A 67,532-nucleotide genomic window follows, 5' to 3' on the forward strand; every position below is an offset into this window, starting at 1 on the left:
TTTTTTTTGGGTTATGCACACGTGATAGTGCATTTTGGATTTTTATTGTTCATCATGCATAAAAATCCATGTATGGACTATATATATAAATATTTAAATATGTATAAACTAGGTCAATACGAAATGCTTTTGCCACTAATTATTTTCTCAAAAAAAAAAAAAAAAAAAAAAAAAAAAAAAAAAAAAAAAAAAAAAAAAAAAAAAAAACACGTTCTGCAACTAATTTTAGTAGCAAAAAGTAATTTATCATAATTGGATTCCACATTCAGCATCTAAAATTATTAGAATTAACCACCAAATTTTGGTCACCAAAAGATACATTCGTCCACTAATAAAATAGTCGTGAAAACCTTTTGGATTCCACATTCAGCGTCTAAAATGATTAGAATTAACCACTAAATTTTGGTCACCAAAAGATACATTCGTCCACTAATAAAATAGTCATGAAAACCTTTTGGATTTCACATTCAACGTCTAAAATTATTAGAATTAACCACCAAATTTTGGTCACCAAAAGATACATTCGTCCACTAATAAAATAGTCGCTAAAACCTTTTGGATTCCACATTCAGCGTCTAAAAGTATTAGAATTAACCACCAAATTTTGGTCACCAAAAGATACATTCGTCCGCTAATAAAATAGTTGTGAAAACCTTTTACGAAATTACCCTTACACCTTCATCGTCTAATTTTTGTGGCATTCGCGACAAATTATTAGACACTAAAAGGTACATTTTGCAACTAATTGATTAGTTGCGATACCATTTTACTAAATTACCCTTGAACAATTAGCGTCTAAGCGGGGGGACTATTTCAACCAGCAATTAGCGACTAATTTGCTAGTCTAAAAAAAAAAACTTTCCGCGTCTAACCAACAATTTAGACGCCCATACTTACTGCGATAGCGATTTTGCAATTATGTGGCAACTACGAAATTTAGACGTGCAAGAGATTTAGCGTCTAAATTTTACTTTCGGCGTGCAATTTTGCTAGAAGCCGAAAGCCATTTTTCTTGTAGTGCATGGAACTAATATTGTGAAAAAGACCAGACTAAGAAGATTAATCATGAATTATGGAAATATTGTTATGCATGATAATGAAACCATCACTGATTTTCATGGTAGATTATGCAATATCACTAATGAAATTTTTGCTTTAAGTAGAATCTTTTCTAATGTTGATCTTGTTAGGAAGGTGTTGTGCTCCTTGCCTTAAAGATTTATCTCCAAAGCAACCTCCATTGAAGAATGCCCCAACCTTTTTGAAATGCAACTTGATGAAGTGATTGGATCTCTGCAAACCTTTGAGCTTAGTCTGAATCGATGGGAAAAGGAATGAGGTAAAGGGTTTGCGTTAATGCATGAGGTAACTTCTGATTCTATGGTTATTTGTGATACTAGTGATAATGAAGATGATGAACTTGCTCTAATTACAAAAAACTTTTCGAAATTCCTGAAAAAGAACAGGAGAAAGCCAAATATGGCTAAAAAGGGAAACAACCCTTTGTAAAAAGATTTTCTGACCAATCTGGTCAAGGGGATTCTTGAAAAGATTTCCGAGAGAAAATGAAAAGAAAAGTAAAGGAATCAAATGTTTTGAGTGTGAAGGATATGACCATATTCAGTCTGAGTGTGCGAACACTCTAAAGAAAAAGGGAAAAGCCATAGCTGCCACCTTGAGTGAGAGAGACGACACACATGAGAATGAACAATTCCCAGAGTTTGTGGCTAACCAAGAGGACAGTGATAGTGTTTCCTCGGATGACTCTAGTGATGTCTATAAAGAGCAATAAGAGGCTTATGACAAGATGTATGAGGCTTAGTTAAAAGCCATCAAGAGAATTAAATCTCTTGAATCAAAAAAATCTTACTTGTTAGAAGATAAGAAACTTTTGAATGATAAAATGAAAGTCTTGTTATTTGATTTGTCCAATAAGGAAATTTTATGAATCAACCTTTAAATGAACTAACTAAGGCCAAGGCCATTGTTGAAAAGTTAAATGCAGGCTCATACAAGCTTAATGAAGTTCTTGGACAAGGGAAGATCTTTGGTGATAAAACAGGTTAGGATTCTCTCCTGGTGCTAGCACCTCCAAACCTGGAGTGACCACTTTTGTGAAAGCCACTAAATCAGTCCAGAAAATTGTTGCTATCCCACATGATCAGACCTTGATGGTAAAAAGATTCATTCATATCAGTCATTTTTTCCAAAAGAAAGGTCATATCAAACCAAACTATTTTAAACTCATTTCGTATTTGAAAAGATGCATTGGAAATTATGATTTTAATTGAGTAAGGTCACCACTTCTGTCTCTCGGGTCACTAAACAAGAACAATTTTTTTAAAAATGGAAAAATGTGGAAATCTAAACTTAGTGCTAACAGTCTTGTTGCCCATACTTCATTGCTTTCTTTTCAACATGACTTGTGGTACTTTGACAGTGGATGTTCAAGACACAAGATAGGTAACAAAGCCTTGTTAATTAATCTTGAACTTGTGGAAGAAGGCCATGTTACCTAACAATTACTTTCTTATTTGCTTGAGGGAAGGAGATCAAATAACAATTGCTATCTTTTGTCTAACAATATTTCTTGTTTGAGCACTAAATCAGATTTTCCTACCTTTGGCACAAGAAACTTGGACATATGAACTTCAAGAATCTTGTGAAGCTCTCCAAGAAAGATGTTGTTAAAGGATTGCTAAAGCTTGTGTTTCCCAAAGGTAAAGTTCGTGGGTAAGCAAACTAAGAGCTTTCATAAACCTATATCTCATTTGACTTCCTCATGTGTTTTAAAACTTCTTCATATGGATCTCATAGGTCTAATGCAAACTGAAAGTTTAGGTGGAAAGAGACATGCCTATGTTTATGTTGATGATTTCTAGATTTTCACAGGTTGATTTTTTAAGGGAAAAATTTGATGCATTTGAAGCTTTTAAGTGTCTTTTGAAAAGGTTGCAAGTTAAGCAAAACTGTTGTGTTAAGAAGGCGATGAGGATAAGAAGTGATCATGAGAGTGAGTTTGAAAATTCTGTGATATGCATGGCAATTGGCATGAATTTTCTGTCCATAAGACACCACAACAAAATGATGTTATGAAAAGAAAGAATAGAGTCCTTCAGAAGATAGCAAGAGTAATTTTACATGCAAAGAAGTTGCCTCCAAGACTTTCGACTGAGGCAATTAACACTGCATGCTACATCTCCAACTGAATTTTCTAAGGAAAGGTACATCTCAAGCTCCATACAAGTTGTGGAAAGGTAAGAAGACAAATGTGTCTTATTTTCTTGTTTTTGGTTGCAAGTGCTATGTCTTGAATGGTAGAGATCATCTAGGGAAGTTTGATGCTAAGAGTGATGAGGGAATCTTCCTTGGGTATTCATCAAATAATAGGGCATATAGAGTTTTCAACATAAAAACATATCATATCATTGAATCTTTTAATGTGGTTTTCTCTAATTCAGAAGATCACGCATAGTCTTCACAGGATGATGAGAATGATGATATGATTGCTCCTGGTGTGGTGACCACTGATCGTGGTGAAGTGTCATCCGTGACACCTTCTGGAACAAATCTATTCTTCTGACTTTCCTAAATGGGATTGCCGCCCAACAAATTGAGAACTATAAAAGTCATGATCTTCTTTCAGTGCCTGCCATTTGGGGAACTTAGAACATTAAACTGCTATTGTTTATGTGGCAGGTGATGAATGATAGTATTTGCTAGTAAAACAGTACAAAAATGAGAACCTTTTTTTTTTTTTTTTTTTTTTTTTTTTTTTTAAACTAGAATTAAAATAAAACTCATTGACTTTTTGGTCTATTCGAGGAAAATGGTGAGTAAAGACTAGTGCTGGTTTTGCCACATTAATCAGTGCATTATAAGACTCAGTCATTTTGGAGTCTTTATCTTTATGTTTTTCCTTCTTTGAAAATAGATTATATATCACGAAATTGTTTCTGTGTAAGAAGAAAGGATAAACAGACAACGAACAAACAATTGCAGAAGAACAATTTTTTACACTTTTATGTATTCTTTAAATGGTAAATGGAGGGATCATTCTTATCTTGCAGTGTCCCATTTTGGTATGAATGCAGGAAATTAGATTATGGAGAATCTCAGACGATATAGATAGCTATAATTCTATTGGACTCTAATGGTTATATCCCTATTTATCAGATTATCACACTTAATGCAGTGGAACTCATGGCATTCAAGTGACCATATACTGGGTTTTACTCTTTGAAACTGATTGGCATTTTTATGGAAGCTTTCCATTTTTTAAGAAAGATCCAAAAACCATTTATGCTAAATAAGATAACACATACAAAGCAATCAGTTTGGTTATAGTATTTAATAGTACATAGTACAAAAACGAGGATTGACGTGTTGTTTCCAAGAAAAAAAAAAGGATTCATTTTCAGTAAATTGGTGGAAAAATGGTGTGTCAGAAACAATGCTGACTTGGGCACATTGGTTAATAAATTAGACTCAGGCACTTCCAGATTATAGATATTATAGTGTTATTATTCAAGTAGAAATGTTTATCCTTTTTTCTCTTAAAAGACAAATTAAGAGGTGGTTCATAAAATCCTATTCAAAAAGTAGTATAGCATCATAACATAAATGAATTGGGTACACTTAATTGAAAGCAACGTTTACTGATTGCATAGTTAATGACAATTTGTTTTACAAATATAATACAACTTCATCTCTACATATCTTCTTGGCCATGATAGCACTAAAGCTGTGATGGGAGATGAATCACCTGGACTGGTCTCTTGGGGGGATTCCTTATGGTCGTGGACAATATTTAAAAGCTATAGTTGGTTGTAGGTTTCAAGTTCGATAACAAATCAAAAGCCTTGACCAAAACTATCACGCCCCCTCTCGGGTATCCCTATCCCACGAGATCTGGGCGCTCCCAAGGACTCAAGATTTCGAGAGGAGGGTGAATAGTTTAGAAAACATTTCACAAAAGTCCTTTATAAAACATATATAAAAGGTAATACAACTGAATACTTTTAATGAAAGTTATGAACAAAAAGGTTTTGGAAATCCAAATACAAAAAACAATATCAGAGTGCTATAGAGAGTTTTACAAAATCATGTGAGAGAAAATGCATTAGTGGGCTAATCTAGAGCGCAATGTAAGCTTTGCGTGAACTCTGTACTTAATCGGGCCAATATCCGTCTGATAATCCCACCTATGCCAATATCCGTCTGATAATCCCACCTAGGCCAATATCCACCTGGTGCAATCTCGCCTGGATCTCGTTAGGCATCTGTCATGCCAGTAGGATATCGTAGGCTGTGTTTTTTTTATTATCTTGGGTAGGATTTTTAAAAAAGTTGAGTTGGGTGGTTATTACGAGGTAGGATTTGAAAATTAACAAAAACACCCCATAGGTTTGTTAATTTAGCTAAACACCCCTATAATATAACATTGAAAATTAACAAAAACACCTCCACCCACGCATTAAATGCTGGTAGCCGACCACCACTGCCGGAGGGTGGCCGGAAGTCACCGTAATGGCACACAACCGACTAGATCTAGTTGAAGAAGGTCAGATCTACGGCGATCTGGCCATTGACGGCCATATCTGGCCACATTTTATCATCAACGACGGCTAAAGATATGGCCATCGTTGACGACCAACTACGGCCAAAGATCTGATCGTCAATGGTTAGATCTTTGGCCGTAGATTTGGCCTTTTTCGACCAGATCCACAGTGGATCTGGCCAGAAAAGGTTAGATCGGCTCACTATTTGCCAGATCCAGCCAGTAGTACACATTACACCAGATTTCGGCCACCTTCCGATGGTGGTGGCCAGAATCTGGCAAATGTGGGTGGGTGGGGGTGTTTTTGTCAATTTCTAAACTTTTTTTGTTAGGGTTGTTTAATTAAATTAGCAAACCTAGGGGGTTTAAAAATAGTTGAATAGAATAGAATCATATTTTTAGAATATGGAAACAAATATGTATTTTGGATAAGATAGGGTATGAATAACTAAACAAACACACTCATAATCGTTTGGTAAGGCAGATCATCTCATCGCGCATGAGACTAAATGTAAATGCTAGCAAATGTCTAGAGGGGGATGGATGCTATAGACGTGTGGTCTCAATCCGAAAGATAAAGCACGTCCACATACATTACATCCGAATTTCCAAACACATTATGAAACATGCATGAGGTCATGCAAGTATATACAATGATATAATATAATTCTCAATCCAAGCCAACATGTAAACATGGATGCGATACTTGTAATAACATAGAATAGTCAAACATGTGAAAATTTCCATTTACCACCCATAAAATACCTTTACTAAACAGTTCCAAAACTTTCAACCTTTTCAATTAACCCCCAAAATAACTCTCCAAAACTAACAATTTCCCCCTTCTTACTTGAGAGCTCTCCGCCACGGTAGAGAAAAATCTCCGTCGCAATAGAGAAGCTTCTATCCAAAAATAAAACTTTCGTTTCTCTTTCAACCCTTTTACAACAAAATGCAAGAATCTAACTTGCAAATGGATTTCTCTAGTTTTAAATAATAACACTTTTTATAACAGTCCTAGAATCAACACAAGAAAGTCGTGAAACTTTCTAGGAAACCAAACAGAAAATATAGCAGAAAAACAGAACTCCTCTGTTTGTATATTATCGAAATTGCTAAAAAAATTACAGCTTAAAGAATGAGAGAATGCTTTTATAGTTCAAAAAGAGTTCACGCTGGCAATCCTTGTGTCAAGAAAAGCAAAAACTTAAATCTCAGCCATTGACTTAAAAAGCTTTATTCTCAGCCGTTGATGAAAAGATCTTTTACTTCACTTTAACTTTTAGCATATATACTTTAGCTCAGTTACTCATCTTTGTGTAGACCTGTAGACTTGTATTCCTGCTGACTGCCACAACATCCTCCCTCAAGCTAAGCAGTAAATTCTTGCTGCAAAAGCTTGCATGAAAGGAAGCAGAACAACAACACTGTTACCAAGCCATCAACAACAACACCGGTATCAAACTAGAGCTACATATTAGTCGGTATCTCAAGCATCGGTCAACAACACTAATAGCAAAACAAAATCATAGATCAAATCGACCATCATCACAACATCCTCCCTCAAGTTGAGCAGGAAGATTTTGCTGTGAAGGCTTGCAAAAACACATTAGTAGTACATGTTAACAATAAGGATTACATCCTCCCTCAAAATCTATCAGCAAAAAGAATCACTTTGATTTGCATCGTGCATCATGTTCTGTATTCTCAACGTCATTGAGATCAGATTGATTACTTTGTAAAAGAGTATTAGACTTCACATCCTCCCTCAAACTGGTAAGAGAAGTCAGATTGAGTTTTTTGCACAATGATTGAAACCTTGTGATGGGCAAAGGTTTGGTAAGTAGATCAGCTACTTGATATTCAGATGCAATATACTGAACAGCTAGTCATTTAGAAAGAACCAAGTCTCGAACATAATGCACATCAATTTCGATGTGTTTAGTTCAAGCTTGAAACACCAGATTAGCAGCTAATGCTCCTGCACTTTGGTTATCGCACCATAAGACAAGTTGAGTAGAAATAGAAACCTGTAATTCTTGAAGTAGTTGTTGTATCCAGATAAGATATGTGGAAGCTTGAGCAAGAGATCTATACTCAGCCTCGGTTGAGCTTAAGGCCACAACCTTTTGTTTTTGGGAAGTCCAATTTACAAGATTGCCAGCCAGGTAAATGCAAAAACCACTAGTAGATTTTCTGTCATTAAGATCATTAGCCCAATCGGCATCGGCAAAACCCTCAAGCACTAAATGTGGAGAAGATTGAAATTTGATGCCTACATCAAGAGTGCCTTTGACATACCTTAGTACCCTTTTGCAAGCAACCCAATGAGCAACTGATGGGCTCTGAAGGAACTGACTCAGTCTGTTAACCACAAAAGACAAGTCCGGTCGAGTCATAGTCAAGTACTGAAGACTGCCAATTAAACTTCTGTATAAGGTTGGGTTGTCAAACAAGACACTGCCATCCTTGACTAATTTGGTATTGGCAACTATAGGGGTTGAGCTAGCATTAGCATCAATCATCTTCGCTCTTTTGAGCAAGTCAGTAACGTATTTAGATTGAGTCAGCAGAATACCAGCTGAAGTTCTTATTACTTCAAACCCAAGGAAATTTCACCTAAATCCTTCAAGGCAAAAGTTTGATTCAAATCTTGAACTAGTTGTTGAATATAAGAAAAGTCATTACCTGTAATTAAGATGTCATCAACATACACCAACAGATAAACTACTTTTTCTCCAAAATAATGGATGTAGAGGCCGTTATCAGATGAGCAGTTCTGAAAGTTCTTTGCTAGGAGAGCTCCTTTGAGCTTGTCAAACCAGGCTCGAGGAGCTTGTTTAAGCCCATATAATGCCTTGTTCAACTTGCAAACATGAGTAGGCTTGGTAGAATCAATGAATCCAGCAGCTTGTGTCATGTAAACTGTTTCTGCAAGCTCTCCATTCAAGAAGGCATTATTAATATCCACCTGTTGAATCTTCCAATTATACTGAACAGCCAAGGTTAGAATGATTCGAATAGTGCAGGATTTTACCACAGGAGCAAAAGTCTCAAAATAATTGACTCCAGGAGTCTGTTGGAACCCTTTAGCTACAAGCCTGGCCTTATATCTTTGAACACTTCCATCCATGTTATATTTAATTCTGAATACCCACTTATTATCAACCAAAGTCATCTGTGGATCATATGGAACTAATTCCCATGTTTTGTTCATCATCAAGGCATCATACTCTGTCTGCATTGCTGAAAACCATTCTGAGTTGCTTAAGGCCTCATGAATATTCGAAGGCTCACAAATAGAAGTTGTAGTGGCAACAAAAATATTGGTCTTGTGTAATGATGCAGCCTTTGATCTAGTAAGCATAGGGTGAAGATTGTGTGAAGTCGTGGACTGTGGCTGCAATACTTGTGGGTTATGAGCAAAAGGAAGTTAAACTTCTAGATTGATACCAAGAATAGATGTACTATTTGGTACCATCTTATAAACTCCTTGAGACTGATCAACAGAGGACATAATGTTATTAGCAGATGCAATTTCATTGGCTCCTTGAGAACAATCATTTGAATTAATATCTTCTTTTGAGTTGAATTTGACAGAACCTAAGTCAGTGGGCAAGCTGCATGGAATCTGCCACTTGGAAGATGAAGTATGTGAGTCAGTGTTAATCTGTTGACAACTGGATGTATTGAGCTGAATGGCCCTTGAAGGGAAATTATGTTCATCAAAGTCAGCATGCCTTGTAATGTATACTCTTCCTGTCTCACTCAAGCAGAGATAACCTTTGTGAGAAACACTATAACCTATAAAAATAAAAGGCTTAGTGTGATAATCCATCTTGTGAGAATTATAAGGCCGTAAGTATGGAAAACACCTGCAACCAAAGACTTTCAAGAAATTATAATCAGGAGCTTTATGGAATAGCTTTTCAAAAGGAGACAAAGATTGTAAAGTTGGAGTTGGCAGTCTGTTGATTAAGTACACAGCAGTATGAAAGGCATGCCACCAAAATTGAAATGGCATGGAAGATTGAGCTAGTAGAGTTAAACCAATTTCTGTTATATGTCTATGCTTCCTCTCAACCTTCCCATTTTGCTGGTGAACATGAGGACATGGATGTCTGAACTATATGCCATGATTGGTTAGATAAGGTAGAAAACATCTTAATTCTCCTCCCCAATCTGTTTGAAGACATTTCATCTTAGTCTCCATTTGTCTTTCAACAAGTACATGAAATTGGGTAAATATGGTAAAGGCTTCTGATTTCTGCTTCAGTGGGTAGATCCAAGAATATCTACTAAAATCATCTAAGAACAAGACATAATATTTGTATTCTTCCTTTGAAACAACTAGTGAAGGACCCCATAAGTCAGCAAAAACTAATTCCAATGGTTTTGTACTGACAGTTTCAGAATGAGAAAAAGGCTGTTGATGTAATTTTCCAAATTTACAAGCAGAACAATGTTGAAAGGTAGAATCAAAAGAAGAAATCTTTTCATTTGAGACTTTATTTACAACAGCCTGTAAAATCTTAAAATGAGGATGACCAAGCCTCATATGCCATACAACCCTGTCTAAATTTTGTCTAGTTTCAGTAGCAACATTTGTCAAACACAACTCTTTTTCTTTTGAGCTAGCTACTGTAAAAGGGAAAGACTTATAACATTCTATTGAAACATGAGCATTTATTCTTGGAACTGAGCTAGCTAAACTAGTAGTTTGCAATCTTGTATCTTTATTCTTGAAGTCAAAAGATCCCAAGGTCAACTGGTACAGTCCTTCTCTAAGCATGCCTTGTAATAGAGTTGCTTGTGTCCTCTTGTCTTTAATAACACACATATCAGCAAAGAATTCAACACTAACTGCATTGTCTTGAGTAAGTTTTGAAATACTGATTAAATTTTTGTGATATGAGGAACTACTAATACTCTCGTTATGAGCAAATTCTGTAAAAGCAATAAGGTAGGAAAAGAAATATCACCAGTATGAGTAATAGTTAGGCACTGACCACTACCAACTTGCAATTTTTCTATTCCACAATAAGGATTGCTGACATTGAGTGATTGAGCAGTTGAACTGATGTGACTAGTTGCACCAGAGTCAAGATACCATTGAGGATCTGCCATTGAAATTGGTTGTGCAAAATAGGACATTGGAGCTGTAGACTGATGATTTTGCTGTGATGAGTGAACCTGAGGTGATATATGTCAGAAACTGTTTTCTTTTGTACTGTCTGTAGGATTGGAGTTCTTTCTCACCAAATCACCAGATTCATCATTTTTGCTTATGACAAATGGTTCAGGACAAGATCGTTCTCCATTGACAAAACCTTCAAGTTGAAATGATGTGAGAGCTGGTAGAACTTGTGACCTCCAGTAATTATGATTCTTCTCTCCCAATTTTACAGCAATAGTAGGCAAGGAGTTTGGAAAACTAAAATTCTTCAGCTGATCATCGATTTGAATCATCTGTTCAAAGTCTTTGGCTATAGTTTTGCTCTTCGAGTTTGAGGAGCTATCAAAATCATTCATGACGCTAGTCATCTATAGCTCTGATACCATATAACAGTCCTAGAATCAACACAAGAAAGTCATGAAACTTTCTAGGAAACCAAACAGAAAATATAGCAGAAAAACAGAACTCCTCTGTTTGTATATTATCGAAACTGCTAAAAAAATTACAGTTTAAAGAATGAGAGAATGCTTTTATAGTTCAAAAAGAGTCCACGCTGGCAATCCTTGTATCAAGAAAAGCAAAAACTTAAATCTCAGCCATTGACTTAAAAAGCTTTATTCTCAGCCGTTGATGAAAAGATCTTTTACTGCACTTTAACTTTTAGCATATATACTTTAGCTCAGTTACTCATCTTTGTGTAGACCTGTAGACTTGTATTCCTGCTGACTGCCACAACACTTTTCAACCATGTGGATAATCACAATAATTAATCAACCTCAATCATCAATCTCTAAATCATAAATCCTGTACTGATCTTTATAAAACTTGTCGATTATGGTTTAAAATTTCACAACTCAACATCACCCAATGTTCAACCAGATTTGATGAAGGAAATTGATTAAATTCCACATAGCATGCTATAATACATTAAACTTAATTGCATACTAACACATATTGAACTTAATTGCTCTTTGCGAAGCAAGACTAAACTATAATATACTAGAAATATCTCATGTAAACACTTGGGTGAAAATAATAGTTTTGCAAATATGTTTCAAAATTAACAATTTCAACCCAAAATTTCCATCTCTCATGCAAACACTTTCCAAACAATCAAAACCCATTTTTATTTATGCAATTTCATAAGAACAATGCTATACTTACAACTGAGTCATATAAACAGACAAAAAACAAAGAACAAAAAAGTAATTTTACATAGATTTTGTGTAATTTTTGTATTTGTATGACTCATTGTAAGCAAAAAATTATTGATTTCATAATTCAACCATCAATGGTAATAAAACTCATCTTCAATATATCAATTAACAATTACGGCAAAAATGAACAGTAATACAAAGTATAAGTCATTTGATTTCTCACAAAATTAGAAAGTAATTGAGATAAACTTTGCTAAAATAAGAGTTTTAGATTTTTCCCACTCATTAATTTGATGCTCAACCCAATCGGTGTGGAATTTTTCTGGGAATTTCTTCTTCTTGTCCTATTGAAGAAAAAATTGGGGAAAAAGCTTAGAAACTTCAAATTAAAGAAATTGAGAAGCAAAATGAAGAAAAATCTAGATGTATGAGTAACCCAAGGTGAGAATTTATGGTTTTTGCGCCAGTTTTTCTTGGCTGAACCCCACCTCCACTTTCCCCTTTTTCTCTTCCTGTTCTTCCTTCTTTCTTCTTTCCTTCTCTCTTTCTTTCTCACTACTCTCAAATTACCCCCATGATATCAACATTCTACACGACCCCTAAATTTTTCATCTATTTCAGTACAATCCAGATTATTAAATAGTTTCAACTAGGTCCCATACTTAATTCTTAAAACTTGCAATATACCCCCTTTCACCCGAGGCTCTTATGCTGCGACATTCAAAAATGCATGCCGCGGCATGTGGGCTGCTGGTCAAATTCCTGAAGTTCTTCTTCCCTTTTTCAACAATTGATAGTAATCCATATATATATACCAACCCTTAACACCACAAGCATAAAGAACCTAAAAAGAAAGGCTACGAGGGTTACAGAAACGCTTAGGTTCTGATGTTAGCCAAGGCATGAAAGAGTTCCTGCCAGAGGTTGAGACAATATGCAACATTCACCATTTCAATCTGAAAAGACATATTGGTTTATTGTGCTGAAAAATCAAACAAAATTTTGGTTTATGAATACATGTGCAATGGCTCTTTGGATAAATGAATTTTCCAGCAAAATGAAGCACAAACTCTCACTCGGGAAACAAGAAAGAAAATCATCATTCAAATAGGCAAAGGTCTGGAGTATTTGCATGACTTCTGTAAACTGAATATCATTCAATTTGACATTAAATCTCATAACATCCTTCTAGACGAGGACTTGAATGTCAAAATTTATGATTTTGGACTAGCCAAATTGACTGAGAGGGATCGAACCCATGTTTGGACTGTACCAAAGGGAACTCCGGGATATATGGCTCCTGAGTTGGTTCGGGGCACAAATCTCACAGTGAATACTGATATTTATAGCTTTGGAGTTGTGATCCTGGAAATCATTTGCGGAAGGAAAAGTTCTAGCCGGCGTGGTGATTATCTAATCGATACTGTAAAGGTTAAGGCAGAAGAGGATCGACTTTCTGATCTAGTTGATACAGAAAGTGCAGATATGCAAAACAAAAAAGAAGAGGCTGTAAAAACGATCCGAATTACTATTTCATGCTTGCAAACAAACTGGTATAGAAGGCCTTCTGCCTCAATTTTGGTGAAGGCTATGGAGGGTTTGGCAACTTTGGAACCTTTGACTGGTTTTAGTTTTCTAAATTTTGTCAATGTAAAAATACCCCCTATTTATTTTTATTTTGTTACAGCATCAATTCTTTCAAGACCTAGATAATATTTGTGTAGTAGGTAGATACTAGATATTATAATTGATTTAAATTTTTTTACAGGATGTGATATACCAGTAAACACTTCGATTGTAAAACCCCATTCTAATAATATATATATTCCCTTTGGTTTTGTTTATAAGGAGGGACTTTTCTGTCAAATTTTAAAGTTTGGTTAGTGGTGAAAATGAAGAAATGGAAACTGTTGGGTTTGCATGTAGCAAGGGCACAAAATCTGGATGTTTTTGTAAGGAAAAGATGATGTGGCAGGGTTATATTAGAATTAAGAGAATTTGGGGGCTGTTATAGAAAAAAAAAAAATGTTTTTATATATAAATTTGGGCCGCTCGCCCAAATGAAGAAGAAGAAAGTGTGGAGAAGAAAACTGAGAAAAAAAGAAAAGACAGAGAGAAAGGAAGAGAGAGAAGGGAGAAAAGAATAGAGAAAAGAAGGAAGAAGGAAGAGAGAACGTCGGCTGAAGGAGGAAGGGAAAGAAAAAGATAAATGAGGGAGAGAAAGTGAGGTGAAGAGAAGGATGATGCTTGGGGCAGCTGGGTATTTCGGGTTGAGCTGAATTTTTTTAGTGTGAGTGGCAAAAACTAAAACTTTCTTCAAATTCAAGCTTGCATGTTTTAATTAAGATGATCATTTCAGTGGGTTTTGGAGCTTGTTTTGAACTAGGGCGTTAATTGTTGAGTTTGTCATTTTTTGAATGTGTTGAAAGTTCATGCATGAAGATATATTGCATTTGAATGTGTTCTATCAAGAATTGCATTGTTATACTTTAGTTTATGGGTTTGAAATTCATGGAAGTTGTCTTTAAATTGAATGCTCGGCATTTTTTTTACATGAGCGGAAAATGCATAAAAGAATTCTTAAAAAAAAAAAAAATGGAGTTTCAAAGCTTGCATGTCACCTTAAGCTTACTGTTTTTCAGTTACTTCAAAAATCATGTTGATTGAATATTGAAATGTTGTTCATTCGGTAAAGATGAGTTGTTTGCTATTGTTTGAGAAAGGTTTTTAGATGCCTTATCTGTGATATAAGTCCTTATGTGAGGAACTCTTAAAACCTTATTTCAAGTATTTATGGAACCTGTATGTTGCTGTTGGAAGTGTCCTGATATTAATCAAGTTGATTACAAGGTTTTACCAAAATTCTTATTGGCAAGCCGTGTATTTCCAATTGGGTGTTAATGATAAAAGGTTATAAACAATTTATTAATTGCTTTGTTTGATATTCGGTCAAATAGTTGAAAGAGAATGCATTGAATAGCTCCATTAACATATATTCCCTTTTCTAAAAGTTGTTTGAACTTAATGTAAAATAGTGAGATGGTGTTTTTATTAGATTTTCTTCATATGAGACAAAGTTCTAAACTTCATTTGCTTTAAAGAAATTGCCTTATAATTACTTAGCAGGATGAACGTGTGAGAGTGGACTAGGAGTCATGATCTGAAAATATTTGTAAGTTGGGATGCTGAAAGTTCAAGAACTATGGGGTTCAATAGAAAACTGAATAATCTGGGGTGCGTTTGGTTTAGTATTTTGGATAGGATTTTGAGGGATAGTATTGGGTTATTGGATATGAGAGTATTACGAGGTAAATTTTAAAAATTTATAAAAGCCCTTAGTGTTACTAATTTAACTAAAGACCCTAACATGTAAAAGACAAAAACACCCCCACCATCTGCAGTGTCAGATTCCGGCCACCACCGCCGGAATCTGGCCAAAAAATTTTGTTACGGCACAAACTTGTCGGATCTGTGCCGTAACACGTCATTATGGCCTTTTTCGGCTAGATCCATGGTGGATCTGGCCGGAAAAGGCCAGATCTACGGTTTGTTTTGGCCGTCACGGCCGGAAAAGGCCAAACGACGGCCATCTTTGGCCTCAGCGACGGCCAAAGATGTGGCCGTCGTTTTCGGTCAACGACGGCCATTTCTTTGGCCGTCGCTGACGGCCAGATCTGGCGGATCTGGCCGGAAAAGGCCACAGCGGTAACTTCCGGCCATTTCTGGTCGGAAGTTTGGCCGTTGTACAGATTCCGGCTATCACCGACGGTGGTTGCCGGAATCTGACAAGTTGGGTTGATGGGGGTATTTTTGTTATTTTTAAACTTTTTTTCAGGGGGTATTAGTGAAATTATAACCTTATGGGTTAAAATGTAATTAAAAAAATAGGGTAATATTTTGAGAATATTGTACCAAACTCTATTTGAAAAAGATCCGAATAGGGATAAAAATATTAACCAAACGCATACCTGATAATTTTCTACAAGTTCAAGTAGTCAAATATACGACTATAGAAAATTGATATTCTTTTTGTGTGTTGCATTGAGTCTGAAGCATTAAATGCAAGCCACTGCTTTTCATGTCTATGAGACTCACATGGAGTGCAAACCTTAATTAATAATTACATGTTACAATTTTGTCAGGGTTTAAGTGTTAAGCTTAAGAGTACTGAGGGTGTATTTGAAACTATGATGCATCCAGTTTGTGTTGAAGTGCCTATCACGTGAATTTAGATTTTATTAACAATTGTGTAAAGTTTCTTTTGGCTCCCTCATGTTTATTTCATTACTTGTCTTTACTTACATTTTAGCCCAAATACACTACCATAAATTATTTCATAATGTTTTAATAATTTTATAAAGGCCTATGTTTTGGAGAAATATAATGTATTGGGTTAAGAATAAGTATAGTAATGGCTTACAAACCCCCTACGAAGTACCCATTCCCCCAGTTTCAGGCTCTGCCCACGCGATGCAGGATTCCGCTGGGTATTGAGATATTTGGTCTTCAGGCTCTGCGCATGCGTATTGAGATATTTAGTGCTCTGCCTGGGCGTTGAGTTTGTCCGCCAGGTATTGAGATAGCTTTCTTCAGGCTCTGCCCGCCGATGATAGATCTTGCCGGGTATCGAGATGTATTTCCCAGCTCTGCCTGTGTGTGGGATGCCCACAGGTATCGAGATTTTTCCCCAGGGTACTAGTTGTGGTGAGAATCTTTAGTATCAGTTTACTGTTTGAAACAGGATATCAGTTTAAGTTTTCAGATACCAGCCTACAGTTTTCAGTATCAGTTAATAGTTTCAGTTTTCAGTATCTGATGGATAGTTTGCATTAGTATATGAAACATTGATGTTGTAGCATGATTTATAGAAAACATTGTCTTTAGAAGCATAAGGATTACAGCAATTCTTAAGTTCTCATAAAGAATTTCAGCATTTAGTAATGAGCTAGGATTCAGAATTGTTGTTAGTTTAATTGATTAGATTATAATACTTAGAACAATTAGAAATGAGTTATGCTGCATACTGGATGATTAGCTGCCACCTAAAAGAATGTTCATGGAATCATGTTATTTCTGTATTTTTATAAACCTTTGCATGCCATAACTTTTGTTTGACGAATGTTTTGCAAACTCCCCCTTTTCCCCACTCACTGAGTATTTCAGCTCACCCCTTTTTTTTAAAATGTTTTTCCCCCCACCAGGACCTTCCGAGATCTGTGCCGAGTAGTGAGCCTCCCTCAGGGTTGTGCCACGCGTTGACATCTTTTATGTGGGTTTTATTTACGTCGCATTGTAAAATTTGGACTTTCGTTTCAAGAACTCATGTTTTCCTTCATGTATCCTTTTGTTTCATGTTTTGGAATGTATAGTATAAGTGAAAAACTTGATACTACAATTTTCCCTAACTCTTTCCTTTTGTAAAACGAAAGATGATGCATGTCTTTTTTTTTTGAGATGTTTGAATGGAAATACTATGATGTTATTCAGGAAAAGTATGTCTTTAAACAAGTTTCGCAGTTTTTCTACATGACACGTCTCGGGTATCTGAGTCTTGTGGGAGCGCCCGGATCCTACGGGATGAGGAAATTTGGGACGGGTTGTGTCAATGTAGCAATTTACAAATTATTTTATTTTGTTTTTACTTTTATGTTTTGTTTTCTCAAAGTTCTTTCAAGCTTTGTTATTTTGTGGATGTTCCATTGTAGTCAATGAACATTTTAAGGACATTTTTTTTTTCTTCACAATTCTGCATATGCAATCTCTATAATATTTCATCTCCCCTTACCAAGAACTGAAATCTGATCTTTGATGAAGAATTTACTAAGTTTACTCCTTTCTCACCACAGAAATTTAGCACAGTAGAAGATGCTTATTGAAGAATTTTATCGATTGTAAATCAATTTTTTTTTTTTTTTTTTGGTTATATACAGCTTCCTTGGACTTCTCTTTACACATACTTTGAAGGTAATTCCATATTATTGTAATAATGGGTTTACTTTTCCTTCGACAGCTTGTTCTACAATATCAACACCATGGAAGATCTTACAGGAAGAGATTGTTATTTGCTTCTATCTTTTCAAGTACTTGTCCATAGAGTTAAACTTTTCATTTTGATTATTTTGCCTTCTTTATAAAACATTTTCGGGAATTGAAGATCTAAAATCTAGGAATATTGTGACTTTGTTAGCTCCAAAAGCTACGTTTTTGGATGATCCCCTTTAAGTTCTTAGAGCTATTCGTTTTGGTACTTTCTAAATTTTTCGAGATAAATCTTAGTTACGTGCCGTAATGTCTCACTCGGCAGTCACCATTGACCTTTTTTTTTCCCCTTCCAGTGCATCTTTAACTAAATCAGTTGATGCTTTTAGAGGCACACACACAGATATGCTCATCAAGAAGTAGCAAAAGATTGTTACAAACTGCATGATTTCATTCAAATTTCTGGCTGCACTAAGCTCAGATTGGACTATTTGTAATGTAAATATTGAGAACTGGTGTTGGATATTAAGGAAGCTATTACTGCAATTCAGTAGTTGTATCTTACCAAGATATTGACTTGGCATCAGTCACTGGAATAACAAAATTTTCTTAGCCTTGATATTAAATACAAAAGCTCTTGTTTTAGTTATTGCTTTTCTGATGACTAATTCTGTTGTAGCATGGCGAAACTGTCGCAAATGTTGAACATTGAATGAATGCCTAACATAATTTAATCATAGCATCTTATTGCCAATCTTTTTAACCGCATAAGGTTATTGGTACACCTTATGATTAGGTTTGGCTAAATGATCTCAACCATGGTCTTGCTTGTTTAATTGTTTTTGTGCTCAAACTTGCTTCTCACACCAGCTTTTGTTGGATTCATACTAGATGAAGAACTTGAAAAAGGTGCTGCCTGTGATGAAGTTGAAGCTGCTCTTGCAGCCAAAATTAGCAAAGAGCGCATTGGAACGGAAGTATGTTATTTACCAATTTTCATGTACTTGAGTTATCAAATGAGTTTGGTCAATTGTAGCAGATTTGTAAGTCCCAAAGTTTGAAACTTCTGCTGATATTTGTCATCCAAAGAGTATGTATGTTGGCTTAATGTCTTGATGATATACAGATATTGAAGCAAGTAAATGTAGATATGATAAAGCATCTGTAACATCTTCCATGTGATTAAAAATTCCTCATTCTGATCGTGAATATAATCAAAGGGAGTTCCATTAAAAATGAATCATACACCAAAAGAGAAACTTTTGTCTCTAAGCAACACCCTAGTAATCAACCATATTTCTGTAATTAAAGATATATTAACACAAATTAGTCAAAGTCAGTTGTGCTATGCACTGGACTTATATAATAATGTACTGTTAATGTCTGTTAAGTCCATGTCATCATTCTGCTAGTATGTTGGGTTTTTTTTTTTTTAGTATTTGTTCAGTTGTTTTCAGTCTTTTAGCTTTAGAATATAAACGACTCTGCACTGTTATTTGGGGCATTCAGTTTTAATATAATTGAGAGAATTTCCAGATTTTTAAATTCTTTGTGGTATTAGAGCTGTGGAGAATTTTCTTAACGATTCTCAGCATCCAAACAAGAGCAAGTGTTCACCAGAATCTCTTCATACACTAGTCAAACAGCAAGATGAAGCCTTCAATCGAAGTTCAAAGTCTTCAGATTGTGCTTTTGTTCAGGTTCCTTCGTTCTCTTCAAGCTTTTGTTCAGGTTCCTTCGTTCTCTTCAATTACTTTTTCTACTCTGCCTCGTATAACAATCAAGCTTTCACAAAAGAATAATGCTTACTGGAATCACACATAATTTCGGCTGTTTGTGCATTTGATTTGGAATATTTCTAACTGGATCTAGAGATTTACTACCTGAATTTGTTACTGTTGTTAATGAAAACTCTAATCCTAGAATTCAATTAAAGCCAGCTTTTGCTGCTTGGAGTTGAATGGACCAGTTAATTGTGAATTGGCCAAAATGTCTGAGTCAATGTTGTGGCATGTAGTTAAGAGTACGTCGGCTTGTGAAATTTGGACTGTTTTGGACAAACTGACTATCACACAAGCTCGTTCTAAAGTGATGCATCTCAGACATTTGCTTCAAACCACAACCGAAGATTCTCTAAGTGTTCATGAATATGTTCCGAAAATGAAAGATGCCGCTGATATGTTCTCAGCAGTTGACACAGATATCTCATATTCAAAACTCATACTCTATATTTTAAGTGGCTTAGGTCCTGAATTTGATGCAGTGGTTGTGAATTTGACATCCTTAGCTTCACGAAATAAGTTGTTTGAATTCCTTTACATTCTAGTGATGTTCCTGGTAGCTCAGTACTGTATGGTTATGGTACTACCAAAAAAAAATGTTAATGCTACTGGTTCAGTATCTTTTACTCCTCAGTATCAGTCTCCACCATCATTTTAGAATTGTCAATACTTTGTTTGAGGTGTTACAGATCAAGGAAGAACACCAGGCGGTTGCAGTAGGCCAATTTGCCAACTCTGTGGTAATGTAGTGCTACCACAAGGGTGTTGAGCAGCTCTCAGAGGTAATGGTCAACTTTTATCCATTCTACATATTGGCTTATCTTATTTGAGTTGTGCTTCTAATCAATACTTGACTTTAAAGAGAGTATTTCATGTGCCTGAAATTACTAAAAATTTAATTAGTATTTCTCAGCTTTTACCTGATAATCCTGTGTATATTTAGTTTACTGATCAACATTGTCTTATAAAGGACAAGAACACAAAGATTCTCCTTCTTCAAGGAATTATTAGGGGAGGATTCTAACTCTGTGGTAATGTAGTGCTACCACAGGTTTGATATTAGTTTTTCAAGGATCTATTTCGAGTCCAAATTCACACTCCAATGCTTCCAACTCTCAAATGGTTCAGTCATTGCATTACCACCACCATCTTTTCAGCCGCAAATAGCACCATCTCAAGCTTATATAGATTCACCAGCTACTGTCGATGATAGATCCTGGTATCTTGATAGCGGAGCTTCTGATCATATTACCTGATAATTTGTAACAATGTTGACTGCTCAGTGTCAGAGATTAGTACTTGTATTGTATCTTAGAGAGCTATTACTTGTAATCTTTATGAGAAAATTAATAAAACATTTGATTTGTAGCATCAGAGGCTTGGGCATCCACATGCTTCTGTGTTGAAAGCTCTTATCTCTAAATTATTTTCTCACGGATTATCTTCACTGATTTCTTCTTGATCTTTTTGCTCATCCTTTTGCTTTGGTAAACAACCTCAACAGCCTTTTCCTGTCTTTTTGATTAAGGTTTCTACCTCTCTTTGAGTTGATACATTCTAATGTATGGGGGCCTTCACCTATTATATCCACATAAGTTAAAGTTCATGGTGTGTTAATTTGTACTTAAAAAGTTCAACTGATTTTTCTATATAGTCTTATAAGTCCTTTTGACTTTGTTTGAAACATGAGATAATTACCCAAAATGAGATTTTGATATATGGATTCCTCAAAATTCACTTTAATTTTTGAATCATCTAAAAATCATATAAAAATTGATTTTAATTTGATATTTTGATTTAAACTGATTAGATCTAGTTTTGTTAGAAATTTGAAATATCTATTCAATGTGGATTTTATTCTTTAGGGTTTATTTGTAAGTGCCCTGTCTCATTTCTGTGTATGAATTGTGATTTGTCCTTTGGTAACTTGTTTGCTAATTCTAGCGGTAGAAATCAGAGATTTTACTTGAAGATTAAGCTTGATAAACAACTGATATATTTAATAAGTCTCTGTCTACTTCAAGGTTTGAATTACTTAGAAACAAGCTGCAAGTTACTGCTGCTGCTACTGGTACAGCTGAATCTTCTCCTCAGTTGACTAAAGACAACCAGAATTGATGAATTGATGTATCTTTACAGCTTACTAATGTACTCAAGTCACTTCTGATAGTCAGCTGCTCATATTTGAGGTCAGTTACTGCTACTATCTGCTGCAGTAACGTGTTCAGTTAATTCTTGTGTAATTTTCAGTTTAGTGGCTCATATTTGAGGTCAGTCACTACTGCTATCTGCTGTAGTAAGTGTTCGGTTGCTACTTTTGTAATATTCAGTATTGGTGAAAGTAAGGTTGCTGTCTGCTTGTGTAATATTCAGTTTGGTAGTAGTCAGATGGCTATCTGCTGGTTTTGGTCAGGTTGCTATCTGAAAATTAGACTAATATCTATTGTCAGAAGTGTTCAATTGCTAACTGCTTGTTTGCTCTAAGTTTGATCACATTAATGATAATTAGTTGATGCTTGTGTAATATTCAGTTTGGTAAAAGTCAGATTGCTATCTGCTGGTTTTGGTCAGATTGCTACCTTGTGTTTTTTGGGTGCAAGTCAGTTTGGTGGACCATAGCTTATGTCTGTGATCAGTTTGCATACTGAAAGAAGTGATTCATTTCAACCGAGATTCCAAGAACTTTTACTCAGTCTGAGAGAAGATATTGATATATGAAGATGCACAATGCTGCACTGTTCTGTTTGCGGGAAAATAATGGTAAAAGTGCAACAAATCCCAGTCTAGTTTAAGAGAAGATATTAGCAAGAAAAATGTAATAATCTTTCCAGGTTTAGTTTGAGGGAAGATGTTAAGCATTGTTAGGAGTTTGTTAAAGGTTCGGTTAGTTTGTTAAAGCAATGGTTACTGCCGTTAGGTGTTAGTTACTGTTCAGCTTAAAGCAGCCTATAAATGGTGTCACTGTAGCTTGCACTTGTTATCAGAAATATACAACAGAATTTTTTCCAGAATACACTCTTCTTCTTCTTCGTCATTTTCCTCTGTTTTTGCGCCTAACCTTACAAAAAGAAATACTGAGTGAATTCAAATGAAGTGTAAACTAGTACACTGTGAATTATGGATGATAAATCTTATTTTAAGGATAAGGGTAATCTGTACACTCATCGCCCTGTGTCCTTCCTTGAATGGTTGCCACTCAAGGAAGGATTTGACAATTAGAAGGGGGGGAGCCGTTGTCTTGGGAGGGTGTGCCACCCCACTTCAGCTCTACATCCAAAGGCTCGACTACATGCACTGCTCTGTCACTCATGCCAAGAGCGATCTGATTAGGCTCGGATGGATGAGCTGCTATGACAAAAGGATAGGTGGGAGTGTTGCTGCTGCAGAATACATGTTGTCAATGAGCGATGGATTTTACGGGCTCCCACATTTTGATACAATGAAATATACAAAAAAATGCCTTGAAACATCTGAACTGGTTTATATAGAATAACTGAAATATACATGTATGCAGCGCCATCAATAAATCTTCCAACAATGAGCTCAGAGCGATAAGCCACGCACTAGGCCAAGGCTTATAACATACTATCCATAAAAAACCATTGAAGTAGGAAATTTTACTCTAGCCAGTCAGCGTGGAATTAGTACAATGATGATAATAGGCTACATAACTAAATCTTTTATGCAAACAACAATATGTGATTTGGCGTCTCATTGACCTTAATTATTGTGATGCTGTGTTTCCACAGTATTAGAAATAAGACTATGGTCGGTAAGTTTAATGAAAGAACTGAAGAAAAACTACAACATGATGACATGGAAGCAAAACTTACAGAACGTGAACATTCAAGCTTGCTGTCATAAATGGAAATTTTGGCTATCATGAACCACAAAAACATGTGTTTGATCATTATGAAACTGGACTTTAGTTTGTCCGACCAAAGGGGATTGACGGCCAGCTGGTGCTTGTATGAACCTTGATTTCAGCTTCTCCCATTTATCAGTACTCCACAAGTCCACATACATAGCTGCATCAAATTAATTGAATATAAATAAATTATTAAGTAGTGGAAATAAAAAAACCCAGAGATAACAAAGAAGAGAAAGCTTAAACTTGATTTTTGGGACCCTGATTGAAATTCAATAGCATTTAGAAGTGACTGGGGGAAGCCATGTTTGAAACTTGTAGTAAATTAGAGTATTTCCTCATTTGTATGACTGACTGTTGTTTTCAGTGTAGTAAGTGATTAGCTACGCTGGAAGTAGAACATTTTCCATTCTTATTTTCACTTGTAAGTCCTATATAACTTCTTTTTTCCCTACCCACAACTTGTTTTGAATTAAGATTGCTAAGGGATTTGAACTCAAATTACTTGGCTCACTTAGCATGATATCATGTATTCATGTTGAGTAACCACTTGATCCAAAAACCATATCAAAAGCTTCAGCTTATAGCCAAGAGCCCAATAATGGTATTTAAGCTATGACAGTACCCAAATAACCAGATTCATGTTCAAAAATAATTCTAAAAGAGCATTTCCATGGAAAGATCTTCACATTAGAAATCCCCTCAAAACAATTCGATTCTTCGACTTCACCTATTCAAACGACAGCTTATATTTGGGCACTTCTCAACACCTATTGCTGAGAAGGTACCATCCAAGAAGACTATATTTACATAGTAATTCAACTATGTTTTGAAATTTTACCAAAGAAAAGGCTCATGTATGCAGGCATTGGTTACCCTAAATGGCTTAAGATCAATCTCAAATTGTAACTTCGATTTCATGTAAAGTAATTTGCTCCCCAGATAAGCAAAAATTCATAGAGCAAACCCTTAATGGTCCAAATGTTCTAGGTTTCTTACTCTTGACAAAAAAAATTATAGCATCCAAATTAAACATTATTAAGAACAACTAATAGCCATAAACATTAACATATTAAATTTTATATTAGTTAGGCACTAACCTGAGCATCAACCCCTGAAGACACCAATGCATTTAAAGTTTGGGAAAATGTAAGCCCTGCGATTTGATTTTCGTGACCCTTAAGTTTGGTTTTGACCTGCCAACAACATCCAACATTAGTTATGCTTCCTTATTATATGTCACGCAATAAGCTTTAGATAATCAAGAGAGCTATTGATTAGATTATTAAAATAGCTATACTTAAGTTTTTTCTATTGTGATGGACTCAGGTTCGCCTTTTTGTACTTTTGTTGCATCTGTGTTTGTTCAGGAAGATGATGTGTTTAATTTAAAAAAAAAAAAATGATGTCAATAGTCCTTATGGAATTATACTAACCATCAATTCCTTAAAACAAGAAAGTAACAATAAGACTTTCCCTCTAATGAACTCTGCTAAGAAGCATAAATCAGACTGAATGGTATAGGTAATGATTCAACCAAATCAGAATCAAATTTACATTAACAATCTCAAAATATCATCATAATCAACTATAAATTAACACTAGCTATAAATGGAGGCAAAGCAGTTGAACATATCCTTTGACCAGGTATACAGAAAACTAGCTTCAGAAATTAAATAAAGAAAACGACATATGAAGTGAGAAACTTCACCTCATCAACTCTGATATTGTATATTGAATGGTAGAATCCTCCATCCCAATGGCAATAATATTATTATCTTGAGGTGGAATGCCAAATAGGTAGCTGCCAGAGGTGGGGGCATAAGCATCGTCATGACCTAAGACATAGTAAGCAATCTTATTCAGTCATGTGGAATCTCAAAATATTGCAAAAGCATTATCTCAAGCAAATATTGTTGAACATGTATGAAATACAAACTTCAAATTTGGAGAGGTGCAATAACTTACCTTGAATGTCATCATGTTGAATAAGGAAACTTTTCCACCGGAGGCAGACATAACATAAGAATCATATTTGGATAAAGCGATGCATGCAGCAGACCTCTTCAACTGGTTTATTATCATTTATGTCATTGGTCATAAGTGTTCCACTAGGAGGTTGCCACACTAGAGCGCTACGTATGCAGTAGCTTGACGAGTTTGCAACTGACAATAAAAAGGTCAAAATATAAAAACAGAAGAAATTTATAAATGGAAAGTAATAAACCTTCCTCGAGGGATTCCTTTCACTACATTGCCATTTCCAAAGCTTGTGAACAGCGCTGGCGGCAAGGGCCAATAGAGCTAGACCAGAGTTGGTGTATCCCAGGCCTAAATATAAGGGAAATTACCAATGTATTTCACATCATTTATGCCTAATGTTTTATTTGGCTATTTATACATTGATTGGTATTAAGCTTTTGATGAACTTGATATTGTTTCTTTTTCTGCGTCTATTTGTAAGAAGTCGTGTGGTTTAAATATGTTTCGCCAGTCCTCTCCTACTTTGTTAATCCATGAAACAAGCACTACCATGTAGAGAGGGTGTATTATGCCCTAACTTCACAACTGAGGTGGCATTACCATGTGAATTGGCAGTCCACATATCATCATCCTCAGAGGTATGTCACGATATTCAAAAAAAGAAAGGAAAAATTCAAAAGAAAGGTTAGCACATCAGATGAGCAGGTTTAAACTAGCATTCCAGCATTTGACTTAACATTCTAGAGTTCCTGGCATTGTGCATCTAATTCTTTAGAATATACGGTTGGTATATTAACGAAAGATATAGTTCATATGATTTGCATAGCTTTATAATAGTAAAATATCTCATATATGAGCACAGGCACACAAAGGGCAGTAAATAACCACAAAGAAAATATCCAACACCACAGAAGCAGAGGGGTTTCTTCCTAACTGAAATAAAATGCAAATACTTGAATTCTTTACCACCTACCGTGCTTGGTGCTATATAATCAGGTACGCAGAGAGCTTTCATTTGTGTCACCAACATTTGCCCCCACTACAGTCCAAAGAACAGAAATTTCAATCAATAATAAATAATCTCTGGAAAAAGTTTTATAAATTTTTCAGTGACCAGTCATTAAACAGTGGTTTTTTTCTAATTTTTTACCAAGAAGAATACTATGGATGGAAGTCCATGCTCATGACATTAGATCCTTGATTAAGGGTTCACACAACGGCTTTGGTAAGGCTAGCTTGAGAATATACATTGGGAGTATGTGCCACACCAGCAAAAGACACCTAGAAAACCAAAAGATAATAAGAGGTGAGAAAGGAACAAAAGAATTGTTACAACCAGCTGATGTAAAGGCCATTTAGAAATTTATAGCAGCTATCAAGCTTGAAAAAACAATAGATTATGTCACTCATCCAGACATCATCAGATTGGCCAGTGCAGATACGCTTCATCAAATGCTTTGAATACTCTGATTGACAATCCATCCCATTCATACCTGTCGGCGTCCTTGGATGTTTCAAGAATGCAGCAATAGCACCTGGAGATGGGGAAACAACACTCTGATATGGCTGCACAGTAAGAATCATTACAATTATTATTTGAGTATGCACCAATGTTTTATATGGCAGATGGATGCAAAATACTCACACCATGAGCACCAATAGGCGAAATGCACCAGCCTTAGGAATTGGTCCCACAAGCTGGGCTGTTTGTAGGAGAAGGACTAGCTCCTTTTGCCGTAGGGTTGCAAGAATGATCAGTGAAGAGTGTTTTAATATCAGGGTTTGGACAAGGATTCTTGCAATGTTGATGCTGCCAATTTAAACTGAAATTTTTTTTTAAAGAAGTGAGTTCTAGAAAATAAGTCTATCAAGAGGAGGTAATATCATCTGCAAGTGTAAATGATATCAATCACCTTACAAATATAAGAGCAAAAGCGCAAACCCAAAGTAGAAATCAACTAATATATAATATACCAATACAAATAAATATTTGTAAAATGCATTCTCTAGGTTTTGTTTTTACCAAAAAACTTGCTGCTGCACACTGACACAGGAAAATTAACTGATATGAAAAGATTCAAGAATAACCTCGGGTTTATTAATGTCCTCAGTTGTGAACTGTTGAAGGCTAGGAATGTAAGCTTGTCACGAAACAGGGGGTTTGCTTCAATTAGCTTATTAAGTTCTACAAGCATAATATTACAAACCGATTTTGTGTCTCCATACTTGGAAAGCTGCTCATTTTTCCGGATCACGAAGTGCCAACAGAAAAAATCAACCAAAAATTTTAATGGCATACCATACCAATTAAAAAGAATGGTGGAGTAGTCACCTAAATCAACTAAAGCTATCAAGTGTAAGAAGCTGGGTAAATCTCCTTGAAATGTTCTTCATTGAAGGATGCAAAAACCTTAAGGTCCTAGTCAAGAATCTCAATAGCCTTTGCTCCGATCCTGCCTGATAACATGAAGGAAAAAAATGGAACATTATTATGCATATATGGGTTAAAACTCTACATATGAAAACAAAACTACTTCCTTCTTAATGAATGGCAATACCATTAATTTTTAATATGTCCTGATGATCACTTCAATGGGTTCAGTATATTGGCATAATGAATCAGAAGTCTATTACTTTCCCTTTAAATTTACTCTTCAAACCATAGAGCTAATAAATTGCTTTGGGTACACAATTCCTAGGGCTGCAAAGTAAACTAAATCTTCCAAAAGGTTCCATGAACATTCATCGTCTTCATATTAAAAATACCAAGAATAAACCAGTATAGGAAAGGTCATTGAAGAATTAACTTCATCATTTCATGTCGCGAAGGAAAAAATTTTAGCACAATACCAGGTTATGGGTGGTGGTGACATCATCTGAGGTCAGGATTTGGCTTCAAAATGTGTGGCCATGCTGCACGGCTGAGGCAAAGATCTGCCAACCAGAGCAGCTCAAGCGAAGATTCGGCCAGACCTTGAGTAGCTAAGTCGTTGACCGCTTTGCCACCCCCAAATAAGGCCTTCGTAGCCAGAATTAAATAAATTAATAAATATTAAGAAAATATTTTTAAAAATCTTTTATTTTTCGAGAAAATATTAATAGTATATATGAAAGAGAAATGCTATAATTGTACAGTCAATTCATCTAATATCACACACTTACCGCATGACTTTGTTGTGTGTTGATGAAAATTACAGTTTCTTACCATCCTATTCTTTCACAGAAATTTGAACAATCTGTAATTATAAAGAACAACACATTAATAGTCAAAGCAAAACTATAGAAAATGTTATTTGCAGATTCTAAATTGATCATAATTTATCAATTAATCAAGAAAATGAGGAATTTCGTCAACAAGTACTTCTATATATGCTTCAAAAACACGTATAAATTAACTTTAAAGAAACATAAATTGTAATATTGTAGCTTCTCTATATATACTTGATAGTCTATACTTGATTCACTTGGAAAATTTTAATTAAAGACAAAACCAATAATAAAGACCATTAAGGATTCACTAGTATTAATTTAATGAAAGAGAACAAAGAAATCTACTTAAAAAGTATAATTTTAAGTAAACGAATACTTACCATTTTGTAACAGTGGTATGATCATATCAATCTCACTCTCCAAATAATGTTCATGGTTCAACAAGTTTAACCTTGGCATGCTTAAGCCTCCTCCACAAAAAGTCTTCATCTTGAAGCATTTACCCACTTGTAGTGTTTCCAAGAATGGGAATTTTAAAGTGTAATCCCCGAAGCAGAAGCATTTGAGACTTTCTGAACGATACAATTCCAACTCCATCAATTTCTCAAAAACAATTTCACCTTTCTCTATATCTCCCTCGTTTGCTATTACTTCTATCATCATTTCACATCCTTCGATACTCAACACTTTTAGGTTCACCAGACTTTTGGCTGTTGAGGATGACATTAAGTTTTGCATTCCATTGCAATAGCTTATCCTCAAAGTCCTCAAATTTTCAAAAGATGCTAAAGATGGCAACATAGTAGTCAAATTGTGACAATGATTCACCTCAAGACTATCAAGATTCTGAAGAATTGAGTGCAATTGGAAATCTTGTTTCCAAATACACTTTAAATTAAAAAGTCCTTCCAATTTTAAAACTTTTAATTTTGAAAGTGCTCCGACGTATTTCTCATCCTTTTCAAATGAGAATATCTCTTTGTATGAACTTACTTTCAATACGAGGTTTTCGAGACTGTTAAATTTGTGAAGAATTTGAATTGGAGTGTTTGTATATTCATCCTTAATCAATTGAAGAGTTTTTACTTTGCCAAAGCTCTCTTGAAATTCTCCTTCCCAAATCAATATGATGTCCCTTCCACTTAATGTCAATTCCTCCAAATTGGAGTCAACCTAAAGAAAAATCATGTCAATCAAATTAAAGTTAATATTTCCCTTAAAAACATATAATAATAATATACATAAAATTAAGCAGGAAAAAGATATTTATTTAACCTTTTTTTCCCCTTATAATTACCATGTAATTAGTCCAATTACTTTATTGGGCCACTTATAACCCTTGAATCAGAATAAAAAAAGTTAACCTGAGGGCTGAAATCGATACCTCTAATTAATGTTGATTTGTAAAATATGATAGTTAAAAACAAGAATATGACAAATGGAATTAGCCCAGCCATTGGAACAAATTGACTTTTTGACGAGCCTTGTGCTAGGATAAGCCTAGTTCTACGTAACACTAGATTACATCTTCCAATGCTAGAAGGAAATATGTAAATCTTATTCTAACGCAAAATTTGCATTACAATACCCATACACAAACTAACTTTAAAAAAACAATTTATTATAATTAACCCTAAAAACATAATATTACCATAAAATAAATATTCAAACTAATTAATTGAATACATATACCTCTTTTTTGTGTTCTTGTTGTATGATTGCAGTAAGGCCATTTCCCTTATTCTCTACTTCCATCTCCTCCAACTGCCATTCAATCTCATTCAAGCTCTTATAATTGACTTTTAGTAACTTTGGTGTGCTTAAGATTCCTTGACAGAAAGTTTTCATATTGGGGCAATTTCTTATAATTAACTCTTCCAAAGATGGGAAATTGAAAGAGTAATTCCCAGAGCAAAAGCATGTAAGACTTTCTAACCTTATAAGTGAAAACTTCTTCAAATTATCAAAAACAATTTCAGTACTCGTTGTTGCATCTCTTTCTCCACCATTTTCTACTATTTCAATCAACATTCTACAACTACTTATTCTCATTTCTCTCAATTGCACCAAGTTTCTAGCTGTTGAAGGTGTTATTAACTTCATCATAAACTCGTTGCAATAGTCAACTTTCATAACTTGAAGATTCTGGAAAGAAGCTGAGGATGTATCTAGACTCATCAATTTGCTACAACTCTGTAAATCTAGAACTTCAAGATTTGGAAGACTTGGAAAGAATAGCTCTTTGTATTGATGACAATAATACAGGTTGAGCTCTTTCAGATTTTCAAATCTTTGAAAGAGTCCAATTGAAAAATTTGTTGAGTCATCACGTCCGATCTCAAGAGCTTTAGATTGACTTCGCCATTTAATATTTTTCATGCCATTCTTTAATTCAAATACGTCCAAATCATGATTGATCTACAAGATCCATCAAAAACAAAATCCAATTAGCTTTTTAATTATATAGTTAAAAACGAAAGTTTAGTTATTGCTCAAAAGTCATAGGCCAAACCCAATCAAATTTTGACAAATCAACTACAATATATTTTAAAACTTGTAAATTATATTTTATTAATATTTAAATTTTCAAATCAATATTAAAAATTGCATTCAAAAACTATTTTTGAAAACTACAGATTATACCTACTTTTTTGTTTTTGTTTACATTATTTTTGAAAATAGGAAATAGAAAGGTACATTTCAAATTATTTTTATTTTTAGATTATTTTTTCAAAGGGCTACCATGAATCAAATTTGTGAGCAAATGTGTCATTAATGTGATTTTACTCCTCGAAACCAAAAAACTCCACTAATTTGGAAGACTACAATATACACTTCCTCATTAAATTATTTGAATTTAAGTTGGAATATAGTGGAAACGGCTATAGATGCAAATAGGGATGTATACGAGCCGAGCCGAGCCGAGCTAAGTATCTCGGTACTCGAGCTCGGCTCGTGATGAACAGTACCGAGCTCGAGCTTGAGCTTAATCGAGCTTCAGTACTCGAGCTCGAGCTCGAGCTCGCGAGTGTGAAGGGGTACTTGAGCTTGAGCTCGAGCTCGCTTAATCGAGCTCAAGCTCGAGCCTGATCAAAACTCGATAAGTGTTTTTGAATCTTTGAATCTTAGAATAAGAAGTCCTCCACCTTTTCAGGCCAATAATCAAAAACCACAATAATCAGTGCAATATTAGTATCCAATTCTTGGAACTAAAAAACACTGTTGAGCTCCAAAAAAGAACAATCAATAAAACTACAAAGAAAATAACAAAATGAACAAGTTCATTAAACAAATAACCTCCCTCAGTCCATAAATTCTTCAGATAATCAAACAAAAACCCATGTCACAAACGATGACTACACAACACACCCATTTGTTAACAGATACCAGAAATCAAAACTCTACCCAATTGAAAGAAACTTCTCCACTAACAAATCCATCATTGAACAGACCCCATTTCCTTAAAAAATAAAAGATCCCCACTTATCAAGAACAGCAACAACCCAACAAAAAGAAAATAAAAATCCCAATTTGTCAAAATTGCAAGCTATACCCAATCCAAAACATCTCATGTACTGCCAAACCCATCAAACATCCCCATTCCTCAAAAAAAAAAAAAAAAAAAAAAAAAAAAAAAATCCGGCCAAAGACCATAAAAGAACCTATTTTTCCCCAAGTTACCGAAAAAATAATCTTTACCCATTTGAGAACAGCCTCTGAACTACGAAACCATCAACGGAACTTGACAAAAAGCACGAGGTTGCAAATAAAAAGAGAAAATAGAAAATGGGTGTTTCCCACCCAACTGGTTCAGGTGTGTTGCAAAATGGAAACCAGAGGGGCCTAGCGTGTGAAATAGTGGAACCTAACTTTGAAAGAGGAGGTGGACGCCTGGAAGGAGGTTGTGGTTAAGTTTGTTGAATCTGGTAGGTTACAGTTGGTTAAGTTTTACTTTTTGAGTTTTTGTTTCAGCTTTGAAAAATTGAAATGGGTTCTGCACTTCTGCGTTTTTGTCTATATGGGTGCTATTTACAATTTTAACAACTTAAAAATAAAAAAACTTTTGAAATCTTGCAAATTGCCTCCTAAGCTCGTTTAAGATCGCGAGCCTGATGAGCCGAGCTTGGCCTGGATCGAACTCGGCTCATCACTGTTCACGAGCTGCTCGAGCTTGGGATGAGCCGAGCTCGAGTAGCTCGCAAGCTACTCAGCTCGTGGCTCATCCCTAGATGCAAATCATAGCCATAAATTGCATGGCTGTGACGCGTGACCATAGATTGCAAACATGATTGATGGCTATGACTTCAACCCCAGCTTGCAAACCACGATCTGGTGGTTGTAGGCACCATTGCAACCATTTTTCAAATTTTTTTTAATTTTTTTTTTTCACTTTCTTAATTATTTTAACAATAATTAATTATTTTATTTTATTTTTAAAAATAGTTATAGAAATTAAATTAATATAAATTTCTTAAAAAGTTTTTTTTTCTTTTTTTCTAAATTTCTATTATTTGAATTTTCAATTTTAGTATTTAATGGTTACAACTTTAAAAATATAATTACAGATTTTGTAATTTTTTTCTTTTATATTTTCTAGTTTTATCTTCTAGTTTAGAAATATTCTTGTTTAATATTTCCTTTTGGTATGAAATGTCAATTTTATCCTCTTTGACTATAAGTTGGACTTTGGACATTTGTTTATTAATTTATTAGAGCTTCTAATGTAATTAATTAAAACATGTGGCCTATAACATTATCAAATAGATGTGATAATTGAAAAGAAATTGGTACATAATTTATTGATAGTCACCCTAATATAATTTGATTCAAAATTTAATTGATGTATTACTCTTGGCCGCCACCAAATCATGTTAAAATGATTTTGAATTTATGATCCTGTTTAGTAGGCTTTCAATTGCAAATTTTTGTAAATGATTTCTTCAATAATAAAATGAATCACCAGATAGACAAATTTTTGTAAAAATAAAATTTTATTGTTGATTTCTAGAATTATATTGGATGATTTTTTTTTTTTTTTTTAATCTAGTACATAAATCAGTTTAAATGATAAGGTCCTAAAGTAAAATTGTTCAAATTAAATAACCATTAATTTTTCTAAATTTTCTTTCCAAGGAAAAATAGAGATGTTAAGAATTCCATAATTAAAGTTTTTGAAATAAATGTAATATATATGAAAAAAGTTAATTTTCTATTTCAATAAAGAATAAAATAAAAGATTTGTACCTCATCGTCCAAGAAGAGAGATTTTGGCTTGGAAATATGAAGTTCACTCTCGCTATTTTCTTTGAAACTCAGATATTTTGAAGATAACTTGGCACAATTTCTCAATATCAACTCTTTCAACTTTGGCCATTCAGAAGTATGTCTTTCATGATAGAAAGCTGTAAGTTCGCGTAGATTTTGAAGCTGCAATAAGGTCACATTTGGAAAGACAAAATTGACAACTGCATTTGCTCCTTCTTCTTTTGCAACAATCTCCTCTAAAACTTCACAATTTTCAATCTTTAGTTGTTGGAGTTGGTGGAGGCTTTTGGCTATGGAAGACGGAAATGCATATTTTATGTTTCCACAATTCCACAAGAACAAGTGTGTCAAATTTTGATAAAAGAAATTTGGATGTTGGTTGTAGCAAATCTCTGTAGAATTGATATCTTTGAATGCCTTATACTTCAAATCAAGGGAAATGTCCTGCAGTAAAAATTAATAGTTGTTTCAATATAAAGTAATTAAAAAATAATAATTATTGTTTCTAATGGATTAGAAAAATGTGTCTTTTTGTAACTCTTAATAATTTCTAAAGGCCTAGCCCAAACTAAACAAAAAATAATATAAAAATGCCATCCCCTAACCTACAACTGTTTATTCCACTAGGGTCAATACTTAAAATTGTCTCCTTGTCTTCTTAGTGGTATACAATTGTATTGATAAACTAACAAAACTTGCTTCATCCTACTATTACTTGCAATCTTGTAGCTAAAATATAATATTATTAAAATATATTTAAAATAATGCAAAAATAAGTAAATATTTATACTAATTACTTTTAAACATACCTGTTTCTTATATGCTCCTTGTATGCTTTTATTAAGATCATTCCCCTCATTCTCTACTTCTTTTATTTTCTCCCACTTCATACTAGTCTCATTGAACCTCTCATAATTGACTTTGTGTAACTTTGGTGTGCTTAAGATTCCTTGAGAGAAAGTCTTCATATTGGGGCATTCTCCTATGGTTAACTCTTCCAAAGATGGGTAATTAAAAGAGTAATTCCCAGAGCAAAAACAAATGAGAGTTTCTAATCTTCTAAATAACAACTTCTTCAAATTTTCAAAAACAATTTCAGTATTCATTGTTGCATCTCCCTCATTTTCTACTATTTCTATCACCATTTCACATCCCTCTACGTTCAATTCTCTCAACTGCACCAAGCTTCTAGCCGTTGAAGGTGTCATTAACTTCATCAGCTCTATGCACCAACTTACATTCAGAACTCTAAGATTCTGGAAAGAAGCTAAGGATGGTCCTAGAGTGATTTGCATATGTTTCTCATCCTTTCCACATGAGAAAATTTGTTTGTATATGCACCCAGCTAGTTGAAGCACTTCCAGATTTTCAAATCTTTGAAGGAGCTCAAGTGAAATATTTGCTGACTCATCAAATTTGATCGAAAGAGTTTTAAATCGACTCTGCCATGTAATCTGTGTCCACTTGATCATTAATTCCAATTCCTCCAAATCAAAGTTGATCTACAAATCCATTAAAACAAAAATCTAATTAGCTTTTTATTCAATATTCGAATAATGTAAAAATTTGTGGCTTCTTAACAATACCCACTTTCATTATAACTAAAGATTCATGGATCTTCAAACAATAACGAATTAGATGATTGGTGAAAGAGAAGACTATGAAAAAGTGTTAAATCTCTTTTTGAAGGAAAATCTTGAAAAGTTAATTAATTTGATAATGTCACAATCAGAGTCACCCCATGGTTTTTGTGAATCTCCTTGACATTTTATCATTTTAAAGATTTGCTTCTTCTCTTATGTTTGTTGGATTCTTTTAGACTTTGGGCTTGTTAATTGTGCCTAAGCCCATTTGTTCCCTCCATAATCACCTTCCACTATCCTTGTTTCTTCATTACTGCTTCTGTTACGCTTTCCAAGTTTTTCTTTATATTTTAAATATGAAACCATTGAAATTGGTTTAAAACAACTGTGAGAAGGACAAAGAGTAATTGCAGATCATTCTTTTAACTTTCTGGTCAAATTAATTTCATAAAAGACACTACTATCCTATGAAAACTAAACATATTCGAAACAAACTTGTCTTTTTCTGGCGTATATAAAACAAAAGGAGTCCATTTTTGTCATTCTCCCTATCATCATATGGGTGTTTATGTCTTATAATTTTCTCTTTCTTAAATTTAATGGTAACTAACGTAATTTTGTCATTTTTAAACTGATTTTTTGTTCATCATGTTAAATAATTTTGAATTTGTGATCTGGTTTCCAATCATGAGAAGGATCACTTGTTCCAAAACAATTGAGGAACAATGTTTTAAGAAACTATAAGAAAAAGAAGACAAGTTCCAAAATAGTTTTAAAAAGGGATAAAATATTATTAGAGATAGTTAGATTTAACATTTTGTAAGAGTATAATTTTATACAACTTAAAAATATGTTTAGTTAAAAAGAAAATTTATATAAAATAATAATAACTAAAAGATTTATTGTTTTGTTAATAATTAAAAAGAAAAAAGTAAATTAAGCAGGGGCCTTGGCCAGCCGCGCACCACTTGCAAGGCCAGCCATGTTGTACGAGGAGAGATTTGACAGCTGGAAATTGTGAGTAAAATGACTTTGGTTTTGGGGAAGTATCAGTTGATGATATCTATATCTTCTCCAATACAAACTTTAAAATATTAGTAACAAAAGGTTGTCTTCCAATTGATAATATCCGAAAATAAAATTATATTGATAATTTCTAGTAAACATTTGATAATTTCTAGAATTATATTGGATGATTTAAACATAGTACTTTAATGAGTTTAATTGATAAGACTCCAGTAACAAAATTGTCCAAATCCAATTGACCATTAATTTTTATTTCTTTTTTCTAAATTTTTGTTAAAAAAAATAAAAAGAGATGTTAAAAATTACATTATTAAGTTATAATTTATGTAATATATACATAAAATGAAGGTTTTTTATTTTTATTTTTTTCTAATAAAGAAGTAAACTAGAGACTTGTACCTTATGCTCCAAGCAAAGGGATTTTGGCTCTGGAATATGAAATGAATTTTCTTGGAAGCTTAGATATTTTGAAGTGAATTTTTCACATTCTTTCACCACCAGCCTTTTTAACATCGGCAATTCACAAGTATGTATTCCAGAATAAAAAGCTGCAAGATTTGGCAATTTCTCAAGCCTCAAATATGTAACCTGCGGAAAGGCAAAATTAACAGTAGTTTTTGCTCCTTCTTCTTCCGCAACAATCTCCTCTAAAACCTCACAATCCATTATTTCAAGGTGTTGTAGAGTATGGAGGCTTTTGACAATAGAATATGGAAACACATATTTTATTTTTCCACAACTCATCAAGATAAACCGTGTCAAATTCTGATAAGAGGAAGACATAAGTGTTGGAAATGGGTTGTCCCAAATCTTTCCACAACTAATATTCTTCAATTCCAAGGCCATCAAATTGGTGAAAATAACCTGCAATCAAAGTACGAAACCATAAGAAAAAGAAAACATGTTCCAAAATGTTATTAGAGATAGTTAGATTTAACATTTTGTAGGGTATACTTTTTATACAACTTTAAAATATTTTTAGCTGAAAAGTAAATTTTTATATAATTAAAAAATTATTATCTTTATAATAACCTTTTTTTCTTTTAAAAAAGAAAAAAGTAAATTAAACAGGGGCCTTGGCCAGCTACGCACCACTTGCAAGGCCAGCCATGTCGTGAGAGGAGGGAATTGGTAGCTGCAAATTGTGAGTAGAATGACTTTGGTTTTGGGGAAGTATCAGTTGATAATATCTATATCTTCTCCAATACAAACTTAAAATATTAATAACAAAAGGTTGTCTTCCAATTGATAATATCTAAAAAACAAAATCATACCGATAATTTCTAGTAAACATTTGATAATTTATAGAATTATATTGGATGATTTAAACATAGTACTTTAATGAGTTTAATTAACAAGACTCCAGTAACATAATTGTCCAAATCCAACTGACCATTAATTTTTGTTTCTTTTTTTTTTTTTTTCTAAATTTTTGTTATAAACAATTAAAAAAAAAAAGATATGTTAAAAATCACATTATTAAGTTCTAATTTATGTAAAAATGAAGTTTTTTTTTTTTTTTTCCTTTTTCAATAAAGAAGTAAACAAGAACTTGTACCTTATGCTCCAAGCATATGGGGTTTGGCTCTGGAATATGAAATGAATTTTCTTGGAAGCTTAGATATTTTAAAGTGAAATTTTCACATTCTTGCACCACCAACCCTTTTAACATCGGCAATTCCCAAGTATATATTCCAGGATAGAAAGCTGTAAGTTTTGGTAAATTCTAAAGCCACAAATTAGTAACTTGCGGAAAGGCAAAATTAACAACTTTTGCTCCTTCTTCTTCCGCAACAATCTCCTCTAAAACCTCACAGTCTCTTATCTCAAGGCTTTTTAGAGTCTGGAGGCTTTTGGCAATGGAAGATGAAAACACATATTTTATTTTTCCACAACTCTCCAAGATAAAACGTGTCAAATTTTGATAGGAGGAAGACAAAAGTGTTGGAAATTGGTTGTCCCAAATCCTTCCAGAACTAATATTTCTCAATTCCAAGGCCATCAAATTGGTGAAAAAAACCTGCAGCCAAAGTTGATTGTTGTTTTAATAGTTACTCATATGGAGAGAGAAAAAAAAAAAAACTAATAATGGATTCTTATGGATTTATAGATGAATATGGCATTGATATAAACAATGTGTCTTTTATCTATCTAAAAAGTAATGAAATTTAACAGAAAATTAAAATCACTAGAAAAAAATGCAATTAGAGAAGAACAAATAATTCAATATCAAAGTTATGTGTTAACAAATGAGAATAAGTCATAAGAAAATATAATAGAGAAGTGTAAGAGGTTAACGTCAATCAAACCTTTTCATTAAAAAGTGGCTTAAGATTGTTATCATCATCTGAAAATTTAACCAACCGTAAGAGTTCAACATTCTTGAGAATTCGTAATTCTTCTAAAGAGATGGCAGAATCATATTGAAATTCAAACATTCTTGAAAATCCATAAATGCCGAGCTGTTGATATCCTATTGATATATTGAACCTTTTAAGCTCTCTAGAAAAGAAGTCTCTTGGCATCATCTTGTTATCTTCAATATATATTTCTAAATTGGTCAACTGAGATAAGTGCTTGACCTCCTTGAGTACTTCAACCTTCCACTGAATACCACAACCCTTTATGTACAATTCTTCTAGTTGGGATAGTTTTGATATCACATTTGGTGCAATAACTTTTAATTCCCAACAATTGCTCAAATCTAAAATCTTTAACCCAGTCAATTGACCGATTTGTGTAGACAACTCCTCGATATAAGTACTTTGCAAACTAAGGACTTTTAGCTCCTTAAGCTTTTCGATAATAGCAACATCTCTAATACTGCTACCATCTAAACACAATGTTTGAAGGTTTGTCAGATGAGCAAGTGACGACGGCAACAACTGCTGTATTCTAAATAAATTTAAAACTTTTAGCTTTGGCGTCATTGTGAAAAACTCCTTAGGGATTTCAAAAAAAGAACCCCTAAGAAATTCAAGTTTTGGACAATCTAATGCTTCAGGCCAAAGTTGAGTAATAATATTATTACCAACTAATGAGATAATTTTGCATTTTCTAAGTTTATCTTTATCCTTCCATTCCTTTTCAATGTCGTTTCTCTCTGTAAAAACATGGTGATCTGTATATGCACATGTTAAAGCAACAATGCGAACAACGTCACGCATAGAAAACCTTCCTTCGGTTCTACCATCAAGTAACAAGCAAGAGTCTTTGAGTTCCTTGACCACTGAATCTAATCTATTTCGTGCTTGTTCTATTGTAAGATTAGCTCCTTCAAGTATACCCAAGCCAACGATATTCTTGAGCAAGTCTAAAATGGAAGTATTGTTTTCCATTAGACTAGAAATTATGAAAGTTTTCTTGAGCTCATCACCTTCCAAATAATCGTAACTCAACTTAATCTTTGAATATTCCTTTTCTAAAAGTCTTGTGAACTTTGCTGGGGAAGGCATTCTTAGTATTCGCAAAGCATCTTCCCATTGAGATTTTTGTCTTCTACTCCTTAATGCCTTTGCTATAGTACAAATGACAATCGGCAACCCTCCACATTCTTTGCATACATCCTTTGGTAAAGAATTCAATTCAAGTGTTTGAATAACATTACCTGCACAAGAAGCTAGGATTATACTAATTGCATTTTCTATTCACATGCTTTTGGTTTAGAAACAACAAAAGTTCCAAGTGTTATTATTTTTCCTCTAGCTATCTTATTAGACATTTTCTAAATAGAACCATAAAATATATTCGAAAATCTTATTGAACTGCACTTGATTCCAAATAAAATTCCTTTCCACTCTTCATCTCTAAATCATAGAAATACATTTTGTCTTATCAAGAGCTTTAAGACAATATTTATGGAAAAGAAAAATAAGGTGATGAGAAATGGGGAAATGTAAAATAAAGCTGCCAAGTCAACTCTCATTACTGTGAATTTAGGCTGAAAATATTTAACTAACGCCGTCTAATAAAACTAATTCAAATATTAATGAATATACTTTAAATTTAACTCAGAAAGTAAAGTTTAGGTCCATAAATTATTCCCTGTTGACGGACAGCCATTATAAAACCCTGAAAAACTAGAGTGAAGCGCAGAGAAGTACTTACACAATGTATTAATTAAGATAAATAACCATAAAAATTTTATTCCTAACCCATTCACTCTATCTTACCGCCACACCCCCACCCGATTCCCATTAAACCCATTTCTTTAAATTTCGTCACTCTGCCTCGAGAAAACTCAAGCAAGGGACAGCAAATCTCCTTTTCTTCTTCCTGACCGCCTTACCTTCAAACCCAAATAGCGACACATTCGGTAGTTTTTTTATTCATCAATTTGGGCTAGGGAGGCTATTTTAAACCTGGATGGTGTTGTTTTGGATCTTGTGAAGTTGATTTAATTGGTGATCTGGTTTTGTTGTGGCTGATGTGGTGGTGGTGGTTTAAGGGGTGGTGTTCTGTGGTGTGGGTGCAATGGGGATGTGTTGTGGTGTGGGTGCAATGGAGATATGCTGTGGTGTGCGTGTAATGGAAGTGTCCTACACTTTGCGTGTTGTGGTAGTGCGCTGGAGGCCAATGGGTGCGGCAATGGTCATCATCTGATTTGCTGTGGTTGTTGTGTGGTGGTCTAAAGGGTGAGCTGTGGTGTGGGTGCAATGGCGATGGTTGTGTTATGGATGCAATGGCGATGGCTCTGGTGTGGATGCAATGGAGGAGATGGCAATAATTTGGAGGTGCGGTGGTGGTGCACGGGAGGCTATGGTTATGACAGAGGTTGTCAGTCGCCACCGATAGCGGTGGGTGAGGTTTGTAACTACTGGGTTTTAGGAGGAGTGGAGGTTATGAAATTAAAAATGAGAAAGAAAAAAAGTTAATTCAATTATTTTTCAAACAAATCAGATTAAAAAATGAATAAAAGAGAAAAAAAATAGATTACGAATTTAAAAGAAAAAAAATTACGGTTATAAAATTACTTTTTAAAAAATCAGATTAAAAATATTAATAAAAAGAAAAAAAAAAAAAGATTAAAATATAAATAAGTTACACTTAATCCCAGCCAAACCCCACCCAACAGCTCCAACCTCTTCGCAACCAAATCCCTACCCAAAGAGTGTAGGTGATTCGTATGATAACCTTTTTATTTTTCTTTCACTTGTTATGATTTTGGGTTTATAATTATATGATTGTGGCTATTAATGATGATGGTGGATGGGTTTGAAAAAGCGGCGGTAGTGATGTATGTATGGAAGGTTGTGATTTTTGAAGAGAGGGTAGTAAAGAGGCAGTGGTTAATACTTGATATTATTATTTATTAAGGACCTAACCGATACTTTCTAACTTTACTGGATCAAATGTACTTAGGTTAAACCTGATGGACCAAAATGGATTTGCCTCGGCAAAAAGAATTACAGGCTTTGTTAGAACTTTGTTAGAAATATCAGGTCAAATAAAATGAGACTAGCTTGTAATATGAAAATAACCCTATGTTAGAATTGTTTCTGCATATGGAAACTAAACATAGAAATTTAATTCTCAGAATATTTAATTAGAGAATAAATAAAACTAATGTCAAAGGAATTTTCAAAAAAAAAAAAAAAAATTAATTAAATTAGATTTCTTGTTTTAATGAGAGGTTACGAAGATTAGTCAATTTTGCCCCTAGGCCAGCACTACTATTCTATCAATGGAGTAAGTATAGAGATTTTGAAAATATTTCATGTTATTACTATTTTTAACTTTTTATTTATTCATGTCAAACCATAAGACAAATTTTATGGGTTATCAAATTAAAATGTCCATCCCCAAATTTTATAATAATTACCTGCCATTTTCTTGAATAGGCTCCAAGCTTCTTTTTCATTCAAAATGCCCATCCCCAAATTTTTTGTTGAACCCATCTTCTCCAACACATCAACGTTTCTTGTTGTCATCAATATTTTATTTCTACCACGATCAGCTAGAGAAGGAATTCCTACAATCTTCAAATCTAGCTCTCCCCAAATATTATCTATGATTAAAAGGATATTCCTCTTCTCCATTCTTGAGTATAACTTGCTTGCTCTTTGACTCTCATCTTCCATTGCATCTTTGAATTTGAGACCTAACTTGTTTGCAATTACTGTTTGAATTTTTTTTGTAGCTGGAGTTTCTGTTACCTACAAGACAGAGAACCACAAAATATAATAATAAAAAGAAAATATTAAACAAATAACTGTGCTTTTTTTTTTTTTTTAAAGAAAAAAAAAAGATATTAATCTATTAAAAAAATAACCTAACAACAAAGTAAACCTTAGAAGATAAACTGAGCGAAGATATATAAAATTATAAATAAAAAAACGAAAAAAAGGATTTCTTCATAAAAAAGGAACTATTGAATACTTTTTTCTTGTTATTTATAATGAACGTCCTTATATAGAAGACTCAAGTCTAATTAATTTCACTCAAATAAAATTAATGAAATAAATTAAATTCTAATAATTGTCACTCTAAATAAATATCTTAATATAATAAAGTGAAACCCCTTAATTTAAACATTACCTCAACAAAAACAATCTCATCGAAGAGCTTTTCGTTGTCGGCTTTCCTACCAATTTCCTGCACAAGAGTGGTCTTGCCTAGACCACCCATCCCAAAAACACCCATCATGTAGATTTCCTCATCTTGTAAAGCATCCCATACATTCTTCACAGTGGAGTTTCTTGATTCGAAAGCCAAATAATCTTCATTAGATCTAAGCCATATCTCCTTGTGAATAGTAGGGCGGGAAACTTTATCGAATCTTTCTTCTTGCTGCAGGAGTGGAACAATATTATCTACCATTAATTCGGATGCCGCCTTGCTATTTCGGTAGCGGGTCTCGCAGTCAGTGCCAATTGAACTTTGGTTTTGAATCAACTCCTCTGCTTTAATAATGAGAGAGTCAACATCCTCTAGCCACTTGTTCACATCCTCTGTAATCTCTTCCACATTGTTTTTAGCCTCCGTAATCTTACACTGCACTTTCAGTCTTGCATTCTTCAGCTTCGAAACATCATCTCGGAGCTTGTCAAAGTTCTTCTCTAGCGGAATAGTAGGATAGGAAACTCTGTCGAATTTCACTTCTTGCTGCAGGAGTGGATCAATCTTATCCTCCATTAATTCGGATGCTGCCTTGCTCTTTTGGTAGCGGGTCTTGCGGTCAGTGCCAATTGAACTTTGGTTTTTAATCAAATCATCTGCTTTAACAATGATAGAGTCAACATCCTCCAGCCACTTCTTCACATCCTCTTCAATCTCTTCCACATTGTTTTTAGCCTCCTCAACCTTACGCTGCACTTTGCCTCTTGCATTCCTCAACTTCAAAACATCATCTCGGAGCTTGTCAAAGTTCTTCTTTAGTGGAATAGTAGGATAGGAAACACTGTCGAATTTCTCATCTTGCTTCAGAACAATATCCTGCTTTAATTTGAACGCCTTCTTGCTATGTTTGTAGCGGGTGATGCAGTTGGGGCGCAATACCTTGAAACATCCAGGGTTGTCTTCTTTCTCTTGAATCAACCTCTCTGCTTCAGTAATGGTATTATTCACCGCAGTCTGCCAGTCCTTAACGTTCTGTTTGATCTCTTCCACATTTACTTCGGCATCAGTAACCTTAACCTGCACGTCGTTCCTTGTATTCTTCAGCATCCTAACTTCCTTTTCGAGATTTCTGAAATTGGTATCGTAGTTGTACAAGTACTTAAATGGACGCCCAATCGGAGCAGCCAAGCACTTGACAGCCTCCAGAACAAAACTCCCGGCACCGGCGATAGCCCCAATAAGTTCTACAGCCATTTTAAAACTTTCTTTTCTCCTTCACTTCTTCCTCAAGTTCGAAAAATATAAAAAATAATAATAATAAAACAGAGATAATAACAGGTGCAAACTCAAATAACAGAACAAGAGTAAGGAAAAATGCTGAAATAATTTTTATTTTTTTTTTAAAAGAAGATCTTTTTATTCTTTTTTGTAAACCAAAAATAAGAAAATGGGAAGGATTTTTTTTTTTTTTTTTAAACAATAAATAAGAAATAAGGGAAAGGGAGAGGAGTGAAAAATCAAGCGATCGGGTTTCAGAGTAAAAGTAATTTTAGTGGTATCTGAAGGGGTGAGAGAGGTTTGTGAGGGAAAGAGTTTTTGAGTGATTTCTGAAAGATTGAGAGATAGAAGAGAACTGAAGAAGAAGAGAGATTGAAGGGAGGAAGAAAACAAAGGACAACGAAAGCAGTGGAGTTTAACTTACTACTGCTTTCCAGCTGGATCCAAAAGCGTTTCATATAAAGTTCCAAATTAATTATTTTTATAATTGACCAAAATGTGTTTCATGGTTTATACTTTATACTTTATAAAAGCATTTTCTTATATGATTCTCTTATTCCCAATTTCATCTTTGAACTTTTATCAAATTTAGTAAGAGTGAGGCAAAATAGAATTTTTTTAAATAAAAATTTTAACTTATAAGTTAACAGAATTGGATGACATTAGGGCTTAAGAGTGATTTTTTACTATTTCCCACTGAAAAATATAATAATTTGTATAGTTAACAAAAAAGTGAGGGATAGTTTGTAAAATTCTATTTATTCTTCTTCTATGAAAGATTAAATTTGTATTGAGCTTTATTTTCACAGCGTGTTTAAATGGTTCTAATATGAGCTATTTTAACGTTGCATTTAGTGGATTGTGAAAGCAGATCCTTATAATTTTCCAAAATAGTATGTAAAAATGCATTCTTATATACTTGCCTTATTAATTTGCAACTTTATTTTCCATCAATATTTCTTTAGTTGTTGTTCATAGGATCTGATGATTTCATTACTAAGAATAATTGATTGACAATGAAGACTCACTGTGTGAATAAATTTATATTTTATTAAAGTAAGAAAAAGTTAATTATTTGTTAACGTTAATCATCATTTGACAGCCAGAATCATCAACTACAGATTGATATACCTGGCATACTCTAATAAAAATCTTGAAGAAAAACAATCATAAAATAAACCAATTAACATTTTGAAGAAAAACAATTAATTTCCTTTCTTTGTAATTGATGATAGGAAAAATAGATTATGCAATAATCTGTTTAATTAAAGAATTCAAAAAAAATATATATATTTTACAGTTTTTAGATTTAAAAAGTTGCTTTTAGGGAGTTAATTATAAAAATACCCCAAAAGTTAATTTAAATTATAATTTTTTTATTATAAATATTTAAAATTAATAAATAGATAAATGTTAAAAGAGAAAAGTTAAAAGAATTTATTAAAATAAAAATTATCCTGATTTGTTCAATTATGGTAAACAAAACCATAATAAAGATTGCCCATGTTCATACTTTTATAATGAGGACATGACGCGGTAAAAGTGGGACCAAGAACACATGCGATTTGAAGTGTACTCCAATTTTCATAACTATGAAAATTGACTTTGGCACATGCTTAAGTTCTGTAATTAGGCACTGTATGAATACAACTATAATATGTTAACTTTAAGCTTCCAGCTGTAAATAATATTATATCCCCACACACAACCCATTTCTACATATTATTACAATTCATCTTCCTTCGTTTAGAGTTTAATCCTTGAGTTTGTGGTTAATTTATTTAAATTTAAAAAAAAAAAAAAAAAAGAACAAAGAAAAGAAAGAGAGAGATGGCCTCTATAGTAATATATGAGATCAATTTAAAGAACAAAATATGACATCGAAATAAAAAATTAAGGTAAGTATTCAGAATAAAAAATATTCAAATTAATTTCCCCATTGATTCCGAAAACTTCCCACGCAAGTTGATGCATATAAAATTAAAATCTCAAAAGTAAGAGGAGACTGATTTAAAACTAATATTTATTGCAATATTAAAATTCGAAAGATATAACTCTAAGGAATTGGTCTGGCGGTCAAAGAGGTTTGATTATTTCCTTAAGTTTTTGGGGTTCAAACCTTGAAACCACCAATCACAATAACATTATAGTTTACTTGGTCCTTCGAGCTTGTAGGATATTCAATGGATTTTGAGGATTAGTTAAAGTGCATATAAGTTGGCCTGAACACTCTGGTTACAAAAAAAAAATTCATCAGGTGACAGGGTACTCACTTGAATATCTTATTTCATAATTATTTTATTATTCATTGTCGTGGAAACTTAAGATTAATGTAGCTAAAGTTACCATCAGCTTTATTAAGTGCTGTTGCAAAAGCTATACAATTATACAATTGTTTTTATTAATATAATGATCCTTTATATTATCATCAGTTAGCTTTAAGAAAAGTAAAAGAAATTAAAACATAAAGCATGATTTGATAAAGTTAACGTGTATGTTGAATCTCCATGGATTTTCTCAAAGAAAGGGAGGGGCTATCCTATTTTGATTTTGAGGGACTGGATTCATATTGTACTGTAAAAATACTGATGAGAAAAAGTTAACAGAAATTTCGAAGAAAAGCAGGTAGTGTCTCCTAAAAAAGAAAAAGCAAGTACTCATTTTTCTAACTACTGTTCTACCAACCAACAAAAAATGAAGAAAATTAAAACATTCCAATAGAATATCCATTTAGTCCTTTTTTTTTTTTTTTTTATTTGCATATAACTTTAAAAGATATTAAAATCTTGACTGGTCATTTTTCTAGTTTAGATTTTTTGTTTGTGGTTTATTTATAATTTAATTAATGACCATCGACATTCTTGTGGGATCAACTATTAAGTGGGAGTGTATTGGGTTTATAATTATTTATAATAATCTAAAATCTTAGCTGCCATTTTATTGGAATTTTGTGGGTTAGGTGAGAGGAAGCAGGTGAGATTTGCATTTGGAAGATTGAGGACCAAGTTCCCCGGCCTCCAATTTCATCTTCATTTTTATAGATGTTGTTGTAAATCAATATCAATCCTTCAACCTGCAAGATTAGCCACAAAACAAACCAGAATCTGCAAGAACAAAGCACAAACACACAACACAAGATATACCGTGGTTCGCTTGTTCAAAATAGAACAAGATATACCGTGGTTCGCTTGTTCAAAATAGAACAAGTTACATCCACGTTGAACTCCAGAATATGGAGCTCGCTGCACTAGTATTGATTTCCTCAAAGATTACACTTTACAGAAGAATCTTCTTCACTGATATTCCCAGAAACAAACACTCACTCACTTCACTTCCCTATATCCCGCAAATCCTAATAGCCCTAGAGTGTTCTATAACCTTCAAGGAACCCCTGCCCTCAAACACAACTCTAGATAGATTCACACAGAGAAGAAACCCAGAATGAGCATGAAACCCTAACCCAGACCAAACGACTTTAAGAGAAAAACCAAAAGAATACCTAAACTCGATTGCCCTCAAATGCGTGAATAGTCCCTTTTATACTGTTGACTTCTGAATGCATTTGCGCGTTGGATTCTTTATCGTTGATGGCTGAGATTCATTTGGAATATTGAACAAAACGACAGCGTTTTGTTTCCTGGTTAAACGACGTCGTATGCTTCACTTATTTAACAATCTCCACCTTGAAGTATGTGGAAGTTGTTTCAGCAAGTCAGTTTAGTTGAGCAGCGAGCATTTCCAACTCCTTCTTAGTTCTGATTTTGGTTATCCCACATGTAATAAGTTCAAGCAGTGTGCTTGAACTTTGCAAGTGTCACAACCTTGGTTCCCATGTCTGCCGGGTTGTTTTCAGTTGGGATCTTTGCAGGTTCACTTCTCCTTGGAGATCATATCCCTCACAAATGATACCTTATGTCAACATGTTTGTTCTTCATGGTACATGGGATTCTTTCCAGATGGATGGCACTCTGACTGTCTGAATAGACTGTCACAGTTCCATCCAGCAGGTGGCCTCTTTCAGGAATCCTTGTAGCCATATGGCTCTTTGAATGCGTCAGTTACAGCCAGTATTCAGCTTCAGTTGGACAACGCTACCAGTGGTTGCAGTTGGACTCCAACTAAGCAGTTCCTCCTAGAGTAAACTGATATGCTGTGGTGGATTTCCGCGAACTCTATCACCTGCAAAATCAGAGTCTACATACCAACCAGATCAAGTGTGGAGTTTCTTTTACAGAAGTTTAGACCAACATTTTCTGTACTTTTAATGTATCTTAGTAGTCATTTCAAAGCATTCAGTGATCACAACCCAGGGTTAGACATGAATCTACTTAGAAGTGATATTGAATAAGATAAATCAGGTCTTGTACTGATCATAGAGTACATAACAGAACCAATGGTATTTGCATATGGTATTGTTTCCATTTAGTCTATCAGGGTCTGTTTTACGGCTTTGGGCTTTACTAAGGATGAAGTGACTTGCTAGGGGATGTGGTACGCTTAGAGTCACTCATTCCAAATTTTAACACAAGTTTTTGCAGATAAGGCATCTGATGCAATTTTAGGATGTAATTTTCCTGTTTCTCTATTAGCATACCAAAATTTTCTTAGCACAACCCAAATCCTTCATGTCAAATTCAGCATGCAATTTCCCTTCAAATCTCAATTTGGGCCTTAGATTTACAATTAATAGCTGTCATCAACGTATAATAACAAGATACAAGATTATTCGCATGTGCAAAATAGAAACAATTATCATGCTCACTTCTAAAACCCTATGCCTACTATAAAGGAGTCAAATCTTTTGTACATGCTAGGTGACTGTTGAGACCATACAGGGATTTATGCAACAAACATACATGATCAGGGAACCTTTTATCTAAACCCTATAGGTTGACTCATAGAATCTGTTCTTCTAATTCCCCATGCAAGAATGCAGTTTTTACATAACTGCTCTAACTCAAGGTCATAATGGGCTACTATAGATAGCATTAATCTCTATAGTTTTAAATTTAACAAAAGGTGAGAAAATTTCAGTAAAGTCTATACCTGCTCGCTGGGTGTAGCTTTGGCTACCAGGTCTAGCCTTATACCTTGGTGGATCAGTTTTGTTTATGCCCTCCTTTAGCTTGTACAGCCACTTACAGTCTACCAGTTTGACATCCTTGGTTTTGGAACCAGAATCCAAGTTTTGTTCTGCCTTAGGAGTCCATTCCTTATTGGCAGTAAGCAATGTTTCTTGTCCTTGAGTTGACGCCTGTTCATAGGAGGCAGGTTCTGTCCTTGGATCTCTACTCTAGCCAGCAGGGTGTGTAGATGAGGTCTGCAAATTGAACCTTGCTGTGGTTTATATCCCTTCTGGTTCTATCTCTGGCCAGTTGATACTGAGCCCGATCAGTTTATTAGTCACTCTCAAGTTTTCTTCACTTCATCTTCACCATCAGGTTTAGTAGTGTTGTAGTGTGCTCAGTTTCATATTCTGGTTCCAGTAATGGTTCAGGCTCCTGTTGCCTTGTTGACTCCACCTCAAACTGGTACTGTTTGTTTGCTGTGATGTCTTCACATGTTGGTTGAGGTACCTGCACTGTTAGTAGTAACCTGCAAGGGAAACACAGATTCATTAAAAATAACATCTCTACTGATGATAACCTTAACCCCGGGTTTTCTCTATCCCACAGCCTTATCCTTTGGTTCCTTCTTGATATCCCAAAAATACACATCTTAGGGACCTAGGTTCTAATTTTCCATCTACTGTATGTGCATAGGCCGCACAGCCAAAACTCTTAGGTGGTTGAGTGAGGGTTTTCTTCCTGTCCATCTTTTTCAGGGCACACAGAGCCAGTTGCACTAGAGGGAGTTCTATTTCAAATAGGCAGCTGTGGTTAAAGCCTCTCCCCAAAAGGACTTAGGTAGTCCAGCTGTGAAGAGGAGGCACCTAACCTTTTCTAACAGTGTTCTGTTCATCCTCTCAGCAACTCCATTTTGCTGAGGTGTTCTCTAACTGTCCTATGTCTCATAATCCCCTGGTCTTTACAATATGCATCAAACTCAGTGTTACAGAATTCCATACCATTGCAGTTCTGAGTGCTTTCACCTTTTTCTCCAGTTGGTTTTCTACTAAAGTCTTCCAACTCTAAACTTGCTTAGTGCCTCATCTTTGGTTCTAAGAGGTAAACCCACACTTTTCTACTGAAATCATCCACTATGGCTAGAAAGTAACTATTTCCTCCATGAGTTTGACTCTTTCTGGACCCCAAAGGTCAGTATGAAGGTAATCCAAACATCCCACAGACAGGTGAGTTCCTTTTGGGAAGCTCAGCCTGTGCTGTTTGCCTATGACAAATCTCACAAAACTCTAAGTTGATACATTGTCATTTCCAAAGTACCCCTGCTGTTTGAGATAGTCATACCAGTTTGGCCTATATGGCCCATCCTCAGGTGCCATTTTTCTGCATTAGAAGTGTTAGTAGATATAAAAGCAGAATTAACATTCAATGATAATTTGTCCACTCCATATATACAGACCATGCCTTTTCACACCCTCAAACAGAATTTGATCATTCTTGTACACAGTAATGCAACCTTTTTTAGCTCTATAGCTACAACCTGCTTCATCCAATGTGCCTAATGAGATCAGTACGCTAAGCTCTGGTATGTACACTAACTTTGGTTAACATTATTAGTTTGCCATTTTTAAGTCTAAGGTATGTTACCAACTCCTTGAACCCTACAAGAGTTATTGTTTCCCATGAACATATTTCAGGTTCACCGTATCAGGTTTTGAAACCAGGTTTTGTTAGGGCTATATGAAGGAACATCCTGAGTCTAGCACCCATTCATTAGCAACTTCAGAACTGGACACAATAAGGGCTTCAGTGATTTTAAAATGTTATTAGAGGATGCTAGGTTACTCTCGTACTAGTCTGCTTTTGCTTCTAATCCAATCATAGCAATTCTTTTATGTGACCAGGTTGTTACAATGGAAGCATTTCCTAGTCTCTGACTTAGACTTATTGTTATCATAGCCTTTGCCTTTCTTCTTATTCTTTGGTCCAAGTTTTGTTGAACCCCCTTTACAAGAGTCTTTACCAAAATGACTAGTATCTTGTTTTCCTTTTACAAAGAGATTATTCCCATTTCTCTTTTGTATTTTCAACTCTAGTTCTCTGGATTTAAGCCAGCATTATTAAATCTACACTAGGGATTATGCCAGTGTACTGTAATGCATTCTTTACAAATAAGTATTCCTCAGGAAGAGAATTTAACAGAATCATTGCAAGACTAAGAATCTCCTAATTCCTGATCAGTTCCTTTAGCAATTTGTCATTTTTAGAAATCATCTAAATTTTTTCTAATGACTTAGAGGCATCCATTCTATAAGAAAACAGAGCACCTTTCAAGAATGCTAAATTAGGAGCAGATTTCAATGCCTACAGAGGTCGAGTTTACCTCAGAGCTCTATAGGTGTGTCAAGACCATCACTTTCCGCAGAACACTATCTGATAAATTCATGATTATCAGATTGTATGCTTCTTATCATCTCTGCCTTCTTTTTGTCTTTCTTCTGGCCACTTGGTTGCATCTTTTTCCAGTGCTATTCCAACCTGTTGTGGGATAAAAGTGCCTTCATTTTTTTCTTCCAGGTATTGAAATCCCTCTTCCCATTATACTGGGATATCTTTACACGCGTGGTAGTGCTCATCATATTTACGATGACAAGACAAAGCAGTATAAGGAGTCGTGGCTTTGTACACCAGTAGTTACAAATACTGCCAGGCAGTTTTTAAGGAGGTCACTGGTATTCCAGCCTATATACCCTTAAACCAAGACAACCACAATCTGGACAAAAAACCCTAATTTGATTTTGCCCTATTTTGTCGATCCCTCGTGTAGTGACCTAATCTCACGAATTAGCCCCCAGACTCAACAAGATTTGATGCCTAATGATTCGGGACCTTTAAACGAAAAAACCCCCAAAATCTGACAAACCCTAATTTTTGAGTTGTCAAGATTTGAACGATTTCTAACCCTAGACCGATTAAGACCTAAAAGGCTCTGATACCACTGTTGTAAATCAATATCAATCCTTCAACCTGCAAGATTAGCCATAAAACAAACCAGAATCTGCAAGAACAAAGCAACAAATACACAACACAAGATATACCGTGGTTCGCTTGTTCAAAATAGAACAAGTTACATCCACGTTGAACTCCAGAATATGGAGCTCGCTGCACTAGTATTGATTTCCTCAAAGATTACACTTTACAGAAGAATCTTCTTCACTGATATTCCCAGAAACAAACACTCACTCACTTTCCTGTATCCCGCAAATCCTAATAGCCCTAGAGTGTTCTATAACCTTCAAGGAACCCCTGCCCTCAAACACAACTCTAGATAGATTCACACAGAGAAGAAACCCAGAATGAGCATGAAACCCTAACCCAGACCAAACAAATTTTACAGAGAAAAACCAAAAGAATACCTAAACTCGATTGCCCTCAAATGCGTGAATAGTCCCCTTTTATACTGTTGACTTCTGAATGCATTTGAGCCGTTGGATTCTCTTTATCGTTGATGGCTGAGATTCATTTGGAATATTGAACAAAATGACAGCGTTTTGTTTCCTGGTTAAACGACGTTGTATGCTTCACTTATTTAACAGATGTGTACAATTAAATTATTGTCAACAATATATGTGCAGAATAAACAGTATGAAACATGGTTATTAGTATCCTATGATATGCGATACGTAGCATACGATATGATTCGATACAGGTCGTCAATGATACGTATTAGAGAGTGTATCCTAAACCTTTCGATACGATACGTAACCTTAACAATATTGATACGACTTTATTAATTTGGGCCAAAGGCTTAAAAAACATTTCAGGTTGGGTTGAAATAGATTAGGTCGGATCCAGGTCACCCAACCCGATTCATTAAAACCCGCCCAAATTTACCCATTTTGCATGGAGAAAGTGAAAAGGAAGATGTGTTGCCTATTTTGCATGATAATAATAACACAAGTGAAGATATAAATTTTGACATTAATCTTACAAATGTTATGAATGGTTAAGAGGAAATGATATAGATTCTTAATTTTGATTATGTAATACCATAATTTAAAACTAATAATATCACAAAATTCATTAATTTATTTTGGGGATGATATTAATTTTTAGAATTTTTTTTTTTTTTTTTTTTTGAAAAAGGCATATCCTATGATACGATACGATACGATACATGATTCAAAAAATTAAGTTTTCGACACACGATACGATACGCAATTTGACAACCATGGTATAAAATGCTAGTACAATTAAATTAAGCTAACATAATTGGATGACCTTACGGCTTAAGGGTGATTTTTTACTATTTAAAAGTGAGGGATAGTTTATAAAAATTCTGCCTTACACACACACACCATAGTAAACAATGAATCTTAAAAAAAATGTTAAAATTTAAATTATTATGAGTTAATAAATATTTATTAAATTATATTTTAATTCATTATTTTATATGAAAGATTTTATTATTTCGAAAACTTGAAAAAGATTCCATTATTTAATCAAACTTTGTAGAGTTAATAGGAGATTGGTACGAACTGAATAAATAATTATTAACTCATAATAATTATACCATTGTATTTATTAATATAATTATCCTTGACCAACTTTGAAACAAACCATATTGCTTTGGTTTCAAGCATTAGTTAGCTTTAAGAAAAGTAAAAGAAATTACAACATAAAGCATGAAGATAAAGCTAACGTTTATGTTAAATCTCCATGCATTTTCCTCAAAGAAAGGGAGGGGCTATCTATATATGTTGATTTTTGAAGGACATAAGTCATATTATATTGTACAAATACTGATAAGAAAAGTAACAGAAATTTCGAAGAAAAGCAAGACGTGTCTCCCAAAAGAGAAAAAGCAAGTACTCTTATTTTCTACGAACCAACAAAAAATGACGAAAATTAAAACAATTAAACATCTAAGTGCATGATACAACTTAATATTTAATCATGAAAATTAAATTATAATATAATGTACCTAAATTAAGTTAGGTTCATAGCTAATAAAGATAGAAGCTTTTATACAAATGCAATTTAATTAGTTTTTGTTAAACAAATATTTTGTCTAACTTTTTTTGCACACACCAACCTCAATTATAACCAAATAATGTGTTTCACTTTTCTGTTCATGGGACCTGATTGTTGAAACCAAAGCCAAAACACACAACAAACAAAGCATAAAATTAATAGAACACAATCAATTTATCTTAGTTTATTCTTTTACAATGAACTACGTCCAACATTTAAATAAAACAATTTTATTGAGTTTCATAAATATGCAACAATACAAAAATGACAGTATCGGCATAAATCAATTGATTTTAACTTTACTGGGAATAATTGATTACCATGTGAACATGGATAAAAGTAGAAGTCCAAAAGAATCAAGAATGCATGCTTTGTCTCACCCTAACACAGTCGTATCACCTGTTAATCTCACTCTCCTGCCACCGCTCTTTAAATAATCCTCAAACATTCCAATGGAATCTTGTAAAGGTGGAGGGACGATCATGCTTAATGTATATTTGTGATTTATTTAATTTAAAAGCGGATATGATATTGTAGAGGTAGGGACAAAAAGATTGCAGTATGATTGAGTCAGATATTTGTCAGAGCACGATGGTAAAGTCTGAAGTGGGGAAATTCTGCCGAATCTTCATAAAACTAGAAAAGAAATTATGTTAAAGATTTTCCTTTATAAATGATTTCCTTTTGTTATTGTTTAATGTCCTAACTATTAGACTAGCATCTGAAAAGGTCATCTGGTACCTTGTGGAGGGTCGAGGCTAGTGTGACATATAAACAATTAAACATATAAAAAAATTCAGTTTTAAGACAGAAATCAAATTTATGATATTTATTGCGTACAAAGAACACACATATATTCAAGAGGAAGAGCGAAATAACCCAAAAATTCTCCCACAAGTTGATGCATTTTGAATTAAATTTCAAAAGTAAGAGGAAATTAACCAAGAGAAAAACTGATATTTATTGCGTTATGAAAATTTAAAAGATAAAACATAATCATCAAGTGGGAGCTTTAGATTAAAATAGCTAAAGTTACCATTAGCTTTCTTAGAAGTGCTTTTGAAAAAGCTAAAGCACTTATGGACTTAATAAATTAATAGCTATACAATTATGCAATTGTTTTTCTTATATAGTAATCCTTGGGCAACTTTCGAACCTCCAAAGATGATGATTTGATTTCAATTATTAGTTCCCTTTAACAAATTAAAAGAGATTAAAAGATAAAGCATGAAGATAAAGTTAACCTCTATGTTGAATCTCCATGAATTTTCTCAAAGAAAGGGAGGGGAAAACAAAATTTAATTAATTATGGTTGTCTATCTTATATATATATATATATATTTGCTCTGCTTAGGCATTGACATCCAATAGCAATATATGTATTTTTGAGGGGAAAACAAAATTTAATTAATTATGGTTGTCTATCTTATATATATACATATTTGCTCTGCTTAGGCATTGACATCCAATAGCAATATATGTATTTTTAGAAAAATTATAAATACGTTTGAATATGATTTAATTTTATCCTAAGTTGATTTTCACATAACAAAAGTCATCTTTTATTGCACATTGTTAGGAGATAGTACAACGGAAAAGCATACATTGAAATAAATAAAATATGAACATAAATTAAATCACAAAGAGATGGATATTTATGTGGTTTGACTTAACCTATCTATATCCACAAATGAGAGAGAAATTCACTATAATAACATTAATATAGATATACAAGAGTACACACCGTAACCCAATACCTAACACATTATCTAATTAACAGAGTGGAAACTAGCCAACCCTTATATCCTATACCATATGTTTCTCACATCCTCTAATAACCCTAAATTGATTTTCACTCTTATATTTACAAGTGATATATCAAATATTCTACTGCTCATAAGATTCTTATTTTACTCCAAATAAGACTCATAATTCTATTCCTATTTATAATTTTATTCCTCTTTAAAAGGTTTTCTTAAAGAGATGCAATTTTATATGGAAAAAACAAAAAAAAGTCATAATATCCTAACAACAAATTGAGATTAATAAGTAAAGTAACGTAAATTTCTAAGAAAAGCAAATAGTGTCTCTGAGAGCGAGAAAGCAATTAAGCAAAGCTACTTCTCCAAATATTTTTCTTCCAACAACAAAAGACAAAAATGGTTTCAATCTTTATCAACTTTATTGGAAAAAGAAAACAAAAACAAGACTTTATTTTTCTCTCAGTATCTCTTTAATCTCAAAAGGTGTAGAAGAATGCATGTCATACATTGTTTCCTTCTCAATCCAACGACTAACTTTTAATTAATAGTGCTTATCTAAAACATCCATCTAGTAATCCCACTTTTCCAAAATTCTTTCATTTTTAAACCCCTTTTCTCCATCTTTTATTCCTAAACAATTCCAAAAGATTGAAGGGAGGAAGAAAGGAAAAGACGAAGAAAGCACTTGAGTTTAGCTGGCGTGACAAGATATTGCTCAAGACTTTTCTTGTATGATTGTCCTATATTGCCAAACTTATTGATTTTCCATCAACTTTTCTTTTAAGTTTCAATTGAATTTAAAAGTGGAAACCCACCATTTGGACTACTGACTTTGAATATCGATCTTGTGCTTCATAATTAATTATTTCATTATTTTTTTGTGGTGGAAAAAGAAGAGTAAAGCATCTAAGTGCTCTTGCAAAAGCTAAACTTTATAATTAATTATTATTAATTATACATCTGTTTCTGGCTTTTTGCTTACTATAAACTGTCAAGCATGAGCTGGTTTCCATTAGTAATTGATATAAATATATATTTAAAGTCCATTATACATCTTAATTATAATAATTACTATTCGTTATGTTGGAGAATGAAGATTAAGTGGTAACTACCTTCAAAAGGCCAAAGTTTATGACACAAATTGATAAATGATTTCATTAATTATACAATCTATGTCACATTACAAATTGACAATTAGAAATGACTTCAAGAAACATAAATGAGTCACAAACTGGCCGTTGATTAAGAGCTCAGATTGATGGACGAACAGTGTCTGCTAAGAAAGCAACCCTCCCATCTTGATCTGAAATTGTTGAGAAAGTTGATTAAAGAAACACAATTATGACAGATCGATCGTGCGCTAATAGGCCAGCCAGATCAATGGTTGGAAACGGTTAGAATAGATCTGGCCATTTTCGACCATTGATTTGGTCGAAAACGATCAAATCGGTACAATGTTCACCAGATCCGGTCGGTTGTATGCTGTTTTGGCAATGTCTGTCAATGACCGGTGGTCGTCCTGAGTGGTTTGCAATTTGTTTTAAATATAAGAGCATTATTATAAAAAAAAAAAAAAAAAAAAACTTAATTAATTAGGGGTAAAATTGTAATGACAATATCATGTAAATTAATTTCAAAATAAGAGCATTATTGTCAAAAAAATTTAATAGTTAAGAGTAAAACTGTAACAAAATTAAAATTACTAAGTAACCTTAAAATATCTAAGAAAATAGAGGTATTTAGATTACCATTTATCTAACCAACAATAATTACTGTTAGTTTTACAGTATTACTGAAATTTTATATTACTTGAAAACCTGAACTACAAAACCACGTTGACCAAAGTGAAAAACAACCAAAAAACAAAAGGCTTTAAAAATGAACAAGACTACAAGAGAAAGACAGGCTTTAAATAGACATTCATTTTAAGTTCAGTTTCATCATACACACACACACATATATATATGTGTGTATTATCAACCATTAATTAAAAATAAATGGTTAGAATTTAATTTATTATAAAATAATAAATATTTATTAAATTATATTTTAAATATATAAAATTTAAGATAAAAGAAATTTTTTGTTTTATAAATCAAAAAAAAAAAAAAAGTTTATTATTTTAATAAAACTTTATGAGATTAATGTTATTAACTGTTAAAAAAAATATAAATATTGAATTAGCTTAGATGAGAATACTGAATGAATCTTCAATTTAACATTGATGTGCAAAGGAAATAAAGAAAATGCATCCCAGGAATATCAATCGTATTGTTGATGCAGTAATCAACCTTGGATTTGTTCTAAAAATAATAAGTATAATCACATGTCATTTACTATAAGAAAAAAAGAAAAAGAGAGTTTTCTATGATTTTTAATTATTTTTCATCAAATAAATGGAATGAACATGTATGATGGTCTCAAATTTAAGTGGATATGAACGGAAGTTTACATATTTAATTTTCAACTTTCAATAATTGTGGATCTTTTTTTTTTTTTTTTTTTTTTTTTTTTGGGTGACTGATTTTTAGTGATTGGCATTGGATATACCTGAGCTCTTGAGTAATACATCCAAGAGGCTTTGTCTAACCACTCGACCACCCAAGGATGTTAGTTTGATTTAATTCCTGAAAACATCAATCTGAGCTTTGTTTTAATAACGTGTTTAATGGATCTAGTACGATTATTTTAATAACGAACGCGTTTAGTGTATTGTAAAATCTAATCTTTATAAATTACTAAAACGTGTTTCATTGTTTGTAAAAAAGGAAATCTTTTATTAATTGTTCTATCTGTATCTTATTCTCCACATATCTCTGTAGTTACTATTCATGGGACCTGATGTTTTCATTATGCAATAATTGATTGACGATGGAGACTCACCATGTGAACAAATTTGTACTTTATTAAAGTAAGAAAAAGTTTGATAAAGTAAAATTAACCATTGGCCTCATTACGGAGACTCCCAACTCAAAAGAAAATAAAATTTACAATAGAGCTTGACTTCAACAATTATAGGGATTAAGAACCTAATGAATTTTTTTACAATGAATTCAAAATGCTTTAGCATTGTTCATATTTCATAATCTCCTCTTTGTTTTGTTAAAGCAAGTAATATTGCATAGACTATTATATTTTGACATATCAAACTGCATTTCAAGAGTTTCAGATTAACTCTGCCATAATATCTCGGTGATCTTAATTTTCAATTCTAATTCCTCTAATTCAGTTTTGTCTTATAAATGATGAAATTTTGAATTGTATTGAGGCTTCTAATCCTTTCTCCCTCCATCTTTTTGTCATTTCCAAACTTTTCGAGTATCAGTTTGCCTTTACAGTAAACTATGGGTGAGTGCATATGGTTTGCCCTTCTTGTAATCGCGTTTCATGGACGTCTGTGGAGGCATTTTCTTATATGATTGTCCTATACTGCCAATTTTATTGATTTTCCATCAACTTTTCTTTCAAGTTTCAATTGAATTTAAAAGTGCAAACCCACCATTTGGGCTACTGACATTGAATATCGATCTCGTGCTTCATAATTAATTATTTTATTGTTCTTTGTGGTGGAAAAAGAAGCTAAAGTTACCATTGGCTTTTTAAAGTGCTCTTGCTAAGCTAAACTTTATAATTAATTATTAATTATACATAATAATACTTGTCCGAATTTCTAACATGAGTAATTGATATAAATACAGTGATTGATAGTTTTTAATGCAGAGTATCAAATAAAACAGAGGTGGTTTAATTGAAAAAGCCATTGAAACACTGTGAGATAGAGATGAAAAAGTACAAAATCAAAATCAGATGTCAAGTGATTTTGTTGAACAGCAAGTTTTGTAATTTTGGTGGGTAAAGCATAGTCCCTTTTCATTATCTCAATCGGCCCCAGAGACTGATGCTAGCATCCCTAAATATTATATGCCTATAACATTACAAAAACTCCCCTTATAGTGTTGTATTATATATTGATTTCATAATTGATTTTGTCAGAGGATCGGGAATGGGACGGTGATGGGATAACAATCCCCACCCCAGCCCAAAAGTAATTTGGGGATGATTTTCCATCCCCATCAAATCTAATTGTAAATATAAAAAAATCAAAACTGATGGATGAGAAATGTGAAGAATTTTTTTTTTATTCTTTTAGTTGAGAATTAATAAATGAGATTAATCATTTAATAAATGTCATTTATAGCATTCTGTTACAGGTGCCTTATGATGAGCTTCACTACTGATTTCTTTAAAGGAGATCAAAGTGAGAATTATAAGTGAGATCAAAGTTTTCTTTAAATTTGTTGGATATTATTGATTCGACCTCATAAGTCATAATTTAGTAATAGAATGAGCTTCACAACTGATTGATTTATTTATTAGCCTTAAAGTTAGCATTTCTTGAAGGGTTTACAACAATTTTCTCCTCCAGTTTTGAGGAAAGTAATAAACACATCCAAAGGTTTTGGATAATAACAAATGCATAAAAAAAAAAAAATTGATTACTTTATCAATAAAAACTATATTACCCTTTGTTTAATTATACATTCTTTTCAATTTTTTACAAAGAAATAAAAGCCGGAAAGAATCTAAAATATTGTTTTGAAAAGATTTTAGTATCCATTATCTAGTTATATTTCCCTCTCAGGTTTTCTATTTATTTATTGTTTTTATGTATGTAATTTACTTGGATTTTTTTATTTTTTAGTTTATTGTATAAAATTAAATAATAATTCAACAATTCATATATTTGTTTAATTGTAATTTTTTACAAAATTGGTTAATAGATATTACTATTTTTAATATTTATTTAGTTAATGAAAATTAAAAAAATAAAACTGAAAAGAATATCTAATTATACAAAATATATTATGGTAAAGTAATCAATTTTTTGGATGCATGTGTTAGTATCCAAGACCCCTCTTGAGCCTTGAGTAAATTACTGTAAACCCTTTCTTGAACTATTAAATATTTGGATGGAAAGCTTCACGGGTTCTTGAATTCTAGGCTAAAAGCAAGTTCTTTGGCGAATCTCGATGGCACAAGGGAGCTCTATTATAAAGAAAAACAAAAGCACATTAATAAAGGGGGGACTATTCTTTCAAGGGCTGATTATATATATATATATATACACACACACATTGAAGATGGATTAGAAAATTAATAATTGCTGAGTGGCATTTTGAGCTGGCCCTGTTAATTAAAAATATAGTCTGCATTTTTTTAATTGAAGAATCTATTCTTTCAATGTGTGCATATTTTTATCTAAAATTCTGTCAGATGCCAATTTGCTTTTAATTTTGTTAGACACCTGATTGATTAATTTGGACAAGCTTGTTCTATTCATTAGCCTTAATTGTAAAGGGTTGGATCTACTTGAGAAAACATTTAGCATTTCTATCAACTTTTATTAAATTATACATTTGGACGAAAAGCTTCATGGATTCCTGAACATTAATTTATAATTTCAAGGATTTTTTTTTTTTAATTGGCCATCTCGACAGCCGAGGAAGCTTTATCATAAACTTAAAAAGAAGCACATTAAGATATATATATATATTCTTTTGTCAAGTTGGTAGGAGTTGCAAAACAACTCAATCCTTGAATTGACCAATACTGGATGAGATGGGGATCCTAGTGAAGACCTTATCCCCGAGTAATAAAAAATTTTATTTATTTTATTTTAATATCTTATAATTTTGGAAGTGTGTTTTATTTAATATTAAAAACTGATAATTAATTTTTAATTGTATTTTTCAACTTAAGTATATAATTAATGTTTATGATAATTAATTTTAACTAAATGTATATTATTAGAACAATAATACTATGTTTACTCACGAGTTTTACTAACCGCTTTACTACCTTTGTTAAAATTACACATGGTATTCGTACTATGGGTTATATTTACAAAGGATAGTAAGATGGTGAGTAAGCATAGTATTATTCTTATTAGAATGATAAATTTTTTAATCATAATTCAATGATTGTTTTTAGTACAATATTATAATGACGATTACTGTTACACAAAAATTCTTAATTTTTTTTCCCCATAAATTGTGATGTTGGAGTAGGACTCTTTAAATAATATTTTTAACACAAAATTAAAAGAAATTATTTTATAAATTAATACTTTCGCCTTGGGGGATCGGAGATGCGGCAGGGAGAGAATAACAATCCCCATCTTGGTGTCAAAGTAATTTGGCGAGTGTTTTCCATTCCCATCCTCTGTGGGTCGGATTAAACTTCCTTAGTTAAGCTACAGAGTTTACAGAGGCTTAGCTCGAGTCTTGAACATAAATCTTCAACTATGTTGTATTATCAAACATCTATTAGTCTTTAACTTAAGAAACTTGTCACTATTACCCAATTTATTTATTTATTTAAAGACTTCAATTTTAATATCTATTAATAATGAAATAAAAATTATTTAAAATATACTTATTTTGTATTTTTACATGGCTTATATTTCCCTCCATAAAATAAAAGTAATTTTAAAATTAAGAGAAACAAAGATGTCAAATTTTTTTTTTCTAAAACTGATTATTTCTAAAGTGACGCATAAATCATTACGAGACAAGCTACAATAATCTCAAACTAAGTCATAGTTTATTAACAACAAACAAAATATCAAGTGTAGTCATGATTCAGCTATAGTTACTAAACATTAACATACTGCATACAGACAAAAGTTTAATCGTTGGCTCAAAATTCACAAGCCAAACACAATTTACCAAGGCATTTTTTTTTTTTTTCAAATCTAATTGACTGTTTTTGATAGTTCAACTTTAATATATTTTAAAACTAGTAAACTTTTATTTAACAAATTACCTATTTTGTTAGCATTGTTTTAGATTTTGACTTCTACAGGCAAATAGTATAAATTTCTACTTGCAAAGAAAATGGAATATAATTTGCTTTAAGAAGGATGACTTGTTACTTGTTAGACATATTCATAGTAAAAATAAAAGGAATATTATCAATAGAAGGATAAGAAATTATAAGAAAAAAAGACACTTAACGGATAATATGTTTCTAGAGATGGTTAGATTTTTTGTTAAGGGTAACAATGACATTTGATAAGAAATGGTAACAATGACATTTGATAAGAAATAATAATAATAATAAATTTATTATTTTATAATCATGTTGATTTCATTCATTTACATAATAAATTTTATTCGTTTTTACAGTGTGTGATTGTTATTATTGTTCGAAAAAATGAGAAAAAAAAAACCTCTCTTCAATTCAAATTCAAAACTAGAGAGTTTTTGTAGCGTTGCAAAACAACGATGACGGACCTTGTAGTGGTGGTGGTGGTTCAAGTGAAGGAGAAGATTGAGTTAACGGACACTGAGAATAAGATATTTGATAGCCTAGAAAGTGCATTACTCTTTCACTCTTCCTTCTTTTAGACTTCCAAATTTTGATAATGTTAAACCATGTGCTGGTACTAGCCTACTTAAAAAAGCACTAGAATATATAATTAAATACTTAGTTAAATGAAGATTTAATTTCGAGCTCAACTTCCTAAAAGATAAGAACGGTTGCATGTCCCTTGGAAGGCCCAACTATTTGTTTCTTCGCTAAGAAAGGATTTGGAAATATTGAACTAATATATTATTGAACCCTAACCTATAAGTTAAGACAAAAGTCTATTGACATAATATAGTATTTCACAGATCGTAAACTATGCGTTGGTCCTACGTAATACTTTTAAATTTAGAACATAAAAAGGTTTTCAGGGGTATTTATTTTTCTGCCTAACTTTCTTTTCTATGTTCTCCACTACTCAATTCGATCACTTGTGAAACAATAGTTAAAAATTTAATAAAAGAAATTTGACCCAGCTAATTTATTATTATCATTACTCAAGTCTAATTTAAAATTATCCTACCTAAAATTAAAGGTTTTGGCACCCTTGGCTATCCCAAGAAATTACAGGGGGACAATTATGTTGACGATTGTCCTGAGTATAACAAAATAACATCTAGAATTGCACCACATTAACCAGCAAATGATGATGAGCGGCCGTATTTCCTTGTGAATAGTAGGATAGGAAACTTTTTCGAATCTTTCTTCTTGTTGCAGGAGTGGACCAATATCATCCACCATTAATTCGGATGCTGCCTTGCTATATTGGTTGCGCGTCTGCCAGTCAGTGCCAGTCGAACTTTCGTTTTAAATCAACTCCTCTGCTTTAACAATGATAGAGTCAACATCCTCTAGCCACTTCTTCGTATCCTCTTCAATCTCTTCCACATTTTTTTTAGCCTCCTCAACCTTACGCTCCACTTTGAGTCTTGCATTCTTCAGCTTCAAAACATCATCTCGGAGCTTGTCAAAGTTCTTCTCTAGTGGAATAGTAGTATAGGAAACTCTATCCAATTTCTCTTCTTGCTGCAGGAATGGGCCAATATCATCCTGTTAAGAAATATAGGTTATTTTGTTTTAACTAAAAAAAAAAAAAAAAATTAATCATAAAAAGTTTATTATCAACCATTAATTAAAAATAAATGGTTAGAATTTAAATTATTATGAATGAATAAATATTTATTAAATTATATTTTAAAATATAAAATCTAATATAAAAGATTTTTTTATTTTATAAATCTCAAAAAAAGGTTTATTATTTAATCAAACTTTATGAAATTAATGTTATTAACAATAAAAGAAATATAATTATTGAATTAGCTTAGATAGGAGTACTGAATAAATCTTCAATTTCGAAATTAATGTGCAAAGGAAATAAAGAAAATGCGTCCCCAGAATATCGATCATATTGTTGATGCAATAACCAACCTTGGATTTGTTCTGAAAATAATAAGTATAATCACCTGTCATTTACTATAAGAAAAAAAGAAAAAGGGACTTTTCTATGATTTTTATTTATTTTTCATCAAATAAATGGAATGAATATGTATAATGGTCTCAAATTTAAGTGGATATGAACGGAAGTTTACATATTTAATTTCACCTGTCAATAAAATTTGTTGATTTTTTTTTTTCTTTTATGGTGACTAATTTTTTGTGATCGGGATCGAGTATACCTTGACTTTTTGAGTAATATATCCAAGAGTCTTTGTCTAACCCCTCAATCCCTCACAAGTGGTTAGTATGATTTAAATACTTGTAAACATCAATCTGAGCTTTATTTTAATAACGTGCTTAATGGCTCTACTATGATTATTTTTAATAATCAAATGCGTTTAGTGGAATGTAAAATCATATTCTTATAAAGTGTCCAAAACGTGTTTCATGGTTTGTAAAAAAGGAAATCTAATATAATTGTTCTATCTGCATCTTTATTCTCCATCCTTATCTCTTTATTACTGTTCATGAGACATGATGTTTTCATTATTGAGAATAACTGATTGACGATGAAGACTCACCGTGTGAGCAGATTTATATTTTATTAAAGTAAGAAAAACTTTGATAAAGTAGAATTGACCATTGACCTCATTGGGACTCTCAGTTCAAAGAAAATGAAATTTACAATTTTTGACTTCAACTATTACTGGGATTAAAGAACCTAATAATTTTTTTAAGATGAATTCAAAGTGCTTTAATATTGTTCAAATTTTATATTCTCCTCATTTTGTTCTATTAGAGCAATGGTAATTCTTTTTAATTTTGTTATCATATTAGTTTAGATATGTGTTTTGATGCACAAACTATTATATTTTGTTTTGTCTTATGAATGATGAAATTTTGAATTATATTGAAGCTTCTTTAATGGAGTCAATGAAGGTGACATCTAAAAATGCCTAATGATTACAAAAAAAAAAACTTGATCATTGGTAATGTAATTCAAGATATCAATAAGGTGGTTAATGAAACTTTTGTAGAACTGGAAATGAATTGATAAAATGCTGAAAATGACGCAATCAGATAGGCGGCTTTTATACTAATTGTCATTTAAGCAGTTCCTATTATTAGATTTTCACATAAAATTAGCTTTTAAGCACGGTGATGATGCCCTACATTTCAAAACTATAAGAGAAATAGGTAATGATTCTGATGATTGCCCTATCTCTTCCTCTTGAAAAATTAGGCGCAATGAATGAATTTTGAGAAAATAATGCTCAAACAGACACCATTTGCAGTAATCAATTCAGCATATATAGTTTCCGAGTAAAGATTCTTTTAATCGACCAAAATGTGTTTCATGGACGTCTGTAAAAGCATTTTCTTATGAGTAATACTAAGTCCACATCCCAATTTCATAACTTTTTCTCACGTTCCTGACATAACAGCTCATCATTGATCAGTTTGCAAAATTGGTTTCAACTGTTTGTATGGGTCTCGTCTATTCATTTGCAAACTAATCAATGACGAACTGTCATGTCGAAAATTGTGAGATTGGATTGTGGGCCTAACATAATTGTTTTCTAATATTATATGATTGTCCTATTATATTGCCAACTTTATTGACTTTCCATCAACTTTTCTTTTAAGCTTCAATTGAATTTAAAAGTGCAAACCCACCATTTGGGCTACTGAATTTGAATATCGATCTTGTGCTCCATAAATAATTATTTTATTATTGTTTGTGGTGGAAAAAGAAGATTAAAGTTACCATTTCGCTTTTTTTAAAGTTACCATTTCGCTTTTTTAAGTGCTCTTGCAGAAGCTAAACTTTATAATTAATTATTAATTATACATCTGTTTCTGCTTATTATAAACTTTCAGACATGAAGATTAAAGTAGCTAAAGTGGTAATTACCTTCAAAAAGCCAAAGTTTATGACACAAATTGATAAATGATTTAATTAATTATACAACCATCCCAGGTTAGCAATGTGTTACATTACAAATCGACGATAAAATATGACTTCAAGAAACACAACAAACTGGCCGTTGATTAAGAGCCCAGAAGATTGATGAACGAACAATGTTTCCTAAAGAAAGCAACCGTCTCATCTTGATCTGAAATTTTTGAGAAAGTTTCTTCTTTCAAGTATAATAAAACGCTGCTGTTTTACTCGAGTAACTATATATTGCGATATAAAATGCAGAAGATAAAACATAATCATCAAGTGGTAGAATAATAATAACTTTTTTATACATAAGGCAATTTCATCAACTAGCTGGCTGCACATAGTTCGTAAGTTATACACAAATTTTTACACTTTAATGTGCGTTGGATAACTTCGACCCTGAAAACTTCTCTTACCAAATTTATACATGCAAGGAACCAAGGACGAAGCCAGGAACTTAAGGCAGGAGGTTCAAATGACAAACAACAATATGAT

At 33.1% G+C, this 67,532-nt stretch overlaps 3 protein-coding genes, 1 long non-coding RNA gene and 1 pseudogene across 4 annotated transcripts; all 5 read right to left on the bottom strand.

Annotated features, from left to right (window-relative positions):
• Positions 1–22,485: 22,485 nt before the first annotated feature.
• Positions 22,486–26,126, bottom strand: LOC116116490 (annotated as a pseudogene).
• A 26-nt stretch (positions 26,127–26,152) lies between these two features.
• On the bottom strand, positions 26,153–27,812 carry LOC116116505. Its single transcript, XR_004125816.1, has 4 exons — positions 27,593–27,812; positions 27,150–27,327; positions 26,655–27,070; positions 26,153–26,543 (listed from the first exon to the last, which is right to left on the bottom strand). It is a non-coding gene; the product is annotated as an uncharacterized LOC116116505 (long non-coding RNA).
• A 641-nt stretch (positions 27,813–28,453) lies between these two features.
• LOC116116503 lies at positions 28,454–30,555 on the bottom strand. Its single transcript, XM_031402568.1, has 4 exons — positions 30,407–30,555; positions 29,095–29,887; positions 28,667–28,740; positions 28,454–28,523 (listed from the first exon to the last, which is right to left on the bottom strand). The coding sequence occupies exons 1-3, from the start codon at positions 30,467–30,469 to the stop codon at positions 28,706–28,708; spliced, it is 891 nt and encodes a 296-aa protein (XP_031258428.1). The 5' UTR covers positions 30,470–30,555; the 3' UTR covers positions 28,454–28,523; positions 28,667–28,705.
• A 3,373-nt stretch (positions 30,556–33,928) lies between these two features.
• On the bottom strand, positions 33,929–38,328 carry LOC116116492. Its single transcript, XM_031402557.1, has 4 exons — positions 38,147–38,328; positions 36,988–37,452; positions 34,789–35,481; positions 33,929–34,423 (listed from the first exon to the last, which is right to left on the bottom strand). Exons 1-4 carry the CDS (start codon positions 38,258–38,260, stop codon positions 33,929–33,931), a joined length of 1,767 nt encoding a protein of 588 aa, XP_031258417.1. The 5' UTR covers positions 38,261–38,328.
• Positions 38,315–44,253, bottom strand: LOC116116493 (probable disease resistance protein At4g27220). The gene is made up of 4 exons (XM_031402558.1): positions 43,126–44,253; positions 42,410–42,743; positions 38,898–40,195; positions 38,315–38,608 (listed from the first exon to the last, which is right to left on the bottom strand). Exons 1-4 carry the CDS (start codon positions 44,251–44,253, stop codon positions 38,315–38,317), a joined length of 3,054 nt encoding a protein of 1,017 aa, XP_031258418.1.
• Positions 44,254–67,532: the final 23,279 nt, after the last annotated feature.

This window comes from Pistacia vera, unplaced genomic scaffold (genome assembly GCF_008641045.1).
Source record: "Pistacia vera cultivar Batoury unplaced genomic scaffold, PisVer_v2 Contig778, whole genome shotgun sequence".
Taxonomy (NCBI): Eukaryota; Viridiplantae; Streptophyta; class Magnoliopsida; order Sapindales; family Anacardiaceae; genus Pistacia; species Pistacia vera.

Coding starts and splice junctions, on each gene's coding strand:
- LOC116116492 (XM_031402557.1), bottom strand. CDS start 38,260: ATGTTAAAAGGGTTGGTGGTGCAAGAATGTGAAAATTTCACTTTAAAA. Junction 37,453..38,146: donor CCATATGCTTGGAGCATAAG/GTACAAGTTCTT, acceptor CTTTGATTGCAG/GTTATTTTCACCAATTTGAT. Junction 35,482..36,987: donor CCCTTTGCTTGGAGCATAAG/GTACAAGTCTCT, acceptor ATGGATTTGTAG/ATCAACTTTGATTTGGAGGA.
- LOC116116493 (XM_031402558.1), bottom strand. CDS start 44,253: ATGCTGAAGAATACAAGGAACGACGTGCAGGTTAAGGTTACTGATGCC. Junction 42,744..43,125: donor ATGAGATTGTTTTTGTTGAG/GTAATGTTTAAA, acceptor TCTGTCTTGTAG/GTAACAGAAACTCCAGCTAC. Junction 40,196..42,409: donor CCTATTCAAGAAAATGGCAG/GTAATTATTATA, acceptor CTTCTTGTGCAG/GTAATGTTATTCAAACACTT.
- LOC116116503 (XM_031402568.1), bottom strand. CDS start 30,469: ATGGAAGTAGAGAATAAGGGAAATGGCCTTACTGCAATCATACAACAA. Junction 29,888..30,406: donor AACAAGAACACAAAAAAGAG/GTATATGTATTC, acceptor ATTTTTCTTTAG/GTTGACTCCAATTTGGAGGA. Junction 28,741..29,094: donor CATACCACTGTTACAAAATG/GTAAGTATTCGT, acceptor TTATAATTACAG/ATTGTTCAAATTTCTGTGAA.